Below are 72,089 nucleotides of genomic sequence, written 5' to 3'. Positions count from 1 at the left end.
CAGAGTGGGGCTTGTTTCTGCTAGGCCGTTTGCGGGTGTGGACACAACAGCCTCATAGCTCTGAGCCTGTTTTCTGATCTGTGATGAGAACTCGGGATCAGCCAGAGGGATGTCAGGGGGATGAAGTGACACAGGCGCTCAGGGCCCTCACTAGCTGCCACTTGGCTCTCAGTGCTAGTGAGCAACGAACGTGTGTCCCTGTGCTGTCCCCTCCCCCGCCTGCATCCCGGGCTGCCCTGTGACTTTGGGGACAGAGGAGGGGAAGCTGTCTCATAAGGAATTCCCTTCAGGCCTCCATCAGCCCTGGAGGCTGAGGACCTGTGGCCTCCCCTGGACTCTGTCCCAGGTCAAACGACAGACCCCACAGTGACCACCGCCAGGATGTCTCCCTCCCCATAATACCATCGTGACCACTGCAGACCCCACTGGTTCTCACAACAGCTCCGTGAGAATATGGAGTAATGATGGCCGTCGCTGCAGTAATTTGAGGACATAGACTCTAGAGCCAACAAGAGAACTGCGCAGTGTCACCGGCTACTAAGGGTGGCCTTGGGCCAGGCCCCAGGGACTTCTTCCTTCCTTCCCTGCTCCTTCTCCCAGTGAGGCCGGGTGAAGCAGGGTCCAGGGTGAGCCCCCCTGGACAAGCCCACAGCAAGGCCCTGGGCACTCTGAGCAGGGCGGGGGGCGGGGGGCAGCAGGCCGAGGGGAAGCAAGAGCTGTTGCGCCCAAACAGGCTCCCTTTCACGCTGGGATGAGGCAGGTGCCTAAAGGCCCAGCCTGCCATTTGTCTCTGTACACACGATACAGCAAACACCAAGGTAGAAACAAACACAGCCTTTTATCAGCTCCTGGGGAACAGCTGTTGACAAATTGCTTTTCTTGGAAAAGGACTCAGGCCCACGGGTGGGTACACAAGAATTAGAAGATGCGGTGCCGGCCTTTGAGGCACCAGGAGCTCAAACAGCTAAAGAATGTACTTGCGGATGGGCAAGTTCAGCCCCAACTGAGGCAGGAGCTCGTGAAAGAGGTAAATACATCCTGGAATGCCTCCTGGAGGAGGTGATGGGTCAGCTACCAAGAGGGAAGAGCTCAGCGGAGTAGGTGGAACCCAGTCTCCAAGGAGGGACTTCGCCTGCCATCTAAACAGGAGTGGAGTGGAGAAAGGAAGCTAGCAAATACGTTAGCCAGAAGAGTCCACAAAACGTGGTCTGGTGTGCGCACATGCCGTCCAAAGGCACGTTAGTGCTGAGCCTGGTGAAGCATCTTCCTGGCGGCATCTCTGCAGGTGCTGGGCAGAGCTGGCCAGGCTGCTGCCCCTGTCTCTGCAGCCCCTCCCTGGCTAGAACCTGAGCCCACCACCGGAGGGCAGGGTCCTGGGGCACCCCCTGCCTGGGGCCTCAGGCTGTTTACTGATGCCTTTGTCAATGCTCAAGGAGGAGATTCGGCCAACCGCTTCACCCTCCATTTGGCGGGGGAGCTGACGCCCTGCGGCGCTGAGAAGCACCCCGCACGTTCGAGGCCTCTGCCCAAGTATCAGTGCAAAAACCAACACACCAGGTGAAACTTTGCTCCCAGCTTGGCAGCAAACGCGTCAATTTGTGAAGGCATTCTTTTTTTCCAAGTGGGTTTTCCCTAGTCACTGCGTTGCAAAGAATCCAGAGTCTTCACCTGAGGCTGCGCGCGCGCGCGCGCGCACACACACACACACACACACACACACACACACGAGATAAGCAAATGTAATGCAGACCAAATGCAGAAAATGCAGAAAAAAGCAAAGCAAACAGGATTTTGGAAAACTTGGTCTTCCATCTATTTAAACTCAAAATTTTGCAGTTTTCTTAGCTACAAAAGTGAATCGGATGTCTCCTAAGCGAGTAAAGTCCATGTTATAAAGTGCCCCAAGGAACTCAGGGACCTCAATGTCACTGATGTTTTGGACATGACCCTTGGCTTGGCCACATCCAGGGGCAGGAAGCAGGGGTCAGCCCACAGAAAAGGAGCTGACCCCCGTCTGTACGTTTCTGTGATTACTTGGATCGGTTTAATCCAAACAAAGGGAATATTTTGAAGACGTTCGGCCAAAAATGGGAAGGACAGCCGGCCGAGGGAGGTCACCGGAGCTCATGGGGCTGCCACAGGCAGGATCAGAAGCTGATGTGGGGAATCTTCGTGACAGGAGCCACATTTGCATTTCCGAGGCCAGACCAGACTTTTCCTATATATTGCCATTTCCCTGACTGTTTGAACTGATTAAAGGAGCACAGAAAATTACTTACGCCCCTAAATTGCAACAACAAAGGCTGGGTTTCTGTCTTCAATCAAAACAGCATGGCTGGCTGATTCAAATGCTAATAGCCGGGCCTGAATTGGCCACTAAAAGGGAGACACTCTTCCCTGCAAATGACCAGAAAGTCACTCCTTTGCTGCAAGAATCTGCAGGATTCTTCCAGTTGGACGTTCTGTGAAATCGCCCCACGGGAAGCATCACTGTGGTGGTCTGGGGTGCAGCATGATCCGTGCGCGGGGTTCTGCAGGAGAGAGGAGAGCCTTCACTTTGAGAGAGCCTCTGACTCAAAGAACGGGCTCTCTTCTGTGACCCCCTCTCCCGGTTACATATCCCGGAAGACATCCACACGCATCTGGCAAAGCCCCCAGTTTGAGAGTTGGTTGCCACCACCTTAATTCCTCCTAATTCCGAAGTGCCTTGCTTCCTTGGGCTTTAAAGAGAGGAAGCAGCTTGCCCTTCTCTGCTCCCTGCCGCCACGCTCTTCGGTCCTCCCACCAGGCTCTGCTTGCTCGGGGAGCTGGAGACAGCCAGACAGACTTTGGGCCGGAAGATCCAAGTTCACGTCCTACCTCTCAGGCTGTGACCCTGGGGCTCTGTGTCTGTGTACACCGTGTACCTGTTCAGTCCTAAGGGAATAGGGAGACGGAGGCCTACCTCCTCCCACAGGCAAGGAAAAATACCTACGATGCTCCCCATGAGACGTAGGGTCAGCAGATCACAGGCCACGGTACCTCCACCACTAAAGTGGACCCTGACCAGGCAGGCTACGTTTAGAGCCTGAGCCCCAGTCTCTGTGACAGCACCCCACCTTGTAACAGTGGATGAGGGGCTGAGTGCCGGGCGTCTGCACCATACCTGGGAAAGCCCTCAGTGTTGGAACACAGAGCCCGGGGAGATGCCGAATCGGGGCAGACGATGTAGAGGTTTTAAAGACTTCTCTCTTCGGTCCCTCTTTTGCCATTCTTACAGTATGTTTTTAAATATTTGGTTTCGTGTTTGCCTCATCCACCAGTCATGCGAGTGTTCACATTTTGACTTTGCACCTGTCAGGTGCCTAGTGTGGGGCACATAGCTCACCCAGCCACGCACTCTCGTGTTCCCCTGGTGCGTGGGTAAGGTTAGCTCCGTTCCACTGACATACTTGTGCTTGGCAGGAGCAACACGGATTTTAAGTTTGTGTGAATAAGACATTTTAACAAGTTCAGTCTCGAGGTAATTATTATATAACCCTCAAAGATAATGATCCCTTTCCTCCATGGCTACTTCCCACAGTCCCTGACAATCTCAAAGGACAGGAGTTACTTTGGTTTACTGTGTAGATCTACATTATGCCAGTTTCCTTCTTACTGATTAGCCTTTATGACACTTCTTTTACTGGGAAATCGTCTGCAACACATTGGAGAGTGACAGTTTTTCGTGGACCTGCGAAAAGGCTGTGAACACAAGTGTGGAAAGACATATTTAAAATAGGCATCCCCAGGGGCGCCTGGGTGGCTCAGTGGGTTAAGCGTCTGCCTTCAGCTCAGGTCATGATCCTGGAGTCCTGGGACCGAGCCCAGCATCAGGCTCCCTCCTCTGCAGAGAGCCTGCTTCTCCCTCTGCCCCTCCCCCCACTCGTGCTCAATCTCTCAAATAAATAAATAAAATCTTTAAAAATATTGGCATCCCCATGTGTTTTAGAAAGGAGCTCACCTCCTGGAGAAGTCCATGTTAGCAAGGGAAGCAGAATACATCTGATGCAAGCGGCGAAGGTATACTTTACTTCGGGGATCCTTCTCGTCTGGTTTACAAATAATCTTATTCTGAAAGAAATGTCTTACTTGTATTTTATGTTCATGTCCTACCTCCAGAGCTAGAACGTAAGACTGTCAAGGATGGGCACCCATCCCTCTTTACATCCTTAGGGCACAGTACTATGACACACCCACAGCAGTACATTGTACTGTTTCTTCAGACCAGCAAATCTAGCACTTATTCAACCGAGTTTACACTCATTATGCTTTCAGATGCGTGTCAAAATATTCTGGGCATACTATAAATACTTAGACTCCTCGGCCTTGGTCATCCAGGATAAATTAGTTGATAAGAGACTGAAAATGCCTCTGAAAAGCAGTAGTATCTGACAGGGAGCTAGGTTCCCCGGGCTCAGAATGGTTTAAAAAAAAAATATATATATATATATATATGGATAGTATTAAATGTAACATAATTAAGGGTGTTATCAAGTACAGTATTTGAGATAATATTTTAAAAGTCCAAGAACAGTCACATAAATTCCACCACTCTAAATTTAGAAAATAAGGAGAACTTATTTTTTTAAAGATGATGGAAGTCGCTGGAAAGTTGAAGTAAACCCAACTGAATCCCAACGGAAAGAATATTAGGTTTGAGATAATTTCAAAGAGAGGGAAAAACAAAAAACAAGAAACAAGTAGGAATTATAAGGATGGGTGTGGAAGGATGCATAGCGGGGGCATTTTCAGGCCCCTGAGGTCTTCGTGAGGAAATTATTACATGGGAATAAGAACACTTCCTCAGTGAGTGCTCCAAAGGAGAAGAGCCAGCTATGATCATGACCCATCCTTGAACTTCACGTCGGCCAGACAGAACCGAGCATCAATAGTCACAGCAGGCTGATCAATTCAGGATTTCCCAGACTTGTCTAATGACTGGAATCACAGGAATTATCTGAGGAGCTTGACCAACCCAGACCAACTAAATCTGCATCTTCAGAGAAAGGCCTGGAAGTGCAAGTTTGTACCAAGAGCCCCAGGTGACTGCTGTGATCTGGCACATTTGGGGATGGACAAGATTTGTTTTATAGCTGGGATTTGTGAATATGCTCATGTTAAAGAAAGCATCTGTCCGAATCCTTATTTGAGAAAGAGAGAGAGAGCGCAAGTGGGGTAATGGGCAGAGGGAGAGGGAAAAGCAGACTCCCTGCTGAGCAGGGAGCCCAATGTAGGACTTGATCCTAGGACCCTGAGATCATGACCTGAGCTGAAGGCAGACTCTTAACCAACTGAGCCACCCAGGCGCCCCTACTGAAAGAATCTTTTCATTTTTTCTCCTCCACTATCAATTCTTCTAGATTCCACTGTGAACCCCCCACCTTGGGGCTTCTCTCAGGTAAGACAGTCCGACTTAACCTGGGAGGCAGGCAGAGAGAGCTGGGAGAGGCAGAGAGACGGGTCAGGGAGGCCCAGGCAGCTCACCTTGTCCTGGCCTCGGGCTCGCCTCTCCATGGCATCTTGCTGCTCCCACATTCCCCTCCATTCCGTGAGCCGAGGAAGAAGGCCCTGAGAGGAGAATGCGACATGGGCTTTTGCAAACACCCCTCGGTGCTGCAGTTTATTGACACTGTCAGCCGCGTGGTAACACTCCACTGCACCATAACTTAAAAAGTGGGAAACCTGCCTCGTTGTTTGCACCCAGACAGGGACAGGGTCCCCACTATAATCTCAGGCTAAGATCCCAAACGCAGTACGGTGTTGCCCACACCCAAATCTCATCCCTAACGTTAGGGTGCATACAGGTCGCACCCCCCTATTTGGGATCTCTGGTTTGCTGGTGCCGGCAGCTGGGTTTGCGTGGGGATGCGCTGTGCCTTACGCACAACGCCACCTGATGCGTGTGTATCTCCCTCTCTGGTTGAGTATAAACGGAATTTATCAGATATACAACAACACTGAGCATTTTCTCCATGCTTGCTTCTGTTCCCCTCCTTGCTGGATTCAGATTTGTCTGTCTATTCTTTTCTCTCGAATCATCTCCAGAGGAAAACCAGGCAAAATCTGTGCGGGGTTTCCACTTCTCCCACAGACTTCTGCTGGGCCTTGCAGGCAACTGCGCAGGGAGGGTGGAGGCATGTGGATCCGGAACTCGGCCTTTCTGGGTTGACATTCAGCTCTGGCCCTTCTGTCTTTTCACTCTGGGTGATGACCTAATTCAGCGCCCCATTTGTCTCATTGACCTGGTAAAGTCAGGCCATGGCTCATAACTAAACTGCAAGAAATATAGAACCCTGATACATAGTGGCATTTAATCGCACTGGCTGATTAGGATAATCGGCCATTTCTGCCTTTCAGCTCCCATGGGACCCTTTTCCAGAAAGCTGACAGTTTGATCTGGCCCCTTCTTGCCTCCAGGACCCCTCCTCCAGCTTCCCATGACCACATATCACCCCGCCCTATTTCTGTCCTCCGCACACACCAGGCTTGGCCCGTGCAGGGTCTCTGCTGCTCCCCAGCCTGGCGCTTTTCCGTCTGATGCCACCATGCTGGCTTCTCTGGGTCACTCACTCTTCACCTTAGTGTCATCTCTGCAGATCTGAGCCACCCAGGGAGAGTGGGTAAGAAAAATGGGGTGGAAAGCTTGCCACAGAATATTGTGCAGCTATTAGAAGCGTGAGATGAGATACAGACATTGCTCAATCAAAACAGCTCAAAATGGAGTCACTGGTGCTAAGCTCCAGGTCACCAAACCGAAACTTAAGTACTATTTGGGTTTTCCCAGAAATGGAGTCTTAAACCAGCCAATCAGGAATCGCCTGACCGGCACTATGAGGTACTCTGCCTGATAGACCCCTGCCAGCCCCAAAGGAAAATGCAATAACCAACCTACATTGTTTTGCCTTATCCACTGCTTGTCTGCCCTCCCAGCTGCCTGTAAGTCTTCCATTTTGCACAGCTCCTCAGAACTCCTCCCTGTCTGCTAGATGGGATGCTGCCCGATTCATGAATCACTGAATAAAGCCAATAAGACCTTTAAAATTTACTCAGTTGAATTTTGTTTTTTTAACAACATAGAAAGATGGGTGGACTGAGTAATATCTGCACAGAGGAGAGACAGAAGCATGCACACGGGTACACCAGCAAACACCTCCAAGGGCCGCTGGGGGTGGGGCAGGGCTGGGGGTGGGAGGGGAAATGCAACCCCGACATCAACCATCACTCCATCCACCTACATTCTCCAAATAGTGTACATCACTGCCAAATACTTAGAACACAACAGGTTCTTCACCCAAACATGAAGAATTTTCTGTGCTCTTAGTACTAGGTATACTGGAGCATACTTATTATTAGTTAAGATATTACAGTAAAGACTAGCTCCGAGTAAAATGGGAAGTCAATCTCATGACGTACCTAGTTAAATCAAAGGTGCATTGATCTATTACATAAAAAAGCAATTCAACATTTCAAATTTTTTTTAAGTCATTACCATAAAAAGCAAGAATACAATTGAACTTTGAACAAGAAGTCCAAAATTGAACTGAATTGCAATATCTCAGAAATATAATTTCAATATGTGAAGGAGAAATCTACTTTTAGTTATGTGAGAAGAAATTTGGCAAGAGATCATCAAATGCAGCTGAGATGAAGTCTTCAGTTTGATAAGCAGCACCCCTTGTGTTACAGACACAATGACCCTTCACTCCTAAAAATTTCATCATATATTTCCCAATAAAAAGGTTATGCTTTTATATTATCTTAGTAAAATGGCCAAATTTAGGAATTGAATTTTGCTATAATGCTTATTCTCTAATTTACAAACTAAATTCAGATTTTTACAATGGCTCCAATACTCCAGGGAAGATAATGTTTTTTAAAGTTATATTGAGATCCAGACAACTAAGATACAGGGATGTTAACTTTGAGAATGAATTTATATCATGAAGATAAAAAAAATGCCTCTTTCCAGGCTGAGAAACAGACTCAGTCAAGAGGGATTACTTAAGTATTCAAACAGCTATTGGGGTGATCACTTCAGCTACACGTGGCAAAAACAAAACAACGCAGAGATTCGCTGCAAGGATGACACGTGAATTCTGGAGGTGTTCGATACTGTTTTCAGGATGGGAAGAAATGGTTGCAAGTGTTATGAACCAAATTGTCACTCCCCCCAAATTCACATATTGAGGTCCTAACCCTCAATGTGACATATATCGAGACAGAGTCTTTAAAAAAGTAATTAAGGTTAAATGAGGTCACAAGGGTGGGGCCCTAATCCAATAGGACTGGTGTCCTTATGGGGGGGGGGGGGACGCGAGGTGTGCACTCACACAGAGAACAGGCCATGTGAGGACACGGTGGGGTGTGGGGGTGGGGGGAGGCGGTAGTCTGCAGGCCAGGAGGAGAGCCTCGTCAGGAACCCACCGGGCCGGCACCCTGATGTTGGACTTGCAGCCTCCAGGACTGTGAGAAATGCATTCCTGTGGTTTAATCCCCCAGTCTGTGGTGTGGAGTGAAATAGAGTACCATTCTCATGAGTTTCTTAAATCAGATTTCATTATAACACCAAACAGTATAACACCCACCTGGTGCCATGCTCAGGGTATGCAGAGGAAATACAATTTCTTTAAAAACTGGAAAGGGTATAGGGACCTAAATGGAGGTAAACATTCAAAGCTTCACTTGAAGCGGTAAGACTTTGATACGAGGAGTCAGAGGTAAGTCACTTCTATATTGTAATATCTAGAACAAGCACACAGAAAACAATACAAAGTGAGATGATCAAAAAACATTGTAAGTACATAAAAAATGAATTCTAAAAATGCCAAGGTAATCTGCAGAAAGGCCAAGTAGAATTTCCAGATATGCAGAGCTGGTTCAATATTCAAAAATTAGTCAGTGTAAACCACCTTATCAATAGGCTAAGAAATCAATTTATGCAGAGAAGCATTTGACTGAATCCTACACCCACTCATATAAAATCTCTCAGCTGCAAACTAGGAATACGAGAGGAACTTCCTCAAGACTTAGCAGATATGCCCAAATGAGTTTTGATAAAGATGCAAAAGCAATTCAGGGGAGGAGGGATAGTCTAGTCCACAAACAGCGCCAGAGCAAATTAACTGTAGGGGGAGAAAATCTTTCTCAAGAAAACATACACTCGTGACCAGGCGGGGTGTATCCCAGGTGTGCGAGGCTGGCTCAGTATTCACAAATCAATTAATGTAACCCATCAGATCAATAGATGAAATAGATGCAAAAAATCATTTGACAAAATCCAACACCAATTCATGATAAAAACTCTCAGCCATGTAGAACTAGAAGGGAACTTCCTCAGGGCACCTGGCTAGCTCAGTCTGTAGAACATTTGGGGTTGTGGATTCAAGCCCCATGTGTGGGTAGGGTTTATTTTTTTTAAAGGGGAATTTCCTTATTGATAAAGAACATCTACAATTAACCTGATGCTTAACAGTGAGAAACTAGATGCTTTTCCCCAAGAATGGGAACAAAGCAATATGTCTCCCCTCACCTCAGCCAACATAGTACTGGAAATCCTCGCTAATGCAGTAAAGGAAGAAAAGGTATACAGATTAGGAAGGAAGAAAGAAATCTGTCTTTGTTTACAGATATTTTGTTCATGATTGCCTATGTAGAAAATCCCAAGCGTTAACCCCCTCCAAATGCCTGGAATTAGGTGATTATACCAAGGTTATAAAATACAAAGTTAATTTACGAAAAGCAATCAGTTTCCTATGTACTGTAGTGAACAATTAGAATTTGGAGTTTAAAACACAATACCATGTATATTACCACCTAAAAAAGTACTCAGGAGTAAATCCAACAAAATATGTATGAGATTGATAGGAAAACTACAAAACTCTGATGAAAGAAATTAAAGCTCTAAATAAATGCAGAGATACTTCACATTTACAGATGGGAAGACTCAGTACTGTTAAGACACGAGTTCTTCCCAACTTGATCTATAGATTCAGTACAATCCCAGCGAGAACCTCACCAAGTTCTTCGGTGAATGTCAGCAAACTGACTCTGAAGTTTATATGAAAAGTCAAAAGACTCAGAAAAGCCACCACGATAGTGAAGAAGAACAAAGTCAGAAGACTGACACTCCCCAACTTCAAGATTTACTGTAAGGCTACAAAAATTATGATGGTGTGTAATTGGTGAACAAATACATCAGCGGGACAGAATAAATAGCCAACACATGGATCTACACAAACACGGCAACTGATCACTGACAAAGTCTTTTCAAGAAATAGAACAACAGAACATCCACGTGAAAGCAAAAAGAATCTAGATAAAGAGCACGAACCCAAACTCAAAAAGGATCACAGACCCACGCATAGAATGCAAGCCTCTAAACCTCTAGGAGACCCTATAAGAGAAACCCAAGTGACCTTGGTTGGCGATATGTTTTTAAGGTACTACCCTAAAGACAACACAGTCCATGAAAGAAGAAGTTGGTAAGTTGGATTTCATTAAAATTAAAGCACCTGCTCTGTGAAAGACACTGACAGACTGAAGACACAAACCCAGACGGGGAAGAAAAATTTGCAAAAATATACCTGAGGACTTGCATTGAAAATACACAAAGCGGGGCACCTGGAGAGCACAGTCGGCTAGGCGTCTGACTCTTGGTTTCAGCTCAGGTCATGATCTCAGGGTCGTGGGATCGAGCCCCACGTAGGGCTCCGTGCTCAGCGTGGAGTCTGTTTGGGATTCTCCCCCTCTCCCTCTCCCTCCCCCTCTGCCCCTCCCCCTGCTCATGGGCACTGTCTCTCTCTCTTTCCCTCTCTCAAATAAATAAAGAAAAGAAAATACACAAAGAACTCTTAAAACTTAACGAGAAAACAATACAATTAAAAAAATGGGTCAAAGATCTTAACAGATACCTCACCAAAGAAGATGAACATTGGCAAATAATCATATGAAAAAATGTTGCACATCATGTCATCAGGGAAATACAAATTAATTACTACTACACACCCAATAGAACAGCCAAAATCTGGAACACAGACACCAGCTGAAGGACGTGGCACAACAGGAAGTTTCACTTGTTGCTGGCGGGAACGCAAAATAGTGCAGCCGTTTGGCAGTTTCTTACACAACTACACATGCTCTTACCACGAGATTTAGCCATTGTGCCCCTTGCTATTTACCCAAAGGAGCTGAAAGTCATGTCCATGCAAAAACCTGCACACAGATGTTTGTGGCAGCTTTATTAATCATTGCCAGAACTTGGAAGCAACCACGATGTTCTTCAGTAAGTAAATAGATAAATGAACTATCAAGCTACGAAAAGACATGAAGGAGCCTTAAATAATACTACTAAGTGAAAGGGGCCAGTCTGAAAAAGCTACCTGCTGTATGATGCCAGCAATAAGACATTCTGGAAGAGGCAAACTGTGGAGACAGTAAGATGATGGATGCGTGCTGGGGGCTGAGGGTGGGAGGGACGGATAGGTGGAGCACAGAGGATTTCAAGGGCAGTGAAAATGACTGTAGGATATTAAAATGACGGATAGAGGACATCACACATTTGTCAAAACCCATAGAATGAGCGAGCACCAAGAGTGAACCCTCATGTCAACTGCGGACTTCAGTGAAGAGTAACAAATGTGATCATTTTCTCTTCACCTTGGAGGATCTGGATTAGGCTTTTCTTTTTAACTCTCTGCAAGGTGGCAGCCCACCGGCCATTTGTCACAACAGAAACGCCTGCAAATTTAGGTCACTTTCTCTGCCTAGAATAGCGGCGTGTAATTCATCTGACATTGAAATCTTCCAAGTGACCCTCTTAGAAGCAGCCAGTAACCTCCATGTGGCACGTAATGCTGTGGACACAGCCCATGTCATGACACATGCCATTAGAGCAAAAGCCCCATATCTTGAGCTTGGGCTGCTGCCTGGGCAGTGGACGTGAGAACAGCTCCCTTGGGGCGGGGGCTGCTCACCCACCCGCGCAGAAATATTTCAGTGCATCAGCAACTGGGATAGCTTATACCCGCACGTGCCGACCGACGGCCGCCCACAGGTAAACGTAGATTTCATCGTAGAAACAGGTGCTGGCGGATGCACAACCTGAGACTCTTGCAGAGGGCTTGCTTCCTGCCTAACATAAAACAAAACCCTCACGATGGAAATCCACTGCAATGCTCATTTCCTCAGATCTGCAGCAGGGTTTCCCGCATGCCATCCAACAGCACATGTATTCTCGTGAGTCAACCCACTGTGTTCTGTGTATTATTTCCACTATTTTTATCTCAGTCGAAGGCAAAGTTTTCACGAATGATACAAGACTTTTTCATCCTTCTCTAAGGAAGAAGCCTCAGGAAGAGGCTTCTTAGTGATCCTCACTAAGTTTCAGTAAAACTCTGTGAAGTATCATACGGAAGAGTGCATGATTTCAAAAGTCCCGGGGAACTAGAGCAGTTAAGTAGAAAGTTCCCAATGCTTCCTTTTAAATATCTTGCTAAGTCTCGAAGACCTCACGGGGTCATTAGCCAGTCTCCCCAAAGCGCAGTGTGCACTGAGGGGAGGTTTGCCTGCATGGGAGAGGGGGATATAAATGTACATTTTCAGCAGGGTTTCGGTCATTGTTTTCCTGGCTTAGCCTCTGATTACATTGTCATGTCACGCCCCCCCCCCCCCCGCCCCCGCTTCTTCATAAAGCTGACCAGGAGCTCATCCTAGGCCCCAAAGGCTGTCCTTTTTGCCATTTTCTGTGGCTTCATGCTGCATTGAGACCACCAGCAATGTGTGGAGAAGCATAATCTGTAAGCCCACTTAACCAAACACGGAAACAGTGGTGTGTCCCAGGGACGGGGGCACTGTCTGTCCCACCGGGTGGCCTCAGGATCGTGCGCTTACAGTAGGAGATTTTTTGTTAAAGAATCCCCCAAATACCACTTTTGCTCTGGAAAGTGTATAAGCTCCAGACCCCACAAATCGTGGGCACCCAGTGACTGAAGACACACCAGGCAGAGAAGCCGCCCGTGTATTAAATATTAGTGACACTTAACACTTTTGTGTTTTTAGAAAAAACAGTGTTCGTGGAAGTTCTCTTCCTCCTCTACATGGGCAATGGTGAGCGCCCTGCTTTGGAGCACACGAACGCACACGCTTGAGTTTCAGGATTCTGTCTCCTTTGGAGGGGAGTTCTCTCCGAAGCGGCGAGCGCTCGGGCAGGGCGGCCCACACCCTGGGCACCACGGCACGCGGAGCCGTTCCGCAAACTCCCGCGAGTCAAGCGCCATCGAGCAGTGATGTATGCGGTTCAGTAAGTGTTTCCACGAACCTGCCGCGTTTTGAGGAGATACGAAAGGAATACAAGTGTTCCGCCCCGTAGGGTTTGCGAGCAGCTGGGGAGAGAAGAGCAAGGTGAGTCCGAGCACCGCAACCTGAGTGTCAGCGGGCGGCGGGGGCTGTAGGCGTTCAGGGAAGGTGGGGAGCAGTGTGGGACGGTAGACCATCAGATAATCATATTAGGAAGACTCATCTGCCCTGATGTGGGAGGAAAAGGAAGAGGGGGATGGTTCTAGCAGCTCCGACAATGGGGGCCGAGTCAGGCTGAGCCGCTCCCATAGTGAACTCCAGCCCCGCCCCCGCCCCCACCCCCGGCCCTTTACAGAGAAAGCAAGCAGACCCCCCTGAAATTAAAAATAATAAGCCCCAAACCTTCTACTAACCACCGGTTCTAACTAACCTGTGAATCCCTTAAACTTTTTTTTTCCGTCAAGTACTTTTTCCTTTTTAATGGGTACAGCTGATGTAAATACGACCAAGTGCCTGGGCCTTTCAAGTTGGTTTCCTTAATCAGGCCGGGCAGATAAATGGTGTGGAGGGCCCGGGCGGGCGGGGCAGGCGGCAATCCGGCCCGGGGCTTCCTGTTGTTCCAGCATTAACATACCTGCTCCCCGGATCAAAGAGAGCCTTGCCTTCCCTGCATGCTCTCAACAGGGGAGAAAAAAGTCTAATATAATTAAAAATAAGCTGCAATTTGGTATGATCTGAAACTGACAGTTTGTTACCAAGGATTAAGATTTATGGAGAGCAGCTGACTGAGGACCAGTTTAGAATTCTCCTGAAACGTGAACCTTTTCTGTAGAGAATTCACTCTCTTTGTGTCTGCTAAGACATTTTCCCAGATCCCCTCATGCCATGTATAGAAACCATTTCCAAGGCGGACGCCACTGCATTTTCCTCCTACAACACATGCGGTCGGCCCAGAGCGGAAGTATTTTCATTTTATGAAACATGATCCCATTGACTAAAATAATAGGAAAAAAGAAATAAATATGTAAGAGTGCATTTTACGTGTCAGACTCTGTTGGATGGCTTTATTACATTTATTCTTTCACTCGCTTATTCACTCCATAATGATTTATTGAGTTGGTCGGACCCTGGGGCCGCCATAGTGGGCCCGATGGGAGCAACAATGGCAGGATTCCTGTCTCCAGGGAGCCATGGTTCACCAGGGGAGACAGAACCATGCCCACAGCTCTGAGTGAGTGAGTGCCCCCAAGGACGGGGACCCCAGCCCCGAGAACCTAGTGTAGGAAGAGGACATGCCGCCGAGAGTGAGGCCAGGCCGACACAGGGAGGAGGGGGCAGGAGGAGAAGCACATGTAGTCCCTGGGGAGAGGGGCTCCGAGCACTGCAGGGAGACCCAAAGTCTAGGGAGGCGGGAGATGGGGACAGAGCCCTGTGGATCACAGCAGAGTGTCCATCTTGATCTTAAGAGCACGGGGAGACACTGAGATGTTTTGAAGAGGAAGCTGACATTCCTAGCTGTGTTTTAAAATCACTATCCAATTGAAAATCGACGTAAGGAGCACGAGAGTGGACTCAGGGAGGCCACTGGTCCAGGCAGCAGGTCACGGGGGCCTGGCCCAGTGTGGGGGCCTGAGAGGTGTTGGGAGTTTGGGGTATGAGAACAAGTTTGGGGGTGCATCAGATGTTGGGGGAGGGAGGGGTATAGTAAGGGATAAAGTCCCAGGCTTCTGGGGGGCTGCCACACGCTATCATCACAGTGATGTGTAGTTTCACCCTTGCTGGGGGCAGCCAGAAAGTGGCAGAGACAGAAGTAACTTTCCCAGGGCCTCATAGCTGGGGGAGTGGGGGGGGGGCTGGTTCCCACGTGGCCCGTCTGCTTCTATCACCACGCGGCCTCCCCAGCATGGGCATCCCTGAATCTCCCTGGAACCCCACTGGTGAGCCTAGGATCCTCTCTAAATACACCGACAGGTCCCAGGTCAGGCTGAGCCAGTGGCAGGCCCCTCGGTGGGCGGCTGTGTGGCTCCATCCACCATCAGCCCTCTGTGCTTGCTCCCCACTGAAGCCAAGTGCAGTCACAATCCGAGTTTTATAACTTAGTGAACCTTTCACAATATCTCATAAGATATGACTATTAAAGAGAGTTATTTCTGAAAACCAAAACCACCATGCTGACCACTTTGGGGAAAACGTGATAAAGGTATGTCCCTGAAGAAACTGCCAGCCAGTTGGTGCAGGTGAGAGAAGCGGAGAGTTTGGATGGCTTCCGCACTTGGGCTGGCGGCCGGGGCACTGAAATCATCATGCACCGGGAAGTCTAGGATGCAAACAATGCATCTAGTTGTGGAGGACACAAACAAAACCGCACCAAACCAATCAGCAGAACCAGCCTCCAAGGACAAACCTTGCTCCCCGCCCAAAAGTCATGGCATGAATATATGATTGTGTATTTCCTTTAAACATTTTACATTAAGTGATTCAAGAAGAAACCAACTTTTAATATTAGCTGACTGCCAACCAATCCAGATGGCTCTATAAATTATTATTATCTGGGCCACTAATCTCTAGGTTCCCTCTACTTAATCAACTACACCTTAGGAGTGCTATCTAAAATGTGAGTCCCACATGTAGAAAAGTAACAAGGGGGGATTCATCCTGTGTGATACCGTAAAGTACGGTCACAGAAATCAGTTGGACAGAATCAAAATACAGAAAAAGACCCAACTATCTTTGAAAAGGTAGCATGTGACAGAGAATGAATTCTCTAACAAACGGCTTTAAGACAAATGGCTGAATGTTTCGGAAAGATAATGTCAGATTCCAACCTCATCATCAAATAGATGTCGAAAATGAAATTATGAGAGTAGTGCACAGGATAAATGGGAGGTTTCCAAGCTCGGTTGAGGGGTAGGTCCTAGGCGTCCTTATGTTTTCCAGCTCCTCAGAGGGCTCCAATGTGCAACCAAAGTAAAGATCCACAATACAAATCAATATTTATATAATATTTGCCTTGGGAAGATAAACAGCATAAGAAAAAGATTGAAGCATTTCAGTGACCTCAGAATTAAAACTATCGGTTAATTCCATAAATTAAAAATAAGGCATTAAAAGGTAAATAACAAACTTGTAACTTTTCACAACTCTATGACAGACACAAAGTTAATATTCCAATATGATGAGATCGTACAAATCAAAAAGAAAGTGGACCATCGGAATGCACACACTCACGCACACATACACAGCTGCTCATGAAACTGATGTGTGAGATACATAGCAATGAAATAGTGAAGTTGTGTTCAAGCTCACTAGTAATAAAAGATGCAAAACTAAACACTTTTATTTATAATATTGGTAGAAAATGATTTCAGCTCAGGTCATGATCTCAAGGTGGTGAGATCGAGCCCCACGTCAGGCTCCGTGCTGGGTGTGGAACCTGCTTAAGATTCGCTCTCTCTCTCTCCCACTCCTCTCTCTCTCTCTCCTAAAAAAAAAAAAAAAAAGAAAAAAAAAAAGAACAACAAAAAACCATAACAATGACTCAATAAACCTTCAACAGTAAGTAAGCTGTGGTTGGAGCACAGAAGCCTGGAGAAGCCCGTGTTCTGTTTCTCTGGCTACAAAGTATAACATTTCAGTTGTGTTACAGAACTTTCTGCCATGCTGCGCTGGGGATCTGTCCTCTCCTCTCTCTGTCCAGTGCACTAGCCACTAGCCACGCACACAAACTGAGCACTTGATGGGGCGCCTGGTGGCTCAGTCGGTTAAGCATCTGCCTTCGGCTTAGGTCATGATCCCAGAGTCCTGGGATCCAGCCCCACATCGGGCTCCCTGCTCAGCAGGAGCCTGCTTCTCCCTCTGCCTGACACTCCCCTTGCTTGTGCTCATTCTCTCTGGGTCAAATAAATAAATAAAATCTTAAAAAAAAAAAAAGAAAGAAAGAAACTGAGCACTTGAAATGTGGCTGGTGCAACCAGGGGACTGAATTTAATGTTACTTAACTGTATTAAGTTTAAACAGTCAGACATGACTAGTGGCTACCGTACTGGACAGAAGAGATCTCGACTGTCTTGTTTTTCCAAATAGGGAAGCTGAATTCCAGGAAGTGAATGACTGCTTTGAAGTCTTACAACTAAGTAGGGAGAGACCACGCACATCAACAATGGTATCATACAGACCTATGGATTCGTTTCCAGGGTAATTCCACCCTACACAAAAGGGTGCAAGGATTCGTATTCCTTTGAATACTTTTGAAGAAAAAGTGAGAGAATTACGAGATTCTTTGTTCTCTCTAAATGCTCTGCTGGCCTCAAACAGCTTTTTGTGATGATCTTAATTCTAATTTTAGAATGTAACATCTAAGAGTCTAAATTTGATCCATTTTGTCCAAGTTTCATTTAACAGACTAGAGTTAAAATGAAGGAAGTCCCATCTGGAAATCACAAAGCTGTCAAATATGAAGAGTGTCGTGTAATTTGAAAAGACTTCTGGGGCGCCTGGGTGTTGCAGTCGGTTAAGCGTCCAGCTCTTGGTTTCAGCTCGGGTCACGATCTTGCGGTCACAACATCGAGCCCCGCACCAGGCTGTGCACTCAGGGCGGAGTCTGCTTCAGATTCTCTCTCTCTCCCCCACTCTGCCCCTCTCCTCTCTCTCAAATAAATAAAATCTTTTAAAAAAAAAGACTTTCATGCTTCTCTCACACACACCTTCAAACTGGGGACTCAAACCCTACAACCTGTAGGTCTCCAGAAGAGCGATGCTATTGAATCCATATGTGTGCATGCATGTTCACTCGCACATGAGCGCAAGCATGCACACAAGCACACGCATGCACACACGTATGCACACACGTATGCACAAGAGCACACACGTGCACACACATGCACACATCCCTCCAGGACATTTCATGCTAAGTTGTATAAAACTGACAGAACAACTAAAATCCTGGAGTTATTTTTTTAAAAAAGAAAAATCCTGGGCGCCTGGGTGGCTCAGTTGGTTAAGTGACTGCCTTCGGCTCAGGTCATGATCCTGGAGTCCCGGGATCAAGTCCCCTGTCGGGCTCCCTGCTCAGCAGGGAGTCTGCTTCTCCCTCTGACCCTCTTCCCTCTCGTGCTCTCTATCTCTCATTCTCTCTCTCTCAAATAAATAAATAAAATCTTTAAAAAAAAAAAGAAAAATCCTGAAAACAAAGTGGAAAGGAAAAGCATTAATTGGAGATTAAAATTGAGATGAAAATGGGAAAACGTAAGGGCTCAGCTTCACGTCACTTCCTTTCAGGACAAAAGCAAGAAGGTCCAAAGTGGAGTAAACACATGGGAAAGGTGACTGGGGGGGTGGGGGTCCTTACACCTTTAGCCTTAAACTTGAATCCATCAGCTCTCCGTATATATGTGAGTGTGTATTTCCAGATACACGTCATGTCATCTTTGTACTCTATATGTATTCACTCCCTTGGCTAAAATACTGCTTCTCAACTGCTCAGAGCAGATGTCCCCCCTGAATGAAGGAGGCCACGGATCACCACCGGTATTCAAATGCTGGAAATCACGCAGCCCTTAAGTGTTGGGAGGAAGTGGGTCTTTCCTTGTAAAGTTAGCTGATGGTTCCTCTCAACATACCTGGGACACCAATTTAAAAAGGAAAAAGGAAGTGGTCAAAGTCATGCTTTTTTGTAAACTTCAAAGGTTATCTCTCCCTCCCCCCGCTTTACATTTTACTGTCTGGGGAGCTGACTTGTCTGCAGCTGTTGGCAGAGACTGTGCTCCATGGCGTCAAACCTGCCTCCTCACGGCCCATAAAATTACAGCAGGGAACCAGGACCCGCAGGTGTGGGAGGGAGAGGCCAGGATGCCCCCTTAATGATTTCTCTGACACCCCATGCTGAGCTGCTGGAGGAAGAGGGGCTGGAGCGAGATGTGCGATGTGCGCTTTCGCTGTTTGGGAGGCTGTGCCAGGTCGGCTCTCGCTTCCAGGGCCAGGCAGTGGCTTTCAGCCCCTAAAACTATTCCCGAAATTACTGTTGCTACATGCGCTGGGGCCTGGGTGAAGCCCCACAGAGACTTGTGTCCCCTGCACAAATCCACCGAAACTCAGACCACTGAAGGAGGGAAACAGAGGGAAGCCAAATCAACTCCAACATTTGATAACCCAAGTTAAAAAGACATCAAACCACATCAAGTACTATAGCAAATTGCTTTAAAATCTGCAAGACCAGGTTCTGTTTCCTCCTCAAACTGGGAGAGATAAATAAACATCATACATGTTTTCAAAGATGTCAGATTTCTGTTGGTACTTAATAGGAAGAATTGAATACATTTTGCCCTTTTTTTCTTTCAGTGATAGAAGAAATTAATAATTATAGACTATCTGTTAGTCAATTGTAATGAAATTTTGCAAACCACTAGCTCATTATGCCTTATGGTTTTGATCCCACATTTTTGTTGGTTTTTTGGTTTGTTTGTTTTTTAAGGTTTTATTTTTAAGTAATCTCTATACCCTACATGGGGCTTGAACGCACAACACTGAGACCAAGAGATGCATGTTCTCCCAGCTGAGCCAGCCGGGTGCCCCTTGACCCCATATTTTGAAACAGAAGGGATAAAAAGCCAGAAAATTTATTTAAAGAAATCTTAAATTGCTTATACTGTTTTTGTTTGGCACACTGAAAAATGCACACATTTCTTTAAAGAAATGGAAAAAATGGATGTGGCATTTTGCAAAAGAAAAGAAAACGGTAGGGGGAAGATCCATCTTAGAGATGGTTTGCAAAGCAAATGCAGTGCCTGAGGTATTTAGCCCTACCCGTGTGTTCCGTGGTGACCGCTTCACCACTAGGGTGGGGGCAGGGGTAGGTAAGAACGAAGGGAATAGAAACATGAAAGAAAAATTAAAAGTTTTGGTTTTGCCCTCAAGGACATTTTATTTTTTTAATTGAAATATAGTTGACATACAATGTTATAAGACATTATAATTGAGGATACCCAACAAATAAACACAAATTGGACTTGAACACATTTTAAAAATCAGCACCCTGGAATTCATCTTACACCCTTAAGTTACTTTTACTCTTTAATATTGTGTTTGCAACACATCATGCTGCTCATCAAGGTAGTAGATGCAATTTGATAAATTGCATCTGTTGGGTTCCACACTAACTTCTAGAGAGAGGGTGGGGGAGGGGTGGCCCTGGGAACATCACTATTAAGGCTGATGGTAAAATAACCATCACTTGGAAATGAAGCCGCCCTTTCAATCCTGTAGAATTAGAGGAAAATGAGGAATGGTATGATGTGGCAAACATTTTCTGAGAACCTACCGTATGTCAGGCATTGGGCTAGGGTCTTGATGCATAAGGATTAAACACAAGGCATATGGTGTAAATAGAAGCATACAGGATCATAAAGATCATCGAAGTCCAGAAAGGAGAATGACCAAGTTAACATCTTAGGTCAGAGGTCTGCAAACTCTAGCTTGTGGGCCCAGTATGTGGTTTTTACATTTTTAAATGCTTATTAACAAGGAAGGAAGGAAGAAAAGGAAGGAAGGAAGGAAGGGAGGGAGGAAGGAAGGAAGGAAGGAAGGAAGGAAGGAGGGAGGGAGGGAAGGAAGGGAGGGAGGAAGGAAGGAAGGAAGGAAGGAAGGAAGGAAGGAAGGAAGGAAGGAAGGAAGGGAGGGAGGGAGGGAGGAGGGAAGGAAGGAGGGAGGAAGGAAGGGGTATGTCACAGCGACCAAATCAAATGTGACCTGCAAAATGACTGGCATCTAGTCCTTTCCAGAAAATGTTTGCCTACATCTAAGAACAGCTAGAAGAAAGCCATACTTACTCCAACACATCATTCCCTTCCTGTTCTTAGAGTTTTCAGGGTTTTAGGTGTTCGAGGGCTCTACATATAAATTAGATTAATTTTAAAGTTTTCTGAATTCCTGCTTTCACACTGATTGTGCAACATTTTTCTTAATGAAGAAATCAGTACATTGAACTTTTTTTTTTTAAAGATTTTATTTATTTTTTCGACAGAAAGAGACACAGCGAGACAGGGAACACAAGCAGGAGGAGTGGGAGAGGGAGAAGCAGGCTTCCCGCTGAGCAGGGAGCCCGATGCGGGGCTCGATCCCAGGACCCTGGGATCATGACCTGAGCGGAAGGCAGACGCTTAACGACTGAGCCACCCAGGCGCCCCAGTACATTGAACATTTTAATAGTATTCTAACGTTGTTGATTTCTGAAAGGTCTTTTGGGCCACTCCATCCTGCTACCTCTTCTAACTCAGACATTTTATGTGGTTAAAATATGTGCATGTACGTGTGTGTATAATAATTTGCATGTTTAAGAACCATGGTTTCTATTTGCAGTTAAAGCACAAAGATTGTTTCACCTGGGGATGAAACTACTTTTCAGGTGTAACTGAAGACAAGACTATTCAATCACCCAGTTATGCTTGTGCTACCTACTATATGGTTTAAGAAGAACAAGGAAGCCATACCCACTTCTGCTGATAAATCTACGTGCTCCCCCTTCTCATGTGGGTATGGCCAGCCACTCATATGCTGAAGTTGGAATTTTTACATTATGTATTTTATATTTGTTTTAAGCATATTTGGTAGTGAAAGGAAATTTATACATTTTGAACAATTAAGGCAAAACAAATCAGCCTGGATTTATCTATTCATATGGAGAGTATCTAAAAAGAAAGCAAATCAGGTAAGAAGAAAATGTATTTTGGACTGTCTTCATTTTATTGATTATATGGTTGCTTAATAGAGACGTGAAAAAACATGTTTTTCTGGAACCAGGCAAAATAAAGTTTGATCCTTGATCCAAGTGGAGGATATGGTTAGTTCCTAAAACCAATGACTCCATTTGGTATGCGCCCATTTGAGGTAACTAATGCCCTTAGTACCACTTAGTACCACTGCCACAGCTGCAGTCACACTTCACAGCCAGCTGGACCCAACGGGGCCAGGCACTGGCTTACATACCACAACCACCTGCAGGACGAACGGGGTCTGATCGCGTACATGCTGCCGGCCACAGTTATGCAACTGCGTGTATAATGCCCAACCCACGCTCTAAACTAAGGACAACAAGAAGTTGTTTTTAAATCTGCATAATGGCAAGCACTTCTGTCAGCTGCAGCTGAACATTGTCCCAAAGTCTGGTTTTCAATCACTTCACATAGAACATAATAAGTAAGACACATCTTTGTGGTCCAGTGGATTCTGTCAAGCTGCAAGGTTTTGGGGAGATATGTTACAACATAGACACAATTATTTAGGAAAGATTATCAGAGTACATTTGAGGACAAAAGAGGCAGACAGACTACAAAGTTCCAAGAACTTTGGAGAAAAGACATATTGATGATGAGCATGCACGTAACTTTGCTTTTTAAACAAGCCACCTTCCTGAGAATGATGCGGTCTGCATCTGACTGCCAAGCAGCCAACTCCTCCCCGGCAGAGCGCCCAGCCGGTGTAGAGCTGACCACACAACCCTCCTGGGGAGCAACACCCCATCAGTGCAACGGGGGCCACACATCGTGCATGGGGAGGAAAGCCTGGCACAGGAAATCATGGAAACGTGCAATCCTATTTCAAACATGTCTTGACAGCCTCGGTCTACTGGCCAGCAACCAAACCTTCCTAACTCCCCTACTCATGTAAAAGAATAAAACTGCTCATTTTGGATTGATCTGATATGAAACCACTTCTTAAATTTATTTTTTAAATTATTTATTTATTTATTTTAGAGAGAGAGCCTGAGTGAGAGCACATGTGGAGGGAGGGGCAGACAGAATCTTTTAAGCCGACTCCCTGCTGAGCGCTGAGCCCAAGGTGGGCTGGATCCCACCACCCATGAGACCACGACCTCAGTGGAAACCCAGAGTTCAAAGCTCAACCCACTGAGCCATGGAGGGCGCCCCCTAAATTTATAAAACAATTAGAGAGACTAGCTTGGCATTGCCTGAATTATTGAACTTATTCTAAATAAGGACAAAATTATAAGCAGAGATACAGTACAGTATAAGTTCTTTTCCATTATTTTCAATTCTTTACTTCATATTTCTATCAAAAATTTTAATTTACATGGTTATTATTTTTTAAATTGAACTCACCTGGAAAAATAAAAGAAAGAAGAAAGCACATTTAATGAGTGGTGAATTTGTGGGAAGAACTTTGTATAACCTGTTTCATTAAATTCTTCAGTAACTATCAGGTTAGAATTACTGCTCCCATTTTAAAGATAAGAAAACTGACACATGCACCTCACACCTGTCAGAATGGCTAAAATCAACAACACAGGAAACAACACGTGTTGGCAAGGATGCAGAAAAAGGGGAACCCTCTTACACTGTTGGTGGGAATGCAAACTGGGGCAGCTGCTCTGAAAAACAGTCTGGAGGGGGCGCCTGGGTGACTCAGTCATTGGGCATCTGCCTTTGGCTCAGGTCATGATCCCGGGATCCCCTAGGATCGAGCCCCGCATCGGCCTCTCCCTCTCCCCCTGCCTGCTGCTCCCCCTGCTTGTGCTCTCTCTCCCTCTGTCAAATAAATGGGTAAAATCTTAAAAAAAAAAAAAATAAGAATACAGTATGGAGGTTCCTCAAAAAGTTAAAAATAGAACTACCCTATAACCCAGCAGTTACACTCTTGATTCAAAGGAATACGTGCACCCCGATGTTTATAGCGGCATTATCTACAAGAGCCCAATTATGGAAGCAGTCCAAGTGTCCATCAACTGATAAATGGATAAAAAGATGTGGTTTGTGTGTGTGTGTTACATATACATACAATATCTATATCTATATAATGGAATATTACTCAACCATAAAAAAGAATGAAAGCTTGCCATTACAACAACATGGATGGACTTAGAGAGTATTATGTTAAGCAAAATAAGTCAGAGAAAGACAAATACCATGTAATTTCACTCATATGTGGAATTTAAGAAACAAAACAAATGAGCAAAGGGAAAAAACAAAAAGAGAGAGAAACAAACCAAGAAACAGACCCTTAACTATAGAGAACACACCGATGGTCACAGAGGGGGGTCGGGGGGGCATGGGGGAACTGGGGTGGGGATTAAGGAGAGCACTTGTTGTGATGAGCCCTGGGTGCTGTATGGAAGGGTCGAATCACTATACTGTACACCTGACACTAACATAACACTCTGTGTTAACTGGAGTTAAAATAAAAACTAAAGAAAAATGAAAGCTGACATGTGGTAAACATAAGGGACTTAAGCAAGGTCACCAACAGACCATGGGAAGAACCAGGATCAAAGCCCAGGTCTGGGGCACTCAGAATGCCTCAACAACATTGCCTGTCACAGTTTAAGACATTTTCCAATACAGATAAAACACCACAGTGCTTTGAGGCATAATTGAGAATATCCTATACGTGGGTAGTAAATAGGCTTTAAAAGTACATTTTTCCTACTTTTCTATGTGCATCTGATTGGGTAGAATCTGTATCTCGACCATTCCCAGTGGGGGAGGCCACCTGGTGAGCTGATCGCCTCTCTGTGGCATGAACTGCAGTTTCCACAGAAGGTCTACACAAGGTCATCGGTCCTCCTAACAACTCCACCACCTGTGAGATAGCCCCACACATGTTATCACGGGTCATCCTCATAACCCAGTATGGTGGGTGAGGACTTCATTCATCCATCCATTCATTCATTCATTCCTTGTACCTTACATGTTAATTGTGTTCCTACTAACTATGTGCTACCCCCTTGACACATACAAAGCTCTTGTTCTGGCCTGAAGACACCCAGTTTTATACACAGAGTGAATGAGAAAACAAGGTGAGTGCAAACACTCTCCAAACTGAGTGTACATAACCCAATCAGAATTAGTGTTCTCATAGGAAAATAAAATATTTTAAAGGCAGAGGTCACCAGCTGTGAGACATGGTCATAACCACTTATTTTTTCTTCCTTGGACATATCCTTTATTCCTTCCATTTTAAAATCCTATAATTAATTAGTCTAATACAGGGTCTCATGAAAAAAGTATAGTTGGTAGAGTTTAATCATCTCTCTCAGGTCATGAGCATGTCTTTCATGGCAAAGGAAGAAGAGATATCCTGAAATGGAACTTTTGACCAAAAAAAAAATTTTTTTTTACAAAAGGAAGAGAACTCAGCAATTGTCTTTGAGCATTAGGCATTATCACAAACAGACTGGTACCATTCTGAGTCTCATCTTGATGGTGCAAAACTCAAGAACACACGGGCTCTTTCCAGCACAGGGTATGGGCACACTGTTCCCAGCTCAGTGAGCACGTGTGTGACTGAAAGGAGGGGCTGACGCCATGGAAGGAAGTCTTCTAGTTCTTGGAGTGGATCCTTCCCCTGGAGGGAACCAGTGGCAATGGCCTCAGGAACCCCATTTCTAACCAAATGATCAATGTGACGCATGGCAGGAATGGGGCCCGTCTGAAGGCTCCTCTGTCCCGACGGAGTTGTGAACCCAGAGGCGGATGATAAGGCTGCCAATGGAAGGTGCCCATGAGAGAGACCGAGGTCTCTCTTAGGGAAAGTGGAGTATGAAATGAGGCCAACTAACCAGATGAGATGAGCATTAATGGAGCCAAGCATAAGGAACACTGGGCTCCCTGGCAGAGGAGTTCCAGGGGTCATGCTGACCCCACCAGGATGCGCCAGCGCTGCTCATGGACCAGCCCCAGGCAGATGTTGAAGCAGAAGGAGCAGCCCATGCCACTAGGAACCCACAGCCTCCTCGAGGACGGTACGGCACTGATGCAATCCCCAGAGAAGAAGGGGCATCCCCAGTGCATCTGCCAGGGAAAGTGTGCAGAGGACAGAATGCACAAGCCCAGCCAAGGGCTGAACAGGTGGAGAAGGGGGTGGTGGGTGGCAGAGACAGAGGGGCGAGCTAATGCGCGGGAGCCTGGGGGGTGATCAGAGGACCCACAGGTCCCCGGGAGCTGACACCCAGATTACAGAAGGCCGCAAACACCAGGCTGACCATATCTGCAGGTTACACAGCTGGCCTCTACCTTGAGCTCCTGGTTCAGAAACTGTACGTAATGAAATCAAATGAAAAGTAGTGCCAAGGAAAATAACACTTCATAGAAAATCTCCTACTCTTTTCATTAGTTCATCAAGTATTAACTGAATGCCAGGCACTTTTTTTAGACACTGGGGATGTACAGAAAACACAATACAGAGTGAGAAAGGTGCTCTGGAGTAGAGAGGAGAGAGAAACGCTAACGAGGAGAATAAAGTATGTATTATGTTAGATGGTGACACGTGCTAAGAGAGAAAACCAGGGGTTCCTCAGGGTAAGCCTTTTGAATAGGGAAGTGAGGGGGGTTAGTGGTGGGGATCTCTGTAGGAAGGGCATTCCTGGAAAAGGGAACTGTGCGTACAAAGGCCCTGGGGTGGGAGGAAGGACACCCAGTGGCTTCGGGGCACCAGGAGGTAGGGTGGCAGAAAGAGCAAGGGGCAGACAGCTAATGGGGAGAAAGTTGGAGGCCTGGAAACAGGCAGCTGAGACCCCAGACAGAGTCACCGGAATGTCATCAAACCGGCAGGGAGGGAACCTGGCTTTCCATGACGTCCGTGGCATCATCATTAGATTGATCTCACAACCAAGAAGTCCATTCACAAATCCTGGCTCCTTCCACCCATCATGAAGGGATGTAGCACGTCCCAAATGTTACAAAGTCCTCTTTTGTCCTCCTGAGGCCTGAGGAAGCCTCCTTTAGAAAATCAGTGAAACAGGGACCCCGTCCATCGTGCTGACGGTGAGACCCCAGGGTCCCGGGGAGCAGCCCTGTCCGCTGGGCACACTCGAGCCCACCTTACGGAGGTGGTTTCTCTTAAAAACAGTCCCTGAGACAAAGCGTTTCCTCAGATGTTGTGTGCCTGTAAATGACAGCGAGGGCCGGACACCCCCGTCTGGGTCCTGTGCCCAGACAGCCCCGAGATGACGAGGGGCACACTGGATGTGAGGGCATGTCTCCTCCATGGGCCTGCAGGGATTTGCACGTGTGTTCTAAAGTGCCACGGTCTGGCATGGGTCATAAAAAGGGCTGGGAAAAGCAGCCTCTGTCCTCACCATCACTATCAACAGGACAGACCGCCACGTCCCAGGGGTGCCCTTACACTCCCCCTAAAACCCGCACCACGGCTTTCACCAAGAAAAGCTGAGTCTGATTAACAAACACAAAGGTTTCTTAGGGAACGGACCCACCACAAGTGCATTTGGCAAAATGGCATCAACCTGAAGCCTGAAGTGAAGTAAATTGCAGTATTTACAAGCCAAGGCAAATGTTCAAAGGGAGGGCTCAAACACAAAGAACAGATGGTGGGGGGGGGCGAGAGTGGCTTTGCCAACACCCACAAAATGCAGATTTTTTAAGTGCCTTGAAGGCTGTTTATGGTCTGAGCACCCGGGAATCAGCCCCTCGGCTCCGGGCTCCGGGAAGCTGTCTTTGGGCGTCCACACTGCATCCTGGACAAGGCCGTGTGCAGACCCCTCCTCAGGAGATCTCCTTTTTCATGAAACATCACCACTATCTTGTAAATGCCAGTTAGATTCTTTCTGCTTTGTTTTACAATGTGAAAGTGGAGGGAACTGTTTGCAGCTGATGCTCAGCATCAAGAAAAGTGGAGGAAAAGGGCCACCCCTGTCACACTGTTTGCTTCCAGGGGTTATCCAAACCCTTAGGGATGGTGGACCTACAAATATGTCTTAAAGGTCCCCTTATAGGAGCTCCAGAAAGAGTACTGTATCTTTTTTACCTTTTAGGAACATCTTTGCAAACCTAACTTTAACCACCCCATCCCTGTCCAGGGCAGATTGTGTGGGGTGAGGGTAAGCACAGGTGGGGAGTTGTCCCAGTGGAGGGAAGGGGCAGGGAAACACTGAATTGCTCAAAGTCGATCAGAGAGAAAATAAGGGGACAACATGTATTTTCATTGAACTTATTAGCTATTATTTCTCATCCCTTTAGTTACTTTCTTATATTGGAATCTTTTTTTTTTTTTTTGAGAAAGAGAGTGCGCATGAGCAGGGGGTGGGGGGTTGGAGAGCGACAGAGAGGGAGAGGGAGAGAGAGTCCCAAGCAGGCTCCACACTGAGCATGGAGCCTGTTGTGGGGCTTGATCTCACGACCCTGACATCATGACCTGAACCAAAATCCGGAGTCCGATGCTTAACCGACTGAGCCACTCAGGAACTCCAATACTGGAATTATTTTTAAGGAAAAAAAACCAAATTGCACATACATTATCACAATGAAAAATCACTCTACCACTACTTCTAAAGCCCAAATCCAGTTGCAGTACAATAAATGCTAAAAAATTTACCAAAATGTTAGTCATCTGAGGAGTTGGTTCATCTCTTCATCTCTCACAGAATCTATTTTGGTGCATTCTCAAATAAGTGGTTTCAATAGATCAATGTATGGATGGGGGACAGATGGATGATGTTATTTGATTAAGTTTAGAAGTAAGCACTGTATCTTTAGAGACACACACCCTCTCGTATAGGACAATATGTTCATGGGAAGGACAGTAATAATACACTTCCAGTTTTATCTTCACAGAGAAGAGACCTTCACATACACAATCTCAGCATGCACACACATGCACACACACAGATACACGCACCCACACATGCACACACAGAGGCACACACATGCACACACAGATACACACACGTGCATACAGAGAGACACACGTGTGTGCACGCACACACACACACACACACACACAGATTCTACAGTTGATGTCTGCAGAAGGAGTAACATTTTCCACCACACTGAGTCCTGGTTTAATTATCAAGTTGATAAATAACCTTGAGATTTCAAGGCCACACCAAAGAGTCGCTTACCCTGGGAAAGGGCTGCTGAGATTCCTCCTGCGTTTGAGGTGGACAAACATTTGATTCCAGGGAAGAGACTCTGGTCTGTAAAGAACATTAAATGTTTAATTCCAGTGAACAGTAAGCTCCAATAAAGAGATGCCTCATTGTACAAAAGCATTTCACAAAAATAAAACACCTCCTATTTGGAGACGTTATTATGTATTTCAATATTTCTGGAATGAAAGACATACTTTGACATGTATATTTGGTAATTCAAATAACTTTCCCCACTTGAATAAATAAATACAGTTCTTCAATCTGTCTAGATTCTCAACATATAACAATGCCTACATATAAGGTGCCTAAAATGTACTATGATTTTGTATCATTTTTAGAGGAAAATTATTTTTGGTTCTTGAAAATGTCCTTTTTTGTCAACATCAGTGATTGGCAAGATTTGTAAAACATAGCACTAAGTATCCAAAGCTGTATTATTTATTGCTTCTCAAGATATCTAAATATGCTTTCAGCACAGCGTTCTGTTCAAAATAAGAATGGGCAGACAGGCTGTCAAGAAAAATAACTTAATAATTAGAAAATTTGAACTCATATTTTTTGCAATTTCAGATTCATTAAAAGTGGGTAAAGTCAAGTTAGTCTATAATTGATATAATGGTAATTATTTTACCTTTTCATTTTTGAAGTTTGAAAAGTTTTATTATTCCCCATAAATCAATAACAAATATTGCTTCCATTTAGGTTTAAGTAACGTGAAGATTTCAGCATTGAGCTTCTACTAAAACGGAGTATGTGATACATGGGTGGGCTGACCGTTCGCTGCTAAACTATGAAGGCTTCAGTGCTGGGAGAGAGAAATACAAGGGAAGAATGGCCAGGTAATGGTCTTCCAAAAGAACATTCCCACTTTCCTGATGTATCCTTGATGTTTAGACACATGAATTCCTCCTCACCATGACCCTAGATGCAATGTTACCGTGACATATTTTTTCATCCATCTTACTGAAAACATTAGCAGATATCTCTCTGAGGGTATGACAATTAAGGAACCCCTCCCAGACTTGAGGGCCCTGTTGTTGAACAAAGTGCCATAAACTAAGCTTCTAGAATTAGAACTCGGTGTTGTCGTCTACGATACTCTGTGAATAGACAAAGCTCATGTTGTCAGGGGCTAATCTACCACTCTCCCCACAAACAAAGGCAATTAAAGGAAAAAAATTCAGCACTGGACATCCTTCAAAGTTAAAAAAGTTTTATTGCCATATTATTTTAATATATTTTAAATCTTAGAACTGGTTTGTCTTGGTTTGCCAACCAGAAGACTCACTTGATAGGAATTCACAGATTAACAAGATACCAGGGAAGACTATGGGTTGAGGACTAGTTCGTTAGGAGTAGAGGAACTTCTCTGGTAAGTCCTGTGACTGATCAGGCCCAATCTGGGCTCCCCCAGTACTGTCCCTCAGCAAGCACGGGCCCGCCACAGTGTGTCCCTTGTTCGGAGTGGCTGGCCACATGGAGGGAGCACGTACAGTCTTTTTCAGACAGCATGTTTGCTGCAAAGACAAAAACCTCAAGTTGGATTCAGGGCAGTATTTTCGGTCTCACATACTCCTATCCATCCTGTGGCGCTGTCTTATGCACCACCCTTCTGGCACGCTTCTAAACACAATCGGGCAAGTTAGATGAAAACACACGTATGGCTTAACTAAATGTGCATGTATATCTCTTTCTCCTCTACTCACTCAACAAATGTTTGTTGAGCTCTTCCTCCTCAAAGGCGCTGCTCTGAGCATTGAGGAGAGCAGGGGAAAAAAAATATATAGAAATGCCTGCCCACGAGGAACTTAGCCAAGCAAAGGGAGGCAGAGAGACAGACAAACACACAAACAAATGGGTCTCATAGGCTCTTCCAGCCCACGGAGCCTTTTGAGGGAGCTCGCAGGAGCAGGCTACGTCTCTAGGAGCTAGTCTCAGAAGGCAGCCCAAGTCCTCCATCTTTGTTCAGACATGTGGCTGTTCCCAGCAGGAGGTGGGATGGGGGTCCCCTCCCCTTGCACCTGGGCATCCCTATGACTTGCTTTGACTCACAGAATGTGACAGAGTGAAATTCTGGGACTTCCAACCCAGGCTTTAAGAGGAACACCTGTTTCTGCTCCCTTTTTCTTAGAAGACAGTCACCATTCAGTAAACAGAGAGGCCCTGCCAGAGAGAGAGAGAGAGAGAGAGAGCAGAGAGAGCAACAGAGACACAGAAACAGAGATAGAAAGAGACAAAAATGGAGGTAAAGAGAGACAGAGAGCAAGAGGGAGAGAGAAAGAGATACAGAAAGACAGACACAGAGAGAGAGAGAGAGAGGAGGTCTACAGCCATCTTGGGTGGACCAGAGTCAGCCCAGCTCACAGCTCAATGCAGCCACATGACTGAGCCTTGGGGAGACCAACAAAAGAATCCTCCACCCGGGCCCCGGTCAATCCTTACAAATAAAATGTTGTTCGGAGGCACTAAGCTTCGGAGCACTTGCTACACAGCAACAGATTACTAAACCCTGCACGGGATTAGTCTGGCTCTTGTGGTCACACTATACTACGTGTGTGTGTGTGTGTGTGTGTGTGTGTGTGTGTGTGTGTGTGTGTGTGTTGGAAGTTAAGGGCAGTGATTTTGACAAGAGGTGAGCCCGGCTTGGATGTGGGTAGTCATACCCTTGTTGATGTGGTTAGAAATGCTCAGACTCTGCAGTATGTCTCCATTTACACGGAACTCTGGTACAGGCAGAACTTACCTGTGGCTTCCTCTGGATATATTCTGAAGAAAGGGCCCACACAATCATGTGTGAGCTGGGACAAAAGAGACAAGTCAAGGACAAAGTCAACTTCATACCCGGCAGCTCATTCTTCCCCAAAGCAGCACAAATATTGTCCAAATTCTCCAACAGCAGGCGCACAATCTGATGGGACAAGGCAGGTGTCCCCAGGACTGACTGAACGGAGGTTCCCACACTCAGAAGTGTGCCAGTGCTGGGAGTGAACAGAGATGTCAGGAGTCACCTGTCCCCTTAGGACGCACAGGGAATTAGGAGTTCTTTATAACCCCACATACAGGTGCGGAGACCATGAGGCAGCCGCAAGGAAAGCTCAGTACCAAAGACTGTTCCAGAGTCATCAAGCAGTTCTTGGAGGTGAACGCTGATGTTGGTTTCTTTCAGAGAGCTGAACAACAGATCCGGCCCTTCTCATTCCCAAGAAGCAGGTTCTATTTATTGGCTCACAAAGGGGACCCAACCCCGAATGGGAGAGCAACCATCAGGGAGAATTATGAGGGCAGCATCACAGGGACTCCAACTGTAAACAGCCATCAACCCCAGTTCACATCTCCCTGGACACTCCCCCTGGGAGAAGGGCCTTTGCCCGCTCAGGCAGCCAGGTTACTGATGTCTACGAAGGTGGGCAGAGGACAGACTCCCCCGGCGGGTCATCGCTGCTGCTCCAGACCCCTTCCTGGTTGCTCCCGACAGCTCTGGGCCCAGAACCACGGTGCTCATTTCCAGGGGACCCAGCTGGTGCTCCACCTGCCTCACTGGGGAATTAGCTCCATGATTCCTTTGGTTTTCCCTAGGAGTCCTTCATTCAGTCAGGGAATCTTTTACCTGGCACCTACTCTATGCCCACGAACATGTTGCTTCAGAGACGGTCTTTATTCAGAGTCGGAAAACAGAGGTTCAAATCTGGCCCTTTGAGGACCAGCAGTTTGTAAATTCTCTGAGATGGCCCTGGGCCTCCCCGATCTCCGTTTTAGGAAATCTCTCTCTAACCTGCTCAACAAGAGGACACAGATGCTCCTCGTTTCCCATGTTTTGCTCTCCTCCCCTCCCCTTCCTTCCTCTCTGCCTAATTCCCCGCTCACCTGCAGCAGTGACGTGTGTCTGGAGCCTGACGTGCACCAGTTCTAAATCTCATGCTGTGGAGGGTGCAGAGATGCGTCCACGGGTCGCGGTTACCTGGACAGCACAACAAACGTCTGGGCACAACTACAAAGCCAACCACGTGCTCTGAAAGTTCGCTGGAATTCCTCCTTAGCACAGGTGCTCTGCACATCCCAGCTGTTCTTGCTAACATGGGATCGAAGACTAAGTAGAAGACCTACTGAGCATGCAGGTTGTGTGCCATTCATCCGATGTTGAAGCACTCTGGAACTCCTCCCGGAACCAGTTTTGGTCCCCACCCTCTGTTCTATGGGCCTGGGCCCTGAATTCTAGGAAGTGCTAAAGAGCTGATTCACATAAATGCTTGCTTGTTCACACCGCAAAGATAAGTCTCCTCCCCTGTCTTCCCCGAGCTGGGCCAGTAGGAGATGCACCCTAGCAGGTTCACCCCTGGAGCCCTGGGGCTTAGATTCGGGGCTAACAAAGTCATGGTTAGCCTTAGCACAGAGTAAAACAGCTTAATTGCAAATGAGTTTCTCACAAATATGTGCCGCTGGTCACCAGGTGCCTAGCCAGGGCCAATCCACGCCTGCCAGGGAAGAAAGGGCTCAGAGCCCAGGCCACCTGACAGCTCGTTAGGGTGCAGGTGTGCTGCAGCAAGGCACAGGCAGGGTCCTCATCCCTAATCCCACCCTCTGGTCCCGGCACAAAATAGAGAAGAATCACCTTCAGACACAAGCCATGGGGTCATTACTTAGAGTCAGGCAGTCCCTCCTTACCAGTCCCAAGAGCAGAACAATCAAATCGGGACAGCAAAACCCCAAGTGGGGGCTACTGCTGAGGGCCCTTGTTCTCACACTCCAGCCGCATCAGAATCCCAGGGGCCTTGTTAAAAACAGACTGCTGGGCCCCACGCCAGATTTTCACGGGGAATTTGTATTTCTAAGAAGCTCCCAGTGGGTGCTGGGCAGGTCAGGGCCACTCTCACTGACTCAGTGTCTTGTAAGGGACTGGGTGTGTGGTGTCTGATAATGGGGCGAATCTGTCCCAGCACATCTAAGAATGCCCAGATTTGCTAATACTCCCACGTCCGTGCATTATATCATCCCTTCGTCAAGCGAGTGTGGCACTCTGGTCCCGGGTACAGTGTTAAGAGGCCAAGGAGCTGACAGAGAGGCTGATTTACAGCAACACTATGGACAAGCTCATCCTAGACCTTCAGAGTGGCTCGGAAGCAGCAGAAAGCCGAGCTGCTCCATCTCTGAAAGGCAAGGTCTGTGCACGTAACCATTCAGTAATAAAGATAAGTCAAACGGTGATAAGATATAATATTTGGCGATCAATGGAAAGTGAACTCCCAACGTAATTCAGCCAGCAGCCCAACGTTTGACTTTGAAGGGGGCAGCTCCCACCGCAGCCGGACATTTATATTTTGTGGCCAACCAAATCCTGAGCCTACTCTGCTGAAAGTGCTACTGAGTTTCTGGGAGGTGACTCGTGGCAGCTCAGATGGGACCTATGGCCACGTGAGCCTGAGCTGCCCCCAAACCACGTGACCTGGTTTCAGTATTTCGAGGACATTCTTTCCAGGATTTTTGAAGTTCAAGTAATTAAGGCCAAGTGGTTACATTTCACGAAGCCCCCACACCCGCGACCACAGTCACGCGCCCTCTTGGATCACATTGCCGATAAAAACCACAACCTCGTGCCACATGGTTTTAGAAAGAAAACGTGAAACTAGGCAGGAAAAAAACTGTAAATCTGGACACACTGGATTCCACAGATATGTTCCACCCTTTTCTCCCACTTTAATTTTCTCTATCGTCATTCCCCTAAAGCATGGCTTGTCTACAATTATTTGTCTTCTCTGTTGACAAATTGTTAGAGCAATCACCTTAAATTCATTTTGGATGTCATTTCAAGTGGCACTTCTCCTTCTCCTGTTAAAAACGGTCTTGCTTCATTTCAGTTTTATTTTTTTCTCGCCTTTCTGTGAACAATCCCTCCTTGGCCAGCTATTGAGTAACGATGTTGAGTCAAAGATATGTTTGCCCTAATGCAGGCAAACCAAACAGGAGCTCCATGACCAACAGAGACCCAAGGGCCAGATAAAAGGCCAAGAGGCTTTCTCACAGCTAGGTGCAAGCTGCACCCACCACGTTCCAAATTCACCTGAAGGGTCCTCCTGAAGAAAGGTTTCTGGTGAAAATACTTACATCTAGCAAAAAGCAATAATTAGGAAGGGACTTGAAGACTTCAGAGTCATATTATATCATTTTTTTAATTGGAAAGTTTAGAAAGACATCATTTTATGGTCAGCATACATATAAATGTTGTGTTCTATGGTTTACAGTTTTGTTTTGTATTTAATGAAGACTTTGTTTTTAGAGCAGTTAGGTTCACAACAAAATTGAGAGGAAGGTACAGAGATTTCCCAGAGCCTCCCTCATAATCAACAACGCTCACCAAAGAGATACATTTGTTACCAAGGATGAGCCTACATTGACACAAAGTCCATAGTTTGCCGTGGCACCCTTGATGGTGTACATTCGATGGGTTGGACAAATGTTTAATGACATACAGTCAACAATATAATATCAAACAGAATAGTTCCACAGCCCTAAAACTCCTCTGTCCTCTATTTGTCCTTGTACCCCCATCCCCATCAACTACTGATCTTTTCACTGTCTCTATAGTTTTGCCTTTTCCAGAATGTCATATAGTTGGAATCATACAGTACATAGCCTTTACCGACTGACTTCTTTCACGTAATAATATGCATCTAAGGTTCCTCTGTGTCTTTCATGGCTTGATAGCGCATTTCTTTCTAGCATTTCCATTGCCTGAATGGACCACAGTTTATTTATCCATTCACTTACTAAAGGACATCTTGGTTGCTTCCAAGTTTAGGCAATTATGAATGAAGCTGCTATAAACATCTGTGTGCAGGCTTTTGTGAACATAAGTTTTCAGCTCCTTTGGGTAAATAATGAGAAGCGTGATTGCTGGATCGTATGACAAGAGCATGTGTAGTTTTGTAAGAAACTGCCAAATTGTCTCACACAGTGGCTGCACCATTTTGCTTTCCCACCAGCAGTGAATAAGACTTCTTCTTGCTCCAAGTCCTTGACAGCATTTAGTGCTGTCAGTGTTCAGATTTTGGCCACTCTAATCAGTGTGTAGTGGTATCGCATTGTTTGAATTTGCATTTCCCTAATGCCATGTGTTCCAGACCATCTTTTCATAGTTTATTTGCTATCTGTATATCTTCTTTGGTGAGGGATTTCTTACAGTCTTTGGTCCATTTTTAAATTGGGTTGTTTTCTTATTGTTGAGTCTTATGAGTTCTTTGTGTATTTTAGATTATAGTCCTTTATCAGATGTGTCTTTTGCAAATACATTCTTCCCATCTTGTGGATTGTCTTCTAAATTCTCTTGGCATTGTCTTTCAGAGTAGAAGCCTTTTTTGTTTTGTTTTGTTTGTTTGTTTGTTTTAAGGGAGAGAGAACACAAGTGGGGAAGGACAGAGGGAGAGACGGAGAGAGAGAATCTCAAAGAGGCTCCATGTGCATCATGGAGCCCAGTGCAGGGCTCCATCTCACGATCCTCAGATCATGACCTGAGCCAAAATCAAGAGTTGGATGCTTAACTGACTGAGCCACCTTGGTGTCCCATAGAATAGAAGATTTTAGTTTTAATAAAGACCAGCTTATCAATTCATTCTTTAGTGGACAATGCCTTTGGTATTGTACCTAAAATGTCATCACCATACCAGAGCAGGTAGGTTTACTCCTCTGTTTTCTTCTAGGAGTTTTACAGTTTTGCATTTAGATTCAAGTATATAATGCATCTGGGTTAACTTTTATGAAGGGTGTAAGGTCTGTGTCCGGCCTTACATACCTGGGATAGAGCCCAACAGATTATAGTATATAATTGTTTTTATGTTGGGGGTTTGATTTGCTATTATTTTGTTGAGAATTTTTGCATTTATGTTCAAGAGAGATATTGGTCTGTAGTTGTCTTTTCTTGTAATGTAATTTATATCACTTTACTAATAAACATTAATAATGAAATTGGTGGACTAATGTTCACTGGTCACAAGGAAGGGCTTCTCTGTACATTTGTTGCATGTTTTCTGGTAATTTTGTGCTCTACACTAGATAAGTATGGCTAGGTTAACAGGCTTTGGAGATAGGCTGGATTTGGATTCAGGGTTCATGTCATGCTAACTGGGTACGCTGTGTGAGTGAGTTGTCAATTGTCTTTTTTTTTAAGATTTTATTTATTTGAGAGAGAATGAGAGCGAGAGCACAAGAGGGGGGAGCGGGAGGGGGGAGCGGGAGAGGGAGAAGCAGACTCCCCACTGAGCAGGGAGCCCGATGCGGGACTCGATCCCGGGACTCCAGGATCATGACCTGAGCCGAAGGCAGTCACTTAACCAACTGAGCCACCCAGGTGCCCAGTTGTCAATTGTCTTAAGTTTCCATTTCCTCATCTGCAAAATGGATTTACTAAAAAATAGTAGTACACCATCTCACAGGGTTTGTATGAAGATTAATTAGTATAATCCAGGTATGATGCTTGAAATATCATATTAAATATGTAGTGTTATTATTTTTGTTACTTGCCTAGCCTACATCTTATAGCTTTAATATGAGCTAAAAACCAGGGCGCCTGGGTGGCTCAGTCAGTTGAGCGTCTGAGTCTTGGTTTCGGCTCAGGTCATGATCTCAGGGTCATGAGATCAAGACCCACCTCATGCTCTGTGCTCAGAGAGATTCTCTCTCTCTCTCTCTCCCTGCCCCTCCCCCCACTCATACTTGCTCTCTCTCTCTCTCAAATAAATAAACCTTTAAAAAAATGAGCTTAAAACTTTTTTCCTTATTATAATATTTTATGTAGGACATTTTTAATTTTTAGTCTGTTCTCTGGGAGCCTTTTCCCATGGCACTGTGATATTGCAGATTGATGCCTGCAAAATAAGTCTTACTTAAATTTAGTGGTGATTATTTTTCATATATAAAGTAATGTCAACATCTCCTAAAAAGCTGTAAAATGGAAAACTGTAATCCTCACACATTAATAAGCACTTGCATGTGTAGTGTGGCTTTGGGTTTATTAAGTAGCATCTATACTCAGTCTTCTGAATAGGAGTTCTCTATATAGTACGTTTGTTTTTCACATCGTGTGTTATTTTTCTAGTTGTTTTTTCTCTGTATCTAGATGATTATACACTTTGAATCGGGAGAAACATTAACATCTGCCTAGGTGAACCTCTCTTTCAAAACCAAAATCCCTGGTGTGGGGTATGGGGTGGGAGGTAGAACGGGGGTAAGGTGGATGGTGGTGTCCAGTTTAGCCTTACACACTTCCAAGTTACTCAAAGTTAGCCTGGAGCAAGGGTATACCTTTAGTCATTAAAAATAATTCCATCTCATATTGAACTGAAGTTTACTTCCTTGTAATTCCTTCCCTTTGGTCTTAGTCTGGTCTCTAAAGCTACTTAGGAAAAATATGAAATACATCTGAAATACGCTTTTTGGGATATGAAATAATATGAAACCGACATGAGAACCCCAAGTGTCTGAGGACCCTTAACGCTCCCCTTACACGTGTCTTCGGGCTCAGTAAAGCTGTCTGAGTCCTTCCTGTGTGGAAGTTTCTAGAGCTTTACTATGCAGTCCAGCTTTCTTTTGAAAAGGAGACAATATTTTCATTCTTGCCTTGAAACGTGCATGAAATCCTGTAAGTTGTCTACCAAATCTCCCCCACTGCAGCAGAACTGCTTCTATACACATGCATGGATGTGTGGACAAAGAAAGTGCTTTCAGTTCTTCTTTGAATAGAGAGGGTGACCAGAAATCACTTACATCAAAGACAGTTGTAATTTCTTCAACTTCTCCAGAGACAATAAAGTCTTACTTTCAGGCAGATAGTGATTTTTTTTTTCAAAAGCTCCACATTTCTAACATTATTAGAGAAAACCACCTCTCCTAGTTTAATATGTAAGACTTATCTTGATTGAAAGGTGTTAAATGGAACTTCTGAGTCTGGAGTCATGAGACCATGTTGTCTTTCCTGCCGCGAATGCCATCCATAAGACAAACATTTGCTGCAAATTAAACTTTCAGCCATCTCCAACCATCTGACAAAGGGGCCCCAAAAATGCTGCCCTGTCTAGCAGACTGAGAGTGATGTGCTCCTGCACCCAGGTGTGAAGGGCCAGCCCTCCTCAGCTCATCTAAGAGGGCACAGTAAACCGTATGCTGGCCCAGGCCCCACTGGGTGAACAGAACAAACCCCAAACACCTGCCCGACAGCTGGGGCTATCGTCTGTGCCCCAGCGATTTTCTGGTGAAGGAAAAGTTCAAGACACAACCTACAAGGTGGTTCAGAAAAAAAATGATAAAACTATTCACAATGAAATAAAGCATGCTTTAAACAGCATACATTCTTCATTTTTTATCTTTAAAAGGAATTGTGCCAGGCATTTTCACGTCGGGTTCTGCTCACAAAATAGGCATTATCATCACCATTTCTAGATGAACTCAGGGGGGCTGACGACCTGCTCAGACCACTTTAAAAGGAAAAAAACAAGGAGATGGACCCAGATTTTCTTACTCCAGGACAGAGCCTTTCCTTCACTGCTGCCGCCAGGTGCAAATATGTAAAAAAAAAAAAAAAAAAAAAAAAAATCCAATACTATGAACCAAGGCAAAAAATTTCTTTTAGTTTTGAAATCTAACCAGCAAAGTGCAGGGACAAAAATGCACTTCCTAATACTCTACATTCTATCCTAGATCCTTCAGTCTTTAATTTCCAAATCGTGCCATCTAGCTTTGGAATAACAGGCAAAACACCACTCCGAGAAGGAATGGAGATGCACAGAATAGCAAAGGGAGAACCATGGAAGCACAGCACCTGTCAGAAGAAAAGCAGCCCCGCATCCCCGACCCCCGTGACCAGGGAGCGGTGACTTCAAGAGCCACACCAGCCAAAACCAGCTCAGGAAACCAGATACACACCGGCACAAGCACTCTCCTTTCTGGAAAAGCAAACCCTTTCAGACCGTATTAAACCTGCTGTGTTTAGAGAAACTCCTTGGTTCACTTTCACCCTGATTTTATACAAGGAACAAGCCTTATTTTCTTCCTCTCCAAACCTGTATTTCTACTTGGTAATTTTGTTACTCTCCCTGTGCCATTTTTAGTAGGTTTTATCTCCTCAGATACACTGTCAGAAGCAGGGACCATGACTGTCTTCTTTTAGATCACCCAAATAAAAACTATTTGGATGATGCAAAGCATTACTTTGCATAAAATAAGAATTTAAAAATGTTTATTACACTCACCACTTTGCTGAAATGAATATTTTAATTCTAAGTAACTAAAAATCATGGAACATGGTAGACACACAAAAAATATTCCCTAGCGGAATTAAAATAGAGTGTTAGAAAACACATTTTTCATCAGTATGAGAAATCTCACCTCTTCCCTCTGATTGGCGTTGACCATCAGCCTGGTTTTTCTTGTCTTAGGAGCAGCCCAGGGTCTAAGAGTAGACACTGGAAAGAAATGTTTTAAAGTTACCAAGGACCCATCTGCTCATGTAGTAACACAATGTAGCATTTGATATTATAAGTTTTCACTACCCTATAAATAGAAAGGAATATCAATTCACATTGAGATACTTTGCTTAATATTTAAGATCAACTTTAACATTTGAACAATAAATGCATTCTTTTGGCACAAAACAGGAAATTTACAGCCCTTTCTTTCAAAATTTCTTCTGGTATTTCAATATTTAATAATATTTATATACATGAATGCTGGTAGATTTTTTATCACTGTATAAAAATCAAAAATCATATCAATATGTTTCAATTCTTAAAATTCCAAGAAAAACTAAAGTTATTTTGGTAGAGACAAAAAGCATATTTTATACGTAGCATTTAAATATTCCAAAATTATAGTAAACAGCATTTGTATTTGGAACAACGTCCTGTGTTTTCTAGAAAATGTTACTATTTATCTTTTGTGAATGTTTATGAACAGGCTGCTAACTTGGGTGCTCAGACTCCTTGGCATCACATACAGAGGTCTAGTCTCATGACTGCAACAGATCCATGATTACCAGATGATGATGGAGATTTCCAGTGGTTGGGGCGTCTCCTCACACTGATCTATTAGAAAACACAGAACACTTGCTAATGGCGGAAAGAAATGTTTTGACAACAGATACTCTTCCGAGCCCATCACAGAACCTCCCTATGTCACCTGCACACCTATGCGCTCTCAAGAGTGAGAACCATTGTTTTGGGGTTTTTTTGTTCCTTCTGTCTCTAACTTAAAACCTTCATTCATATGTCCCAGTTTCTGTGTCCACTCAAAAAGATCCACAGTCTGTGTGTTCCCAGGATTTAAGTCCCGTTTACATATATAAATGGGCAGGTCGGAGTGAATAGCTATAAGCCATTCATTCCGCAATGACCAAATCCAAACTGTCCCTCCTTTGTCCCTCCTTGCTTCCTTACACTGGGGAGCGCTGGCCCCTCACCCTGAATTCCCAGGTGGAGGAGCTTTCTCAGCAGGCCTCCCCCACCACCCCGCCCTTCGCCCTTTGGGAGCTCTGCATGCTCATGAAAAAGCGACAGGCCCTTTTGCTCCGACACACTTCACCACGATTTGCCCTTGAATTTTTCTGTTCTAAAAAAAAAAAAGTTAATTTACTAAGAATGTTTAAATCTTCTCTGGAAGTCAACTTTGTGTGTTAAATGGATTAAGTGCCCAAATTATGGAAGAAATCAGCAAGTTTGAGCAAAACGTCTTTAGACATTTTTATGGAAACAGCACATAACAATATTTGGGGTAATGTGAAAGATGACATTGTCTATAAAACCCAGAACATAGGTTGGGGAAGAGAGTCTAGAATATTCATGCAAGATATTAATGTGAATGCATAGCTAATAACAGATGATGCTCACCTAAACATACTTTGCCTTAGCATTTTGCCCAAAGGAAAAGGTGTGACAATCAGCCGGTCACGTTCACTGTCCAGCATGGCCTACATGGGTGCCTGGCACTAGGAACATCTACTAAATGCTTATGCAAGAATCTGAGAGCACTTCGCTCACCCTGAAGCACTACAGACCTCAGAGAAGGTAGCATCCGTCGACCAACCCTATGAAGCTCTTCCATGGGCTACTCGACCCAACCCATTCATCTGAAAGCGTCACAAGCCACCCAGTGGTGTTGGCTAGAGTTTCATTCACTTTCCCACCGCTGGCATCTCCTACATGCTTAACAGCTATGCTTCCAGGAGTGTCCATGATACCGTTGGGATGAAACCCACTGTGGGATACGAGTGGTGTTATAGGACTCGACAAAGTATATTTAACTTACAAAATTTCTTGCAGCCCTACTTTAAAATCTCATGTTCTCAAACCTCAAACACTTTTTGGGAACACCAGATTTTCATCCCTCAGCTATTTATCGCATGTCTTTGTGCACAGTACTTAGCAAGGAGGAAATGCCCAACATTTATTGAAATGAATTTCTTCACTCTGGTGAGAGAGGCAGCCCAGGTACTGAGGGAAAAAGTGTGCAGTTTTTTCTCACTCTGAGATTTGGATCTTGATGATTGCTGTCACGGACGTTAGTTCACTAAAGGAAATATCAACCATATAAGCACAATTTCACAGTGCCTATTTATTTAAAAAATTATATTGAAATCCACATAGTTTCAAAAAGACACTTTGAAAGTCTGGTAAAAACACCCCACCTGTAACGAAGGCAGATTATATCACTACTTCCCAGAACTAACTGTTAAAAAGTGAAAACACTTATCAAAATCCAGAAGAAACAAATAGGAAAAATACGAACTTTTAAATTTTATATTCTGGAGCTTTTGTTGGATTTCTGTTCCACAAGCTTCCTCCTGAATCAGCTTCCAAAACTCTTCAAAGGGGCTCATGTTCTTCAAGGGTCCACATTTGGCCAACTCCCTTGGCAACTCTGTAATCTTATTTTCAGAGAGAACAATAATTGTATTTCAATGATATTTTAGTGACAAATTATTATAAGTCAGCAGATAATTAGGAATTTAAAATCCCATTTCTAAGCATCGAGAGTATTAATATGTGGATACCTTACAGGTATCTAATAAGGAAAGTGTTATTTTCAACAGTAATTGACCCCAAAAGAGTAATACCTTTGAAAGTCTCTGTCCTTAAATTCCAAGTGTTCGTCTGTATTTAAAAATTAAAGGGGGGCAGCTGGTTTGGGTTGGGGCCGTCCCGCATCTAAGGCAGGAAGATGGTGGCCGCAAAGAAGACGAAAAAGTTGCTGGAGTCGATCAACTCCAGGCTCCAGCTTGTTATGAAAAGGGGAAAGTATGTGCTGGGGTACAAGCGGACTCTGAAAATGATCAGACATGGCAAAGCGAAACTGGTCCTCCTCGCCAACAACTGCCCAGGCTTGAGGAAATCTGAAAGAGAAATACTATGCCATGTTGGCCAAAACTGGTGTCCATCACTACGGTGGCAATAATATTGAGTTGGGCACAGCATGTGGGAAATACTACAGAGTATGCACACGGGCTATCATTGATCCAGGTGATTCTGATATCATTCGAAGCATGCCAGAACAGACTGGTGAAAAGTAAATCACGCAAAATTTTTCTTTAATAAAACTGGCCACAGCTTGTTTTAAAAACAAAACAAAACAAAAAAATTAAAGGGAACAATTCGAAGGGAAGTAAACTGGACTTCTTTTTTCTTTCTCCTCTTTCCATCCTCAATAGTGGTAGCTAGGAGTTAATGGAAGGGCACGTCTTCGGAAGAGGCTGGTGGAACATAGGAGAGCATTAGGGACAAAAAGGAGAAAGAAGGGAACGAGCAGCCTTGCGGACAGTGAGAGGAAGTCGATGAAGATAACTGTCTTTTACAATTCAACTTCTAATTTTATCTCCCTTTGACAGGGAGACTTTAGAATTACCATACACTGTAAACCAATTGTCACTTAGAAATATGCTGCTGTGGTAATAAATGATGGCACCGGGATTCTCACCTCTTCTAAATATCATTTCATCTCTTAGAAATTGGGAGGACATGTCACCCTGATGAGGCCTGTTTTAGTAAGTATAACTAGATATATGGGGCAGCTTCTTTAAAAGAAGGACGGCCGCCCAGAAAAACTAATTAACCCAGGGATGTTTAACTCGGGGGTGGAATTTCCCGCGTTCAGTTCAAGGAGAATAAAATCAGGAAGCACAGGGCTCTAAAAAGACTGGGGGATTTTTTTTTTTTTTTATGATGATGCAAATGTAACTGACGTCAGCACAAATCAGACAATAATTTTTGTCCAATTTCCAAAGCAATTCCTCACTATGTGAGGTCATTCTCGGTGGCAGCTGCGGTGGCCCCCCAGCTAGGGTCCCTCCCTCCCTGGGCAGGAAGAACTTGCATCCACCACGGCTGTGCCTTGGGCTGTGCTCAGAACAGAATGGCGCTTAAATGAAAGGGACGTCTGTCGTGCCAGTCTTCACGAGTGCCTGCGAGGGTACGGAAAGCAGACCCTCAGGAAGTGTAGGGGGCTGGGGGGACATGATGTTGGGGGTGTCCCCTCCTGTCCAGCTTTCCGCGTTTCACATGTCCCTGAGGGGCTGACAGGGTCTGGCATTGCTCCCACCTACCCAGGGCAGAGGGGCTGCGGGGTCCGGGCCCCCCAATTCCTGGGTCGTTATGATGATGAAGCATGTTTGAGAGGGGACACACAGAACACTGCGGCAGCGGGAACGCCTGTCCAGGGTTTCTCAGCCCGCTCCCAGCTCGCCCTAAGTCCTACTGGGGAAGCACCAGAGCGCGGGGTACGTGCGCGCGGGGGGCACTCGGGGAGTGAGCAGGGCGCACGCGCGTGTGATGGGTGCAAGTCCGGGCGCGATGCGCGGCGTGGGGCGCTGCGGGTGGTGCCGGAGCAGTAGCGCTGCGCAAGGTGGCGGCCGCGTGGGGTGCACGCAGGGGTGCGGTGAAAGGCGGGTATTTGTGGTGCTGGATGCGGGGCGGGCGGGGCAGGGCGCGGAGGGGATTGGTGCAGGCGGGGAAGCGCTGCAGGGCTGGCGCTGCATGGGGTGCCTAGAGGAGCGGTGCAGGGGGGGCGGCTGTGCGCGGGGCGGCGCTGAGCGGCGTGCATGCAGGGGGCCGTGAGGTGGGCTTGTGTGAGGTGCTCGGGGTGCCTGGGGGGGCGGTGCAGGGGGACGGCTGTGCGCGGGGTGGCGCCGCGTGGGGTGCATGGGGGGGCGGTGAGGTGAGGGTGTTCGCGGGGCGCGGGGTGCACGCGGGGCGCCTGGCGGGGCGCGCGGGGTGGGGGGTCGCGGGGGCTCCTGTTCACCCCAGGAGCAAGCTGCAGGGCAGGAAAAAAAAGTTGCGGTCAGCCTGTGGTTCAGTAGCGGGGAGACAAAGGCGACAACAAATGACAAGTAAACATCCAGCCACAGGAAGCCATTAAGGAGAGTGGGCGCTAATGAGCGCGCAGCGGGGACTCGCCGAGGAAACGCCGCGGGCCCCCGACCCGCCCGGAGCCCCGCTGGCAGGCCGTAAACCTGCTGTGCTCTTCTGTCCCCCTTTCCAGTTGTGCCATTAGAAGCCGCAATTACTGGCATCCCAATAAGAAGACTCCAGGGGTAAAAAGAGAAAATTGGGATTCTGTGATTTCGCACATTCTCACGTCTTCCCTTAACTAGCCGCGTGTGAACACGAAGATGTGAGTACCAAGCCACTTCCCGAGGAGTCCTGTGAAACAGTTTCTCGTAAAAATCAACTCTAATGTATAACCAAATGTTCCTTTGTGCTCCCTTAAATTTTAAACTATTAAGAAATTTGTTTTCAAGTAGCGGTGGTTTGTCAAGCAAGGGTTCATGACCTCGCTGTGACTTGGTGTCTGAACTATTTAAGATACTTACAGCTGGCTTTAATTTTTGGAGCGACAGTTCTTTCTCCGGTTGGCTGGATCGGGATTTCACAAATACCCAGGGGCAGGTGGTGCGGTTCGCGCGCGCGGACCCCGAACATCCTCCGCGGACGCCCGGCCCGCGGCCACCCCCTCGGTCTAGGCCCCGGCGGCAGCGACAGCCAGAGGCCCGCCCGGCCAACCTGGTGAAGCGCGGCCGCGTCCACTCCGGGCCCGGCGAATCCACAGGTACCAGACCACGCACAGAGTTGGGCTTAGGAACTTAAGGGTGCTGTGCAAAGGCACTTCCAACCGAATCGTGCCTTTTAAACTTGTTTACACTTAAACATTTGAGAAAGTGAGTGGGAAAGTGGTTTAGGGTCAATTTCATTTCAGTAAGCCTATTTTAGATGCTTGGGCGAGCAAGTATTGCTAAGGATTACCCAAGACCTGGAAATTGTTTCTTTATGATTTCTTTATATGCAGTGTTTCCTTTCAGAGAAAAAGAGAATATATCTGATCATAACATATCTTTATAGATAACATATGACAGTGTAAACACTGATGAAATTTAAGGAGACAAGTCAATCACTTAAATAATCCCAAAAGGAACTGTAGTGCACCGTGGCATCTCCCCACTGAGGCGGTTCTGTCTTCTACTTTGTGCCTTGCCATCTCTGAGACTTTCTTTCTTGGTGAAAATTCAAATATATTCTTATTGTTATATTTCTTGTGTTGTGCCCTGAATATCAAGTTAGAATAGCTTGATTAAGCTTTAATAATGGGTTCACCCTATCCCATTGATTCTAACTGAGCTAGGAACACTTGAATTCAGAATAGAATATATGTGTTCTATATGTGTGTATATATTCTATTCATTATTTTTAGTTTCGAACCAACATTTCTGATCCTGACACTACAACTTCTCCATAAAATGAGTTGGATTAGATGGCACATTCAGTCCCTTCTGAATCTAAAATTTTAAATTTCTTCATAATTTTTTTAAAATATCATGTTAATATATGTCCGTGGGTTTTTAAAATCGTATTGTTCAGAAGGGTTTAAAATAAAAACAACTGACTTCTGTTTCAGCCCACTCCACCCCAAGCCAGCTTCCCAGAAATTTCAACTTGACCCACTTCCGTTAGTAATTATGTTTATATAAGCCTAGTCACAAATAGAATAACCACCACCCCAGAAAAAGATTTGCAGCCTTCTGCTCGCGCTCTCTCTCTTTTTCTTTAGATGTATAGAAAGTGTGTTTACTGTTCTCCTTTCCCTTTTATTGTGAGGGAGTGACGCCTCTCAGAAGAATGGAGGCATCCAGGGAGAATTTTCCTTATGCAAACCTTGAGTGTCCTAGAAGATTTACTTTTTTCTTGAGTTGTAGCTCCCTTGCATTGATTTCCCAGAATGTGCAGCACCAGACCCACAGGGGTCTCCCCAAGACCCCTAACTTTACACCTTACTATTTTTCCAGTGCTCACAGTTGACTGAGAGGCAGCTTCAAGTCAAGGAACCATAGTGGCAATGAGAATCTAATTGCTGTGGGCAATTGTAAACCTCAGTAGTCATGAATTGTAATATCTACACACCAGGTACACCAGATTTATTCATCAAATTAGGCCCTTTCTTTCAAATCAATATTTTGGGGGAATATTTCCCCTATGAGAACAGAAATCTATAAATATAAAATTGTCTTAGAGATACTCTTAGACCATGAAAAGTTATCCAAGATTGCTTTGGCTATTTGGGGTCTTTTGTAGTTCCATACACATTTTAGGATTGTTCTATTTCTGCAAAAAATGTCTTTGGAATTTTGATAGAGACTGCATTGAATCTGTAGATTGCTTGGGGTAATGTGGATGTTTTAGCAATATTCTTCCAATCCATGAGCATGGAATAGCTTCCCATTTATTTGTGTCTTCTTCAGTTTCTTTCATTAATGCCTCATAGTTTTCAATATACATGTCTTTCACCTCCTTAGTTAAATTTATTACTAAGTATTTTATCCTTTTTGATGAAATTGGAAATGAGATTATTTTCTTAATTTCTCTGAGAACTCATTATTAGTGTATAGGAATCCAACAGATTTTTGTGCATTGATTTTGTCTCCTGCAACTTTACTGAATTCTTTTATTAGTTCTAAGAGTCTTTTGGTGATGTTTTTAGGTTTTCTATATATAATATTATGTCATCTCCAAATAGTGACAGTTTTATTTCCTCCTTCCCAGTTTGGATGCCTCTTATTTCTTCTTCTTGCCTCATTGCTCTGGCTAGGACTTCTAATATGGTGTTGAATAAAAATGGCACGAGTTGGCATCCTTGTCTTCTTCCAGATCTTAAGAGAAAAGCCTTCAACTTTTCATAGAGTATGATTTGGCTGTGGCTTGTCCTAGAAAGCTTTTATTATATTGAGAAATGTCCGTTCTATACCCACTTGTTCAGAGTTTTTATCATAAATGGATGTTCAGTTTTTGTCAAATGCTTTTTTTGCATCTTTTGAGATGCTCATGTGATTTTTATCCTTTACTTTGTTAATGCAGTGTATCACATTGATTGATGTGCAGATGGTGAACCATCCTTGCATCCCTGGGAGAAATGCCACTTGATTACAGGGTATGATCCTTCAAATGTGTTGTTGAAATTAATTTGCTAATACTTTATTGAGGATTTTTGCATATATTTTCATCAGAGATATTGGCGTGTAAGTTTCTTTCCTTGTGGCCTCCTTGTCTGGTGTTGATATCAAAAGGTAATGCTGGCCTGGTAAAATTAGTTTGGAAGAGTTTTCTAGTTTTCAGAAGAGTTTGAGAAGGATTGGTATTAATTCTTCTTTGAAAATTTGGTAGAAATCACCAATGAAGCCATCTGGTCCTGGATTTTGTTGGGAGGTTTTTTTTGTTGTTGTTTTTTGTTTTTAAGATTTTATGTATTTATTTGACAGAGAGAGACACACAGCAAGAGAGGGAACACAAGCAGGGGGAGTGGGAGAGGGAGAAGCAGGCTTCCCACGGAGCAGGGAGCCCGATGGGGGGCTCGATCCCAGGATCCTGGGATCATGACCTGAGGCGAAGGCAGACGCTTATCAACTGAGCCACCCAGGTGCCCCTGGGAGGTTTCTGAGTAATGATTCGATCTTCTTACTAGTAATCAATGTGTTCAGATTTTCTGTCTTATCATGATTCAGTCTCAGTAGTTTGTATGTTTCCAGGAATTCATCCATTTCTTCTAGGTTAACAAATTTATTGGAGTATAATTGTTCATAGTAGCCTCTTGTGATCCTTTGTGTTTCAGTGTAACTTCTCTTTCATTTCTAATTTTACTTATTTGAGTCCTCTCTCAAATAAATAAATTTATTTATATTTTTTGCCAATTTTGTTTATCTTTTCAAAGAACCAGCTTTCATCTCATTGATCTTTTCTACATGTTCATTTTTTACTTGTGCGAGAACCATGTTTTTAACTTTTTGAAAATTATACTTGAAAGGCTTAGTAAACATTAATTGCTGCTCATTTATATCCAAGATAAGTATGGATTGCAGTATTCTTTGTGATGCAAATATTTATGGAAATAATAAAGTGAAATAATGTAGCTAACAACTAGAAAAATTAAAATTACTTATTTTGTATTTGTATAATATTTAATAAAGGACACTCAAAAATATTTAGTGAGGGAATAAGGAAAGTGCTTGCATTTCCACTCTCTCATGTGTTCAACATAATTATGATAGTTTAAAAATATTTAAAGATCCTTATTTAAAAAATGTACTGGTAGGGGAGCCTGGGTGACTCAGTCATTTAAGTGTCTGACTCTTGGTTTTGGCTCAGGTCATGATCTCAGGGTCATTAGAACGAGCCCAGCATCAGGCTCCATGCTCAGGGAGTCTGCTTGAGATTCTTTCCCTCTGCCCCACCCCCTACTCACACGTGTGTTCTCTCCATCTCTGTAAAAGAAATAAATAAATCTTTTAAAAAATGTACTGGTACAAGTAAATAGAGGAATAAAACTGGGGGAAAAGATTCTCCTACTTTTCAGTTTAAACACTTAAAAAATAAGCAGCATGATATATGAAAAGGACATGAGTTTTGGAGTCCGTCTAACTTGGGCTCAGATCAGCACGCAGCTTTGGGCAAGTTGCTTAACGCTTCAATCCCTCAGTTTTTCCAGCAGAAACTGGACTTAGTGAAAATAGCTTCCTCCCAAGATTGTTCTGATGGCAAAAGCCGCTGTCTGTGATGTGCCTGGAGCAGTCTGGCACACAGTGAGGCATCATTTAAGGTTGTATAGTCATGTCTTCGGTTTCTTCTCTTGACCATAATGTCTTCATTTTTGCATCTATTGCCTTCTAGAGAGGTTGACACTCTGATTTCAGACTTCTGCACTCCAGAGCTGTGAAGGAATAAATTCTGTCGACCACTCCGTTTGTGGTCACTTACTGTGAGCCTCGGAGCCAATTCAGTGAGCTATAGGATGTATGCGGTGCTTCTCCCTCCAATGTTGTGTGAACTCCACTGTTGATCAGTCTACAGTCCCACAGAGCCATGCGCCTGGGGTTCCATCAGCTGACTATGGGATCATCTTTACTTCCACTAAAAGATCACGTATATATCTCTGTTTTCGTACCCTTCACATTTTAGAGATTATGCGGCTAATGTGCCTCTGCCCCTTCCTGGGCTGAGCTCCTGACACCAAACTTCCACAGCTCAACTCCCAGCCCTGGTGTTCTACTTTCATTACTTAATTCAGCAACTCTGTATTGAACATGTTTTAAGTCAAACCCTGGTCTGTGCTCTGGTCAATTTACTAGAACCTTGCAAAGTGGATATTTCTTTATCTGGGGGAGAAGACAGACACACAGCTAAGAAACGAGGTCGGATGTCGTGGGGAGCCCACCTAGGCTCGCAGGACTGCTGCTGCGTGGGGCGGTCTCCCGCAGTAACCGTGGACAGCTGTACTTGACGCACGTGTCGCTGATTTCGGTACTTTTAATTTTGTAATTCTGTTGTGTGTGCCTTTCTATGTAATGCAAGTTTTATACAGTTATTAAAGTTACATTATTACATCTTATTAACTACCTTGATCCAGCTAATTTCCATTCAGTAAATTTTCATTGATTGTTTATGTGCCAGCCCATGTCAGGGATTTTTAGTTTGGCTCCTTTGATAGTAAAATAGTAATAACTCAAGTGACTATAATTTAAATTTACTAGTGGAGCTGAATGTTTTATGCAGAAATCCATTATTGCTGTTCCCTCCTGTCTGATTCTTGTCCCGGCTCTGCCCTGTGCCATCTGGAAAGAGGATGTAAAACATGCCCTCTGAAAAGCTTAATCTAATCTGTAAACATAAGGGCTGTTGTTGTGTGGAACTGTCAGTACTCGTTGAGTATTTGTTTAGCAAAGTATTGGTTATGTATTCATTAATAGCAATCCATATACATTCTGGATGCAAACTTTCATCATGTTTCCACATTTATTGTTTTTGGATTTCATTGTCTTATAACACGAAGTTTTATTTCATTGTATATAAAGGTTTTTACAGTGTTTCTGGGTTAAACCTAACTGCTGTGTCTCTGATTTTATCATTTATGCCCAAGAGGCAAAAATTAACTTCTCCTCCATCACCGAGATGAACAAATTGCTCTGGTAAGAAACAGTGTACCGTTCACTGTTCGCCCACCTGTAGCTGGGGGAGGCTGTAAAGCTTAAGCACATCTCTTCTCCACTGGTTTGTTTTTCTAGGCTTGTTATATATTAAACTTCCATAACTTGGGGCACCTGGGTGGCTCAGTTGGTTAAGTGGCTGACTCTTGATTTCGGCTCAGGTTATGATCTCAGGGTCGTGAGATCGAGCCCTGCATGGGACTCCGTGCTCAGTGGAAAGTCTGCTTGAAATTCTCTCTCCCTCTCCCTCTGCCCCTTCCCCCGACACACTCTCTCTCTCTCAAATAAATAAATAAATCTTTAAAAATAAATAAATAAATGTCCGTAATTTGGATTTCTTCCTGCAGTTGATTCCTGTGTCCTGCCTGCAACAATTCCATGGGGATCATTATAATTGTATAATACCTTACCAACCCACACTTGACTGAGAATGGTGAGCCTTCTTACCCAGACCAGAGAGGGGAGAGGGCGAGGAATAGAACCTGTCCAGTGGCGCTGCACACCCAGGGCCTTGAACCCACTCCACGTTGTACCAAGCCCTGAGCATCTCCCACGTCGGCCCCACAGCCCTGCTGCCTCTGGTCTTCTCCAGCCTCTGCTGACTGGTTTTCTGCAGCTGGCCACCTGTTGTGGCCTCTCTCCCGCTTTGGTGATGGACGTGCTGCCCATCGTCCAGCCTCTACAGCTGGTCTGAGCGCGCTGGCCTCACCCTGCTTCCTGCTTTGTCAACCCTGACCGCCCCATGGGGTCAGGTGGGAGGGAAGGGTGCTGCCCTCAGGGATAACAGCTCTGCTGACCCCTAAGGGCTGTTCCTGTAAGTTCCAAGGATCTCAGGTGGAATGCATTTTAATGACATTAAACACCAAGATTCTTTCCTGCCAAAGGTCCATCAGGGGCTCCCTCCTTCAGCCTGGGGCGCATCTCTGGGTGCTCCTGGGGTCCTGGTTGGCACTGGAGCTCTCATCACACTTTCCACTGGAGTCTTGGCTCCCCCATGCCTCTAAGGGCACGTGGGTGTAGCCCCAGGCGGACCCTGCCCAGAACCTTTCTGGATTCAACCACAGCAGAATAGTTCTTGATGCGCAGCCAGGCGTCCAGGACCACAAATGACTCCCCTGTTCGTACTGGGGTGACAGTGCCAGGGTCTACACGGAAACAGCCCAGCTTGCTGGCCCTCAGATGGCCACTGTGACCATTTTAATTCTTGGGTTCCAACCTGCTGTGGGCTTAGAGCTTGACAGAAAATAAGGGTGTAAAAAATGTGTCTAATGACCATATTTTATAAGCAACACAACAAAAGAATCAGATAACTGACCAGCTATGTTGACAATTAAACTTCTCCATAAAGTCCAGGTGAATGTCTATCCCGCCTGCAAGGGACATGCCTGAGCTTACATGGATGCTTGTACCCAAGGGCCATGTGAAAGGCTGCAAGGTGGAAAAAAGTAGTGTTTAGGAGCTGGAATCCAGAGGCACCTGTCTGGGTTCAGTTCCAGCTCTGCCACATACAAGCTACATGACTTTAACAAGTCACTCTGTCCTCCCTCAGTTTTCCTCCTCTGGGGAATGGGCTTAAAAACTGCAGTGCCTTGCTCCTGTGGTTTCCTCCAGAGCCAAGGTTGTTGATAGGGACAGAGTACTGAGAGGTGGGCTGGTTGTGGTAAATCCTCTGTAAGTGCTTGCTACTACTGTGTTTTCTATCAGTACGTCAGTAATTATGTTTATGCGCTACATGGACTCTGTGACATGTATTTTGATTCTTTAAGGTCATTTGGCTTAGTTGCTGTTATCAGCAAAGTTCCAAATGGTGGAAAGAGCTGGATCGTTAACCCATATTTAGAAGAAATGTCACTGCATGCCTCAGTGTTGCTCTCATGATCTAGATCTTTCTTTGTAGTATGATTTTAAAAGATACACACATATACACAAATACATGCATATGCTACATCTCATGCACTTATTTGTGCAAAATCATACAGGTAGATTTAATGCCACTATGACAAGCAAAAAGCACTGTGCTGTGAGTAATGGAAATAATAGGGCTACCATGCTGAAGTGGATTATCTCATTTTATTCTGATTGCTCTGTTGTGGGTCGAACGCAGTTTTTCATGGTATAGTCTTCTCCACTGGCTTCAAGTTCACAGGAAATTGTACACTAGATTTCTTGACACAAAGCACCATTTTGATCAAATAATCAGTTATTGTTGGTGCTTTGTAAGCAAAGCCCACACAACCAATGTTTGTTGTGCAAAGTGTATGTATGTAAAGTAGCAAATGAAATATAATTTTTGATTATTTTGAAAACCATTAAATGATTTCTGGTACCAGAAATAATTATTTAATTATAATTATTTTCTATTACTAATACATATATATTTTTATTGATTATCTTTTTAAATTTCCTCAAGTATAATTATTAATAGAACAATGCCCACCTGAGAAAATGTTTGCTGAAAATAATTGATATCTTCCAAACCCACCCAAATCTACTAAATACTAGTGGTTTTACTTATGTCTCAGTTCCTGCTAAATTATTCACATTTAACAACATCCATTTATGACAAAAACCCTCTGCAAAGTAGGCTTAGAGGGCACATAATTCAACATAATAAAGACAGAGAAGAAAAAACCCACAGCCAACATCGCTGAACTCAATGGTGAAAAAGTGAGAGCTTTTCCTCTAAGATCAGGAACAAGACAAGGATGTCCACTCTCACCACTTCTATTTAACACAACACTAGAAGTCCTTGTCTTAGCAATCAGACAACAAAAAGAAATGAAAGGCATCCAAGCTGGTAACGAAGAAGTAAAATTCTCACTATTTGCAGATGACATGATACTATATATAGAAAACCCTAAAGACTCCACCAAAAAACTACTAGAATGGATAAATGAATTCAGTAAAGCCACAGGATACAAAATCAATGTATAGAAATCTGTTGCTTTCCTATATACTAAAAATGAAGCAGCAGAAATTGAAATTAAGAAAATAATACCGTTTACAATTGCACCAAAAACAATAAAATACCTAGGAATAAACTTAACCAAAGAGATGAAAGAACTGTACTCCAAAAACTACAAAACGCTGATGAAAAATATTCAAGATGATGTGAAGAAATTGGAAGACATTCCATGCTCATGGGTTGAAAGAACAAATATTGTTAAAATGTCTATACTACCCAAAGCAATCTACAAATTTAATGCAATCCCTATCAAAATACCAAAAGCATTTTTCACAGGACTAGAACAAACAATCCTAAAATTTGTATAGAACAACAAAAGACTCAAATAGCCAAAGCAATCTTGAAAAAAAAAAAAAGTGGAGGTATCACAATTCCAGATTTCAAGTTATATTAAAGAATGGTAGTAATTAAAGCAGTCTGATACTAGCATCAAAATAGACATATAGATCAATGGAATAGAATGGAAAACCCAGAAATAAACCAACAAATATATGGTCAACTAATCTTCAACAAAGTAAGAAAGAATGTCCAATGGGAAAAAGACAGACTCTTCAACAAATGGTGTTGGGAAAACTGGACAGCCACATGCAGAAGAATGAAACTGGACCACTTTCTTACACCATACACAAAAATAAACTCAAAATGGATTAAAGACCTAAAGACCTGAAACCATAAAAATCCTAGAAGAGAGCACAGGCAGTAAAGTCTCTGACATTGGCTCTAGCAACATTTTTCTAAACATATCTCCTGAGGCGAGGGAAATAAAAGCAAAAATAAACTATTAGGATTACATCAAAATAAAAAGTCTCTGCACAACGAAGGAAACAAAACTAAAAGGCAACCTACTGAATGGGAGAAGATATTTGCAAATGACATATCCAGTAAAGGGTTAATATTCAAACTATATAAAGAACTGATACAACTCAATGTACAAAAAACAAATAATCCAATTAAAAAATGGGCATAAGAGGGGCGCCTGGGTGACTCAGTTGGTTAAGCACCTCCTTCAGCTCAGGTCATGATCCTAGGGTCCTGGGATTGAGCCCCTCATCAGGCTCCCTGCTCAGCAGGGGATCTGCTTTTCCCTCTCCCTCTGCCCCTTCCCCCTACTCATGTGCACACACTCTCACTCTTTCTCTCTCAAATAAATAAATAAATCTTTAAAAAAATTAAAAATGGACAGAAGAGATGAACAGACATTTCTTCAAAGAAGATATCCAGATGGACAACAGATGTATGAAAAGATGCTCAACGTCACTCATCATCAGGGAACTGTAAATCAAAACCACAATGAGATATCACCCCACACCTGTCAGAACGGCTAAAATCAACAACCCAAGAAACAACAGGTGTTGGCAAGGATGTGGAGAAAAAGGATCCCTCCTGCGCCCTTGATGGGAATGCAAACTGGTGCAGCCATTGTGGAAAACAATACGGAGGCTCCTCAAAAAGTTAAAAATAGAACTACCCTATGATCCAGTAATTCCACTACTGGGTATTTACCCCCAAAATACAAAAACATTAATTTGAAGGGATACATGCACCCCTATGTTTACAGCAGCATTATCAACAATAGCCAAACTATGGAAGCAGTCCAAGTGTCCATTGATAGATGAATGGATAAAGAAGATGTGGTCTATATTCAATGGAATATTACTCAGCCATAAAAAGAGTGACATCTCATCATTTGCACTTACATGGATAGAGCTAGAGAGTATAATGTTAAGTGAAATAAGTCAATCAGAGAAAGACAAATACCATATGATTTCACTCATATGTGGAATTTAAGAAACAAAAGAAATGAGCAAAGGAAAAAAAGAAAGAAAGCGAGAAACAGACACTTAACTATAGAGAACAAATTGATGGTTACCAGACGGGAGGTGGGTGGGGGATGGGGGAAATAGGGGATGGGAATTAAAGGATATACTTATGATGAAAAAAAATAAAATACATTTTAAAAAGTAAATATTCACATTTCTTATATTAAATTTCTCTAAGTTAACACTTTTATCTTGGTAATGACCAGCTCTTGAGAGAGCAAGTTTACAGAGCTCTAATTCTGTAACAAAGGCGAGCTGATAATTTCAGAAATGGGAAAGATTACAATCGACCCTCTTTAGGCTTAAAACAGGGGATCCTAAAATCCTAAATTGGGTTCCTTTATGGGGGTGGAGGTTGGAAAACGCAGTATTCTGTAGACTGAGTCAGGCCGGAACTAGTATCTTTTATGTGGGCTTCTGAGTACCAGCCATGCTAGGTTCTTCATGGCATGACCATCAAGCTTGTTCAGAGGAACCCTGACCTCAGCCCTTGGGAATCCATGGGCCAGGGCCTGTGCTCACTTTTCCTCTGTGCTTCTGTAGCTCTTTCCTCTGAATCAGAGACTTCCTGCTCTTCATGATGAACGCCATCCTCAGTACGCTATGGATGAGAAACATAAGTGCATACATGCTAATGGCCACTTGGAAAGAAAACAAAATGGGCTTTGAATTTCATGGCAAAAACAGCGGTGCCCAAAAAACACACTTAGAGGCCTGGTCTCGAAACATGATGAAAGAGAATCTGCACCTTGGAGGCTTGAGGGAGGCTGGGGAGGTGCTGGGTGGTTAGGTACACCCGAGCTCCCACACAGCATGCAAATTCTTTGAATTACACTTCGTTTACTCTGCTAGTTCAACAGTCTGCTTGATGTTCATATCTGTTAATTTTCTTAAATATGAAAGTCTGGAGCTTCTAGATGAAGGAAAAATCGAAACCATAAAACAGTAAAACCAAATGTAAGTGTAGCAATTGAGTGAATGTAGCACAGTAAACCCCAAACCACATAGCCTTTAAAATTCTGACTGCCTGCTGAGTCTCTGGCTCAGGAACTTCACGATGGAAATGCTGAATGGGAAATCAATAAAATGCACTATTGAGGTAATAATCCATTTTTAAAGCCCAACTAATTCAAATCAACATATATTTATTAAGAGCCTAAAATACATTCATAACTGCAATTAAGTAAGCAACAAAATGAACACGAAGCTTGCTGTTGTTTGAAAACTGTGTAAACTCCCCATGAGGAGGAGAGGGTACTGTCTTGAGTAAAACACTCCACTTTCTCAGTGTTATTCCTCTAACTGGAAAATACAAGTCCTTTCCCGAACTGATGGAAAACTGCCTCCTTCATCCTACTTCTTATAAAGCTCATGAATCGGTTACCTTCTCCTACATCTTTATGTTCCTCCAGCATTAAATACAGTGTGATACTCAAAAAAATAGAAAAATCCCAAATTCACCAACTAACTCTACATCTTAAAGAACTAAAGAAAAAGCAACAAACGATGCCTAAGCCATGCATTAGAAGAGAAATAATTAAGATTAAAGCAGAGATCAATGAATTAGAAACCAGAAACACAGTAGATCAGATCAACGAAACTAGAAGTTGGTTCTTTGAAAGAACTAGTAAGATTGATAAACCACTGGCCAGACTTATCCAAAAGAAAAAAGAAAGGACCCAAATTAATAAAATTATGAATGAAAGGGGAGAGATCACGACTAACACCAATGAAATAGAAACAATTATTAGAAATTATTATCAACAACTCTATGCCAATAAACTGAGCAATCTGGATGAAACGTATGCCTTCCTGGAAACCTATAAACTGCCAAGACTGAAACAGGAAGAAATTGACAACCTGAATAGGCCAATAACCAGTAACAAGATTGATGCAGTGATCAAAAACCTCTCAAAAAACAAGAGTCCAGGGCCTGATGGATTCCCTGGGGAATTCTACCAAACATTCAAAGAAGAAATAATACCTATTCTACTGAAGCTGTTTCAAAAAATAGAAACAGAAGGAAAACTTCCAAACTCATTCTATGAGGCCAGCATTACCTTAATCCCCAAACCAGGCAAAGACCCCATCAAAAAGGAAAATTTCGGACTGATATCCCTGATGAATATGGATTCCAAAATCCTCAAGAAAATCCTAGCTACTAGGATCCAACAATACATTAAAAGGATCAACCACCACAACCAAGTGGGATTTATCCCCGGGATGCAAGGGTGGTTCAACATTCGCAAATCAACCAATGTGATAGAACACATTAATAAGAGGAGAGAGAAGAACCATATGGTCCTCTCAATTGATGCAGAAAAAACATTTGACAAAATACAGCATCCTTTCCTGATTAAAACTCTTCAGAGTATAGGGATAGAGGGAACATTCCTCAAATTCATAAGATCCATCTATAAAAAACCCACAGCGAATATCATCCTCAATGGGGAAAAGCTGAGAGCCTTTCCCTTAAGATCAGGAACACGTCAAGGATGCCCACTCTTGCCACTATTGTTCAACACAGTACTAGAAGTCCTAGCAACAGCAATCAGACAACAAAAAGAAATAAAAGGTATTCAAATTGGCAAAGAAGAAGTCAAACTCTCTCTTTTCACAGCTGACATGATACTGTTTGTGGAAAACCCAAAAGAGTCCACCCCCAAATTACTAGAACTCATACAGCAGTTCAGTGATGTGGGAGGATACAAAATCAATGCACAGAAATCAGTTGCTTTCTTATACACTAACAATGCAACTGTAGAAAGAGAAATTAGAGAAACGATTCCATTTACAATAGCACCAAAAACCGTAAGATACCTCGGAATAAACCTAATCAAAGAGGTAAAGGATCTATACTCTAGGAACTACAGAACACTCATGAAAGAAATTGAAGAAGACACATGGATCGAAGAATAAATATTGTTAAAATGTCTATGCTACTCAATGCCATCCCAATCAAAATTCCAATGACATTTTTCAAAGTGCTGGAACAAACAATCCTAAAATTTGTATGGAATCAGAAAAGACCCCAAATCACCAAGGAAATGTTGAAAAAGAAAAACAAAGCTGGGGGCATCGTGTTGCCTGATTTCAAGCTATATTACAAAGCTGTGATCGCCAAGATAGCATGGTACTGGCACAAAAACAGACATATAGACCAATGGAAGAGAATAGAGAACCCAGATATGGACCCTCAACTCTATGGTCAAATAATCTTTGACAAAGCAGGAAAAAACATGCAATGGAAAGAAGACAGTCTCTTCAATAAATGATGCTGGGAAAATTGGAGAGCCACATGCAGAAGAATGAAACTCGCCCATTCTCTAACACCATACACAAAGATAAACTCAAAATGGATGAAAGACCTCAATGTGAGACAGGAATCCATCAAAATCCTAGAGGAGAACATAGGCAGTAACATTTTTGACATCGGCCACAGCAACTTCTTTCAAGATACATCTCCAAAAGCTAGTGAAACAAAAGCAAAAATGAACTTTTGGGACTTCATCAAGATAAAAAGCTTCTGCACAGCAAAGGAAACAGTCAAGAAAACAAAGAGGCAACCCACAGAATGGGAGAAGATATTTGCAAATGACACTACAGATGAAGGGCTGGTATCCAAGATCTATAAAGAACTTCTCAAACTCAACACCCAAAAAACAAATAATCAAGTCAAAAAATGGGCAGAAGACATGAAAAGACACTTCTCCGAAGAAGACATACACATGGCTAACAGACACATGAAAAAATGTTCGTCATCATTAGCCATCAGGGAAATTCAAATCAAAACCACATTAAGATACCACCTCACACCAGTTAGAATGGCAAAAATGGACAGGGAAAGAAACAACCAATGTTGGAGAGGTTGTGGAGAAAGGGGAACCCTCTTACACTGTTGGTGGGAATGCAAATTGGTATGGCCACTTTGGAAAACAGTGTGGAGGTTCCTCAAAAAATTAAAAATAGAACTACCCTATGACCCAGCAATTGCACTCCTGGGTATTTACCCCAAAGACACAGATGTAGTGAAAAGAAGGGCCATATGCACCCCAATGTTCATAGCAGCAACGTCCGCAATAGCCAAAATGTGGAAAGAGCCGAGATGCCCTTCAACAGATGAATGGATAAAGAAGATGTGGTCCATACATACAGTGGAATATTACTCAGCCGTCAGAAAGGATGAATACCCAACTTTTGCACCAACATGGATAGGACTGGAGATTATGCTAAGTGAAATAAGTCAAGCAGAGAAAGTCAATTATCATATGGTTTCACTTATTTGTGGAACATAAGGAATAACATGGAGGACATTAGGAGAAGGAAGGGAAAAATGAAGAGGGGGGGAATCGGAGGGAGAGACGAACCATGAGAGACTATGGACTCTGAGAAACAAACTGAGGGTTCTAGAGGGGAGGGGGTGGGGGGATGGGTTAGCCCGGTGATGGGTGTTAAGGAGGGCACGTACTGCATGGAGCACTGGGTGTTATACGAAAACAATGGATTGTGGATCACCACATCAAAAATAATGATGTACTGTATGGTGACTAACATAATAAAATTTTAAAAATTAAAAATAAATAAATACAGTGTGATATATGTGGACCTTCACCATGCCAGGAAATATAATTTTTTATATTTCCGTGCAATATATTTCGCTTATCCACAAAAAATAAAGAAGAAACAATTCTTTTGCTTTTGGCAAATGACACCCTGCCCCTCTCGAGTAGGTTCGTAGTGTGGGAGTGGTCTGTCCTACAGGAGAGACGCATTCTGGGAAGGGCCATGTCAATCATACCTCAAATGCATGAGCGAGGAAAGGCAGAGTCATGGTCTACGTTGGAAATTCACTCTCCTGTCTCGTGGAAACATGAGTGTATAAAAACTGCTCAATCCCTCAAAAGCCAGTTTCAAAAATACGCTTTAAAGTAGAGCCTTTGCCAGCCACAGACAGAAGTCCTTAGCTTCTGTGTGTGAGGATGATGTGACCCAACACGCGTCGTGCCCCAGGAAGGTTTTATGCCGAGAACCTCGGAAAGGGACAGCCAGTGAGACACTGGGGTCAACCCCTCCGGCCGCCTCTCCCTCCCCACAACCCCCCTCTGCAGAGGAGGAAACCGAGGCAGGAATAGGGAGAGGCCAAGGAAGCCAAACACGAAGGATGCAGAAGTTCAACTCTCCTGTCTGTGGTCCAGCGAGTGAGGACTTTAAAGTCTGTGGGGTCAGGGAGCCTGGGTGGCTCAGTCGGTTGAGCGTCGGACTCTTGATTTCAGCTCGGGATCATGATCTCAGGGTCATGAGATCAAGCCTCAAGTGGGGCTCCGCCCTCAGCAGGAAGTCTGCTTGAGAGTCTCTCTCTCTCCCTCTCTCTGCCCTCCCGCCCCTCTCTTTAAATAAATAAATGCAATCTTTAAAGTCTGCGGGGTGGCTGTAGCAGAAAGTGCAGGAACTTCTCTCGAGTTGAGCCTGACTGCACGAGTGTAAGGAGGGGCATGGCTCGTGCCACGTCGGGGTGAATATTGGCCACGCAACAATATGCGTTCCAGTCGCTTCCAACCAGTAAGAAAACGAACGATTCATCTAGGGGCTAAAAGTTGTTAAATATTGTTACCAGAAGGAATTATCTCTGCAGCATCTTGTTCAGACAGAGAGCCAAGGATGGGCAGAAGTTTGCCTGCCCGTCCTGGCTGCCGCTCACCCAGCAAGAGATCAATCTCAGACACAGATTTCTTTCTTTCTTTCTTTCTTTCTTTCTTTCTTTCTTTCTTTCTTTCTTCTTCTTCTTTCTTTCTTTCTTTCTTTCTTTTTTTTCTTTCTTCTTTCTTTCTTTCTTTCTTCTTTCCTTTCTTTCCTTCCTTCCTTCCTTCCTTCCTTCCTCTCCTTCCTTCCTTCCTTCCTTCCTTCCTTCCTTCTTCTTCTTTCTTTCTTTCTTTCTTTCTTTCTTTCTTTCTTTCTTTCTTTCTTTCTCTCTTTCTTTCTTCTTTCTTTCTTTTCTTTCTTTTCTTTCTTTTCTTTCTTTCTTTGTTTCTCTTTCTTTCTTTCTTTCTTTCTTTCTTTCTTTCTTTCCTTTCTTTCCTTTCTTTCTTTCTTTCTTTCTCTCTCTCTTTCTTTCTTTTTGTCAAAAGAATCCTATTTTCACTTCTTGGATGCATCAAAAACTTACCAACAATATTTGCTGATGATTATCAAACATTACAAACCTTTGCATTAGGAGTTGATGTTTTTCCTGTTTTTCCTCTCAGTCCATCTTTAACCCACATTGGTGATAAAGCTATTTCAGGGAGGATGTCCTTTCATTAATGTCTGTTAACCTTTGGTGAGAGGTCTTTTTTATAATTTACTCTAAGTCTATTGTGCATCAGTGACTATTTGCCATATACAAAAAATAAGCGTTAGTTGCGCATTGGTATAAATTCCACACAAAATGTGAGTCATTCTTCGTCACTACATGTCCTCAGGGTGTTTTCTAAAGAGCCTCTCGCCCTGCAGCCTTAAAAAAAGAGGACAGGAAAAACGCCGGTTGCAATCTCCCACTCTCATTAAGGGCTCCCTGTCAGAAATGGGTTAAGGAGAGGGGAATAAGGGGTCATTTTCCTTTAAAATGGAGAGGAGTTTCTTTTAGAAAGGAAATTCCCTGAGGAAGTTGTTTTAAAACTGTTCAGGAGGAAGGCAGCAAAAGGTGGGAAGTGTTTCTCTTTGATTTCCCAGTCTGTGTATTTGGGCTCAGACGCAGACAACATTTTATGCACATATTAACAGAATGTTAATGAGCCTCCTGGAAGGATCCTGGTATTTGACACTGAGGATTGTCAACAAAAAGGGTTTTGGTGTATTTTTTAATCCCATCAAGGTGCCTATGGGGGGTGGGGGGCAGTGCTGGGGAGGTGGGCGATCCCAGGGCCTGGGAATGAATTCCTGGCTTGACTTGGGTGGGTGGAGAGCAGAGCTATTGAAGAATTATCTCCACATCAAGGAGTTTGGGAAAGGTGCAAACGTCTCCTTCAAAGTCTTCAGGTGCCTATATTTGTTTAACCCCAGCGGGAGAGCAGGGATTCCCAAACTGGAGTGGGCCTCCACATCACCTGGAAGGCTTCCTGGAGCACTTGGTGAGCCGCCCCCGCGGACCCCCGGCCGGGTGGGGCCCAGCCGCTGCAGCCCTGGGAGCTCCCACGGAGCGCTGTGCTGCCGGCCTAAGGACCACACTGCTCTCAAGCATTGAGGTTGATTCTCAGAGACTCTAACGCTTTCCTTGTCCCTAAAAGGCTGGCAGCAAGGGGGAGGGAGGGAGCAGGCAGCTGTCTGGGCAAAATTGGGGCGTACCTGGGTGCTCAGGAGGCGGCAGGGAGGCCAGGGAGTGACCGGAGCCCTGGAGAGCGTGGCCACCGTGGGGAGAGGGGACCGCAGGGGTGCGTGGAGCCGGGCCAGGAACTGTTGTCCGGGAGAAAGTTGGTGGCAGCCTGGTCCGGGGACAGTGGGATGGTGACCAGGGCGACAGAGTTGCACGTGCATGAAGAGCCTGAGGCTTGCACGTGGCCGCAGGGTTGCCAAGGGTGACCTGAGCTTGCGTGGTTTCCTTACAGACACACACAACTACACCCAGAGCAGTCGGCTCACGATCCGCTGGAGAATGTGCTCGTTTCCTAGCGCTGCCCAAACAAAGTAGCCCAAACAGCAGCTTGGAACGACAGCAACGCGCTCTCCACGGTCTGAAGTCGGGGGCCACGCTCTGTCCCCAGGCTCCAGGGGAGGACCCCACCTTGCCTCTTCCAGAGTCTCTCAGCCTCTGCTCTGGATTCACCGGGCCTCGGTCTCTGGGTCCCAGCCTCCCCTGTTTATTAGGACACCCACCAGTCATATCGGATTTGGGGTCCCCCACTCCATCTTATTACATCTTCCATGACCCTTAATTTTAATTTTTAAGTAATTTCTACACCCAGTGTGGGGCTTGAACTCACAACCCTGAATCCAGAGTCACGTGCTGCACAGACGGAACCAGCTGGGTGCCCCTTCCGTGACCCTACCCCACAACAGTGTCACGTTCTGAACCACTGAGGCTTGGGGCTTCAGCACACCTTTTATGAGAGGACACAGGTGACCCCATGCCCGAGAACTTACTCCCAATGCCCCCGACGAAGGATTCTCAACTCCTTCTGTGGGTGCGCTTGCTTCTTCTCTCCCAGGCTCGCCCTCCACGGCTTACCAAGGGCCCATCAACCCAAGGCAGTTAATAAAGGTGAAATGTGTTGCCTGTGACACATCCTGGGATTCTCTTAAAATGGGATGCCTTCCCGAGCCTCACAGAGGCACCATGGTCTGTCATCTCAGATTCCAGCTGTTGAATAGGATATATGAAAAAGAAACACAATATAAATACACCCGAGGACCCCTTCATGGCAATAGGCAAAAACACATGGAGTCTGGGCGTGTTAACAGTGACCTAGTCAATGGTCTACAGCCCTCTGCTGCTGGAACTCTGCGGTGGCTCCTCGTCTGGCCCGGAGGAGTAAAAGCTGAAGTCCTCTGTGGGCCCTCTAGGCACACAGTCCCACCACTGACTGCTGACCGCCGTGTCTGTGCCACTCTCTCCCACCTCTCTACCCTCCAGATACATCTTGCCAGAACTCCAGACCTGACCTTGCCATTCCTAGCATGCCACACATACCCCAGGGCCTTGGCACCTGCTGCCCCTCTCCTGGGATGGTCAGACCCAGAGACCCACAGGCGGCTTCCCTCTCCTCCTCTGAGCCCCCTCCTTGGGGCAGCCCTGGTCATCTCATTTAAAATCGCAGCCCCTCCGCAGCACCCCGAATACCCCTGAACCTGCCTGGTCTTTCCCACAGCATTGTCCCCTCCCTTCACATCATCTACCTTATTTTTTATCTTTTTTTTCTTTGTCTCTCGTTAGTACAAAGTAAACTCCATGAAGACCCAGACTGGGTTCATCACGAATCCTAAAGTGTGTTCCCAAATTTGGGCCTACTCTTGATTTCGGCTCAAGTCATGATTTCAGGGTGGTGGGATCAAGCGCCCAAATTAGGTTCCACACTCAGCGGGGAGTCTGCTTCAGGATTCTCTCCCTCTCCCCCTGCCTGTCACCCTACTCGTGGGCTTTCTCTCTCCCTCTCTCTCAAATATAGAAATAAATAAATAAATAAAAGAGTATCCCCAAATCTGTGGAACTTGATGACTTGGGTAGTGGTCATATGTGTGAACCACGAAGCTAGCAAACTTCAAAAGGCAGGCTTGTGTGTGTGGAAGGGGGGTGCACACCAGGAGCAGATGAAAAGCTTTCTGAATATTCCTGGTCAGGTGGGTAATCAAGGAGACTTGAGTCAGCACGGAGATCCATATTAGAGCTTAAATGTCCGGGATGTTCAGGCATCTCCCTGGGGAGCCTCTAGAAGAGCACCTGGGCACAGAGAAGGGATGCAGAAAGGGATTTGGAAGAAGCCCATGCCGGCCAGCCACAACACAGGGCGCGGGGCACTGGGGCTCAGATGGTGGGCGGTGGGGCAGACCCTGGCTCTGCCATCACCCAGCTGTGTCCTGTGTGGTTCTCTCCGAGCCTCAAGTTCTCATCCCTGAAATGGGCTAAATGAAACCCAAATGGAAGGGCTTTCATGGTAAGGAAACGAGATGAAGTGCAGCCAGGCATGTGCTAAGAACAAAATCCTGACAGTTCTTTCCCAGAGCGCGTGGCAGTGGGCAGACGAAAGCCACCCGACGCCCAACTGACAACAGCATGCCTTCCGCTTCGTCTGGTTCTCCTCCTGCCCCTACTGTGCCTTTATTTTCTTGTGGCACATGTTCATGTGCTTCACACACGCGGCATTTCCCAGTCTGCGTGTGTCAAGGTCGCACCAAGAGAAGTACCCCATTACAGAATTAGGAACCGATAACTAAAAGATTGCCCACAGCACCAGGGGACCTACTGCGGACGGAACATCCCATGTCTTGATGAGGACAAACACCCCGAGGTACACACATCTGTCACAAGTCACCCACTGAGACACTCAAAATGTGTGAACTGTACTGTGTGTAAATCACACTTCAATAAAGTTGATTAAATATATGATCTTTTTAAGTGATAAAATACCATACGTCCCTACCCTCGTCTTCCACATCCCAGGTGATCTTTCTGAGTTCTTTGTGGACAACCTCTAACTGTAAAGAAATAAGACTAACAGCCACACCAGGCATGACGCCCAGTCTTATTACTGTAGTACTGCTTGGTCAAAAGAGGGAAGAATGTGATGTTGTCCACAATCTACTGCCATGGATAATTTAGAATTGTATTTGAGAATCACATTTATCCCCTTGACTTCATCTGGATAAAACTAGATGTTTGGGTCAGGAAGCACGCAGGAGAAATCAGGTGTAAGTGTAGATTTCGCCTGATCGCCATGGAGCAGCGTGTACTGGGCAAAGTAGGAGGAGAGCCTTGAAGAAATGTCCACTTTCCAAAATTTAGACACACTTTTTTTCCCCTAATAGTTGGTAGGCTACAGATTTCATGCGAAATGCGAGGGTTGATCCACTGAGCACATGAATGCTCCTACCCAGAAGAGAAATACTTTGTCTTAGATCAAAACCACTGTGTAAATCTTTTTCAGCGTTGGGGGATATCACTGTTATTTAAGTCAGAATAAATAAAGATAAAGAGGCCAAAGGTGTCTCTGCACTTTAAATTCTTACTGCTTTTTTTTTTCTTTTTAATCATTTCACTTTAGAGAAAATGATGCTCAGTGAAGTTTCTTTCTCTTAAAATTAGAATATTGGTGGACCAGTTCCATGAACCACAGGGAGAATCTTCCGTGATGGGCACCAGCAAACTAAAATGTGCTGAGTTTATGCAATTGGTGCATGCAACTGACTCCCAGATCTACAACTTTCAGCCAAGGGAACAGACCCCAGGTTCCTGGCTAGGAGCAGCCGCCAAATTTAGCACCACGGGGGTATAGGTGGCTAGCATGAACTACCACTGACTTCTTCAGGTACTTGATCTTCAGATCTCTGAAGCATTGAAATTCATCCTGGGTACACTACGGGGCGTGGATCCGATTTTACCTCTTCCCAAAAAGTGATCCACTTGTCTCAGTATCATCTAGGAAAGCGCCCATCTTTTCTCCCACTGATCTGAGATGCTGCATTGATCATTCTAACTTTCCATATGCACTTGGTCCACGTCTTGATTTTCTGTTCTGTTCCAACGATGCATTAACACCACTTTGTTCTATTTATAGACTTTTACTATGTCTTAATATCTGGAAGGTTCAGTCCTGTTCCCCACCTAAATTTTTCATTTTCAAGATTTTCCTGGTTATTCTTGTTTCTTTTTCCATGTAAACTTTATAATCATTTTGTCTAGCTCCAGGAAAAAAAAAATTGCCGGTTTTCGCTTGCGATTACATAATATTTTGAAAACTAACTAGAGGATTGACATGTCTACATAAATCTTCCTATACAAGAATATTGTACATTTGTGCAGGTCTGATCTGGTGTCTTTCAGGAGTGTTTTATAGCATTTCACATATATGTTTGTACATATATCATACATAATTTATGCATATGTAATTCATATATTTGTACTTATGTAATTTATTATCTAATTAAACTTTACATTCTGAGATTTTTGTAGGGTCACATGTGGCTGTAAGAAACGATGCAGAGGGCGCCTGGGTCGCTCAGTTGGTTAAGCAACTGCCTTTGACTCAGGTCATGATCCCGGAGTCCCGGGATCGAGTCCCGCATCGGGCTCCCTGCTCAGCGGGGAGTCTGCTTCGCCCTCTCATTACCCACCTCCCCCCTCTCATGTGCTCTCTCTCTCTCTCTCTCTCTCATTCTCTCTGTCTCAAATAAATAAATAAAATCTTTTTAAAAAATGATGCAGAGTGATCTGTGTACCCTTTATCCAATTTCACCCAGTGCTAGCATCTTTCAAAATAAGGGTCCAATATAGCAACCAGACTATAGACATTGATAAAATCAAGATTCAGAACATTTCCACCTCTACCAGGACCCCTCGTGCTTCCCTTTTACAGCCTGCCCCCACACCCTCTGTAACCATTGGCAACCACAAATCTGTTCTCCGTTTCTACAGTTTTGTCATTTCAAGAAAGTTATAGAAATGGAATCATGCCGTATGTCACATTTGTGGGCTTGATTTTTCTTTACACTTAGTGTAATTCTCTGGAGATTCATGCAGACTACTGTGTATATCCATCGTTCATGCCTTTTTATTGCTGAGAGGTACCCCGTGGTAGGATTGTTTAACCACTTACCCTTTAAAGGACATCTTGGTTGTTTCCAGTTGTCAGTGATTATAAAGGAAGCTGTTATGGACATTCCTGTACAAGTTTTTGTGTGGCTGTTGAGTCTTTATTTCTCTGGGATAAATGCCCAGGAGTGCAGGTGCGGGGTCCTATGGAAGTTGCATGCACAGCTGTTAGGAAATCACCAAACTGTCTTCCAGAGCAATGCACCATTTTAGACTCCCAGCAGCAATGTATGCGTGATCTGGTCTCCAATCCTCATCAGCATTTGGTGTTGTCACTGTTTTTCATTTTAGTCATTCTGATAGGTATGTGGTCTGACATCATTGTGGTTTTAGCTTGCATTTACTTAATGGCTAGTGGCATTTAGCATCTTCCCATGGACTTATTTGCCATCAGCATATCTTCTTTGGGGAAATGTCTCTCCATGTCTTCTGCTCATGCTCTAATTGGGTTCTATGCTTTTTACTGTTGAGTTCTGAGACATTTTTATACATTCTAGATATTAGTCCTTTGTCCGTAGGCGATTTACAGATACTTACACCCTGTAACTTGTCTTTTTATCCTCTTAACAGCCCTTTTACAGAGCAAAAGCTTTTAATTTTGATTAAGTTCAACTTACCAATTTTTCTTTTCACAGATGTTTTGGTATCAAGCCTAAGCAATCTTTGCCTATATTTTGAAATTTTTTCTCCTAAGTTTTCTGCTAAAAGCCTTACAGTTTTACAGTTTACTTTTAAGTCTGTGCCTATTTGAGTTAATTTTTGTGTAAGGTGTGAGGCTGAGGTTGAGCTTCGTGGGTTTTGCCTGTGGGTGTCCTATGGCTCCAGCACATTGCGGTCTTCCTCCATGGAGTTGCTTTTGCACTTTTGTTAAAATCAGCTGGGAAATCTTGTGTGGGTCTGGCTCTGAGTTCTCTAGTGTGGTCCATTGTTCCAGCATTCATCCCTCCGTAGATATTGCAGAGTCTTGATTACTGTAGCTTTTTTTTTTTTAAGATTTTATTTATTTATTTGACAGAGAGAGACACAGCGAGAGAGGGAACACAAGCAGGGGGAGCTGGAGAGGGAGAAGCAGGCTTCCCGCTGAGCAGGGAGCCCGATGTGGGGCTCGATCCCCAGACCCTGGGATCATGACCTGAGCCGAAGGCAGACGCTTAATGAATGAGCCACGCAGGCACCCCTTGATTACTGTAGCTTTATAATAAAGCTTGAAATCAGGTAGGATGATTTGCCCCATTTTATTCTTTTAAAAACATGTTTTAGTGAGTTTAGTCCCTTTGCCTTTCCATATAAATTTTAGAATGATCATTTTCTATCCACAAAAAAATCTTGCTGGCATTTTGATAGGAATTACATTACACCTGTATGTCAATCTGGGGAGAAATGACACCTTAAATAAGTCTTCCAGTCCATAAATACAGCATGTCTCCCCATTTGTTTATATCTTCTTTGATTTCATGCATCTGCATCGTGTAGTTTTCAGCATATGGATCCTGTAATTGTTTTGTTAAAAGTATTTAATTTTTTGGAGTAACTGTAAATGGCAAATAGAGACATTTTTATTTCTTCCTTTCCAATCTATACGGCTTTTATTTCCTTGTCTTGCCTTATTGAACTGGCTATATATTGAATTAAGAGTGGTGGTGGTGAGGGTGGACATTCTTGCCTTGTTTCCAGTCTCCGAGAGAAAGCATTCAGTTTTTCACCATGAGGTATACTGTTAATGATGTGGTCCTTGTAGAGATTCTTAGCAAGGAATTTACCTCCGTTCCTATTTCTCTGACACCTTTTATCATGAATGTGTGCTAAATGAATGGTGTTTTTCTGCATTGATTGATACGATCATATAAGCTCTAGCTGGCCAACATAGTGAATTAAATTGACTGATTTTTCAATTAGCAATAATCGCGCCTCGGACAAACCTCATTGGCTACGATACTGCCACTGCGCAAAGCTAAAATTGACTGATTTTTCAAATACCAAACCAGTCTTGAATACCTGGAATAAGTCCTACATCGTTATGGTCTACTTTTTTTTGTGCTTTGCTAAATTTTATTTGCTGATGTTTAGTTAAGGATTTTTGTGTCTATATTCATAAGGGATATTGTTAGGTAGTGTTTTCTCTTGTACCACCTTTGTTTTTGGTATCAGGCTAATTCAGTTTAAACAGCAGAAAAAAGATCAGTTTTATGAAACATGTTAAAACTGTCAGGAAATGTCAGAGTCTAGTTTAGGAAGATAGTTCCTTGCTTAACTCTTCTACTTACTGGTTACTGGTCTATCCAGGCCTCCTTCCTTCTTTATATTTGCATAACAAACCATCCACTCCATGGAGATGTCCCGAATGTTTACTTTAGAGTTGTATGTAGTATGATCATACATTCTTTAACCAGTGGGCTAGCCTAGGGACATGCCTTCCATAGTGATGGTTGAGGCACAGAGGGTATGCCCAACCAACACGTTTTAACCCCGGCATGCCTGATGGGTCTGCTAAGATCCCATCAGACAGAGAAAACCACAGGGCCCAGCCACATGGCCAGAAAGCAGACTCCCCCCCACCCGCCGCCCCCGCCAAAATGAGAGGAACTGCACATGGGCATAACAAAGCGTAAACAACTCCATCTACCATAGAGTTCTTGCTCCTTTTAGCAGGAAGAACGTTTAAGTGATCAAATCTGGGTTCAAGGATGAGTGCTCATTGCTACTGGGGTGTCCTTGCTACTTAGCCCCCTCAGTGGATTAAAGTTAGAAAGCACATCTTAAAAATTGGGGCTCCTGGGTGGCTCAGTCAGTTAAGCATCTGCCTTTGGCTCAGGTCATGATCTCAGGGTCCTGGGAGCGAGTCCTGCATCAGGTTCCCTGCTCAGTGAGGAACCGGCTTCTCCTTCTGCCTCTACCTGCCACAACCTCTGCTTGTGTGCTCTCTCTCTCTGACAAATAAATTTTTAAAAATCTTAAAAAAAAAAAGGCATGACTTCATATCAGTATTTTCAGTGTAAATGTAACATTGAAGGTTTTGCATAGACATTTGTCTACTTATATTTTCTCTCTCACACTAAAATCCTTCATTTATAAGAACATTAATAAATTTCTTTTTTATCTTATGCATAAGATAGCTTCAAAGTAATAATTCTTTTTTAAAGATTTTATTTATTTATTTAGAGCGTGGGGGTGGGGGGAGGGGCAGAAGGCAAAGGAGAGAGAGAATCTCAAGCAGTCTCTGCGTTGAGCACAGAGCCAGACTCAGGGCTCGATCCCATGACCCTGAGATCATGATCTGAGCCGAAATCAAGAGCTGGACGCTTAACCACCTGAACCACCCAGGCGCT

General features: G+C 44.3%; 2 pseudogenes; one reads left to right on the top strand and one right to left on the bottom strand.

The window, feature by feature from the left end:
* Window positions 1–43,405: 43,405 nt before the first annotated feature.
* LOC113926279 lies at window positions 43,406–43,776 on the top strand (annotated as a pseudogene).
* A 26,811-nt stretch (window positions 43,777–70,587) lies between these two features.
* LOC113928207 lies at window positions 70,588–70,716 on the bottom strand (annotated as a pseudogene).
* Window positions 70,717–72,089: the final 1,373 nt, after the last annotated feature.

Source organism: Zalophus californianus, chromosome 7 (assembly GCF_009762305.2).
Source record: "Zalophus californianus isolate mZalCal1 chromosome 7, mZalCal1.pri.v2, whole genome shotgun sequence".
In the NCBI taxonomy this organism is placed as follows: domain Eukaryota; kingdom Metazoa; phylum Chordata; class Mammalia; order Carnivora; family Otariidae; genus Zalophus; species Zalophus californianus.
Note: the sequence above shows the minus strand (reverse complement) of the source record. Positions and strands in the feature narration are given on the sequence as shown.